Raw genomic sequence first — 72,089 nt, 5'->3', positions numbered from 1 at the left:
AACAGTTAACAAGAACAAATCACACCTGGGGTTCAAGCATGCATCAAACAGCGATCTCATGTTATTCAACAGATTAATTCTTAATAACCGAATCTGGTTAACTAAGTAGTCAAACCTTAGGCATAAACAAATGTAAACACATGGCACTGGTAACTAAAGGTCCCTTGCCAGTGTGACGCAATTAATGGCAAATGTATGTTTCATCATATTCAAAGTAATCAGCACAACCCTATGAAGCACATATCACAACAACTGGCAAACTAATCATTCTGATTAAAAAAAACCAAAACCGACTAAATGCATATAATACCAAACATCAATATTCATGGATCGAAAATCAACAATTACAAATATTCAGTTCTTAAAACATAAGAAAGACTGTAAATATACATGTTTTGGTAAAAAATTGACAATGATAATTTCGTAACCAAATTAGTAATCGGGACTAGCTGCTTATATGAAGTGAACGTAAAAGTGCTTGAACACAAGGATTTGTTGCGAGGAAAAAACCTGTTATCCTTAGGATAACAAGCAAAAAACCCCGGGCAATGAAAACTATCACTACCGGTTTATTAATAACAAAGGTGATTACAATGGTGGAGCTCAAACTTGATCGTGATTACAGAGAATGCGAGTACTAGTAAGTTCTTGAGTGCTAGAGTGTGTCTTATAATCCGGTTTTGAGCTCTATTTATACAAAAATAAAAAGCTAACAATATGGCCTATATTTAAAGAAACTACGGAATTATTCCAATTAGCCGTTAGCCCTTCAATCAGCATGTTTCCTTTCTTGTCACGCTTTATTAACTGAAAGTGCGAGTCTTTGGGAGATCACAATAACGATCTTTGACCTGGTAAACATAGAAAGAAGCAAAAATCATGTTATATATATAATGTAATTAGGTTACCTCTGAGGATACCACATCCTGGAGTAGTTCTGAATAATCTTTGCTGAGGATACTGAAAATCCATGCCCTAACAATTGTCCCCAAATTTTAACAGCTGTGGATATGCATTACAGCTGTAAAATTTTTAAATTTTGAATTTCAAATTTCTGCATGTGCGGCAGATTGCTGTTACACGTGTCACTCATCCGTTATCTGGGTAAACTCTAAGTCGGCTTTATAATTACCCAGATAAATAATATCTCCATTCATCTTCTTCCATTGTCCAGGTAACTTTCCTCTATTCCCTCTTCTCAAATCATGAGTCCGAAGCTCCGCCTTTCCGTTATTGAGGATTTTGCATCACAAAATCTCCTTGCTAGTCCAGCAAGTGAAATATGCATTTTTGGTGATGCAGACATCGCCAACTTGAGGTCTCGAGGATGTTTTCCTCTGCGAACAGTTTTTAGGCCTTTTGACGCCATCCTATCTTCTGACCATGTTTCAAAAACCTGGATCTGTTTTCCTTTTTTGCCATTCAAAATTGGTTTTTCCTATCCATTTCCTGCCTTTACCACCGAGTTCTTTTCAAGAACTGGTCTCAACTATGCCCAAACCATGCCCATGGTTTGGAGGACTTTGCTTGTTTTGGAGAGACTAATCTCCGACCACGCTCTTGACTTTACTCACTCGGAGCTTGCTTCTGTATACGACCTTCGTAGCCATGGGTCTTCAAGATATCTCCTTAAGATCAAATCTGGTCAATCTCCATTGGTCTTGAAAAACACCCAGAATAATGACCAGTGGAAGAGATAATTTTTCTTTGTTAGGAGAGATTCTCTTCCACAGCCCAATACTCTTCCTTATCTCTGGGTTTCCAAAAGTAGGATACCGTGTCTTGAACATTTGCCGATATCCTTTGTGACTGATGTATTTTCTCCTGTTTCTGCAGCTTTGAAGTTATTTGAGATTGCTCCGCCCACCACAGAGACTGAGGATAAGCTTGCCTCCTTCTTTCTTATTGACGAGGAAGAAAAGACGTTCCATCTTCAGTCAAGTTTTCAAGAACCATCCCCATCCTCAAGTTCCGTTATGTCTGGTAAGAAACATTTGAGATGTTAGTATCAACATTTTAAGGATTAGGGATACTAACCTGTGTATTTGTAGGCAAGTCTGCTTCTGCTTTTGCCCTTGAAGATATAGAAAGCATGGTATCCACTCGAAGCGCTATCAAGAAAGAACCCATATCCAGCTCTATCCCACGTCCAGAAGGCAGCCGAGCGAAAGGCTCTAAGAAGAGGAAGAGCCAGGAGACCAGTGAATCCGTTACCGTGCACGATGTTGATTTCCACGATGCCATGAATAAGACTCAGCATGTATCTTCTTCATTTTTCATGATTTCTCATATCCTGAGAATAACTTATATTGGGGATTCTTTATCCTTGTAGGGCCTTGAGTATCTTTCCTCCCGGTTTGCTGCCATGAGCCTTGAACTCCATGAAGCCCATACTCGTTTCTCTGAACTGATGAAGGTGGGGGGTGACAAAGGCCAGTCTTCTTGATAAGAAGACCAAATAGCTAGATGACCTGAAACTGGAGTTCTCACTGGTCAAGAAGGAGTTGGCTCATCAAGAGGCGGAATGTTTGATAAAGATTTATGATGCTATGGAGGGGGTGAAGAAGTCTGCTGCTGTTTCTGTATTCCAATCCCGACTTAAGATGGCTAAAGAGGCGAATGATACTGGTCTGGACACTCTTTTCTGGGATGTAGCTGATTGGGAGAGATACTGGTTGAGCTTGGTAGGGAGAAGGTGCAGAAAGCTGGTCCGAGCGGAGTAGAAAAGGTTTTGGAAAAGGCAGTGGATGTGGCGGCCAAGGGAGCGGCGAAGGCGGTAAAGAAAAAGCCTGAGCCCAATTTTTATGTTTGTGTTTGTGGTTAAATGTTGGGTTGTGATGGCTGATGAACAATTTACTTTCTTTTGTCTTGAACAATAGTATGCTTAGGATATTAGGATACATGGGTGGAGGGATCTTAACTTTCCAAGACGAAACCCATGTAATCTTAACTTTTGAACAAATGCCACAGTATTTGGGTGGAGGGATCTTGGTTCTTCAAGACGAAACCCGGGTATTGCCTTTCTAATTTCCTGCACTTATGATTAGTAATAGTATAACCTTTTGGCTTTAAGCATTGTGTTCAATAACTTGTAATTTTTAGTTGGAATATTATATGTCTTTAGTTTTCTGTGACAAATTATTTTTATGATAATGTATCCTGAAAACATGGTTCTAAAATATTTTTACCATTTTGAGAATAATGAATCCTGATTGTAAAATGTTTTAATGATTATAAGTCTTTAGAAAATATAATCAAAAGGATTATCAGGAATCGATAAAAAATATCTTAGGGATAATGTATTCTTAGGCCTTGTGTGAGTTATCACAATCAAACCAAAAGATTATATTTTGAAGTATAAATTGAGTGATAAAACTAAATGTAAAGAGTACCTTTGTGGAGATCATTCATAAATCTAATGGGCTTCCATGTGATGTCCCCAATTGTTGATCTTTTTAAGTACCAAGCTTCTGGGGTTTTGTTAAGTTAAAAACGACTTAGTATCCTTCTTAGATTCAGTGATCTGTCAAAACAGAGTTAGATAATTCTGGCGACAAAGCCCATTAACTGGCGATGAAGCCTTTTCGCTGGCGACTAGGCCTTTACATTAGAGACATGAAAATGTCTAAACTTGGGATAAGACTGGGGAAAGTCCCAAACGCATGGGCATGATTATGCCAAAACTTTAGATAACACGAATGTGTTATAAACCTTAGATAACATGAAAATGTTATAAACCGTTTGTGTGACACGTCTGCCACTTATCTTAAGGATTCGGTATATAGCCAACAACAGACGGATTGTCAGCTGGTCTGGTCAGCCTGCCTCGAACTATATACGAATCATCGTGCACTCCAGGCGTCGTTAGAAAGGTGAAGACCTTTAAACCGTTTGAGATATCCGGGATATCTTATTCGTGCGCCCCTGGCGTTTGTTGGAAAGGTGAAGACCTTTAAACCTTGAGGGATATCAGGGATATCATATTCGTTTGGAGGTGATCAGCCTCTGACTGTTGTCGAGATAACACATCCTTAGGATAACTGCAAAACACTAAGCTCTTGATGAGGGGTGGGTGTTAGCCTGGCTAACACCCCTTCGATGCTTAAGTCAGTAAACTTGGTTTAGGGATAATAAAGTTGAAGAGATGTAAAAATAGATGAGGGAACATACCTTTATCTTCAGGATACGAACGTACCAGTTGAGGATACTAACAAAAATATGTCTTTAGGTGAAAAGAATTCCAAGCTCTTGGTATAGGAATACCTTCCATAGTGATTAGCATGTAGGCCCCTTTTCCAGCTTCGGCTTCAATCAAGTAAGGGCCTTCCCATTTAGGAGCTAGCTTTCCATCTGTTGGGTTAGTGGTATTCTGAAACGCTTTTCTTAGTACCATATCTCCTACTTGGAATCTTCGAATTCTGATATTTTTGTTATAGGACTTGGCTATTCTTTGCTGGTATGCCGCCATCCTGACCTTGGCGAGATCTCTGAGTTCATCAATGGTATCCAAGTCTTCAGTGAGGCTTTGGTTGTTGGTCTCAGTATCTTGGATGCTAGTTCTTGCTGTGGGAATAACCATTTCTGTAGGAATAACGGCTTCGGCCCCAAACACCAAAGAGAAATGTGTTTGTCCAGTTGCATTTTTCGAGGTGGTCCTGTCAGCCCAAAGAATAAATGGTAGTTCTTCAGCCCATTTCCCTTTCTTGGATCCCAATTTCTTCTTCAGATTGTTGATGATGATCTCGTCACTGGATTCTGCTTGACCATTAGCTTAAGGATGTACTGGCGTCGAAGTCACCATCTTGATTCCCCAACTTTCACAAAAGTTAGTTGTTCTTCTACCGATGAATTATGATCCATTGTCACAAACAATCTCTGTCGGGATACCAAATCTTGTCAGGATATTGCGTTTGATGAAGGATATCACATCCTTTTCTTTAACTTGAGCAAATGCCTCTGCTTCGATCCATTTGGAGAAGTAATCTGTCATGGCCAGCATAAAGACCTTTCAACCAGGAGCCTTGGGTAGTTTTCCCACAATATCCATTCCCTATTTAATAAAGGGCCACGGGGATATGATGGGATATAATGGTTCAGCTGGTTGATACAATATGTTGCTATGTCTTTGTCAAATATCACACTTCTTGGAGAAATTCATTGCATCTCTTTTCATTGTTGGCCAGAAGTAGCCTGTCCTTAGTATCTTGGATGCTAAGGCTCTACCCCCAGTGTGGTTTCCACAATCGCCTTCATGTATATCCTTGAGAACTTCTTGTGCTTCTTGATATTCCAAGCATCTCAAGTATGGACCTGCAAGTGATTTTCTGTACAACACATTATTTAGGATAATATACTGGGTTACCTTCATCGGAAAGTTCTGGGATTTTCCCCTTCTGGGATCTCGTTATCCTGAAGATACCGTATTATGGGATTAGTCCAAGACGCCGGGTTATCCTTAGAATTTGAAGTCTCTAAGACTTCGAGGTTCTCCTTTGTTGCTGGAGTCAAGATATGCACGATAGGTATCTTGACATCTCCTGGTATATTGAGAGCTGATGCCAAGTTTTCTAAGGCATCTGCTTCAGTGTTCTCTTCTCTTGGTACCTGCACTATGTCAAATGTCTCGAAATACATAGCTAATTGCTTAACTATTTCTAAATATTTTGCTAAGTTTTCTGCATTCGATAGTATATTGGATGTTGTTGACCTTCATGATCCTTGACGAGGACAGCACTGATTGCATTTCCAGGAACGGCTAAGCACAGGGATAATGGCTCACCATCAACTGGCTTCATTAAGAGTGGTGCTAAAGATAAGTATTCCTTTAGGGATACCAACGCCTTTTCTTGCTTTTCTCCCTATTCGAACTTTTGATTCTTCCTCAGGATATCATAGAAGTCTTTACACTTCTCTAAAGATCTTGAGATAAATCTGTTGAGAGCAGCTATTCTTCCAGTCAACCTTTGGACGTCTTTGATATTTCTTGGTGATTTGATGTCCAGGATAGCCTTGATCTGCTCTGGGATTGCTTCTATCTCTCTCTTGGTGACCATGTATCCCAGGAACTTTCCTGCTTTGACCCCAAAGTGACACTTAGCTGGATTCAACTTCATGTTGTATTCATCCAGGATATCGAATGCTGTGGCCAAGTCTTTGAGATGATCCTCAGCCTTTTTTGACTTCACCACCATGTCATCTATATAGAATTCCACCGTGTCCCCCAGCTGGTCTTTGAACATCATGCTGACGAGCCTTTGGTATGTTGCACCTGCATTTTTAAGTCCAAAGGGCATTGCAGTATAAAAGTATATACCTGTGGGAGTCATGAAGGTTGTGTCTTCTTGGTCTGAAGGTTCCATTTGTATTTGTTGAAATCCTATCATATCTTCATGTTTCCAGTCGAAGGTAGAAGCTCTTTTCTTTAGAAAGGATATCAATTACATCTCGATATCCCCTGGAATACTTATTCCTAACAATACTTTGACTTCAGTATCCTGAGGATCCAAAGATACTTCCTTCACATCCTGCTCTCTTGCTTGTAGGACCTTCCCTGGTTGTTTCTGTAACTGCTATGCTTGAGTGGGTTTTGTAGTCCACTTCATTGACGAAGCATAACATTCCTTGGCATCTTGTTGATCACTTTCAATCTTGATGACTTCCCAAGGACTTGGGAGTTTCACACACTGATTGTAGGTTGAGGGTACTGCCTTTATGCTGTGGATCCAGGGCCTGCCTAAAATCACATTATACAACACAGAGAGTCAATAACATAAAACTTTTGTAGGGAGTTAGTTCCCTCAATATATATTGGAAGTTTGATTTCTCCCAAGGTGTTCTTGGTTTTGCCACTGAATCCGACAAGAACTGAGGATTTCGGGATAATCTCTGTTTCTGGGATATCCATTTTCTTCAAGGCTTCCATCTGGATAATGTTCGCAGAGCTTCCTCCATCAACGAGTATCCTACGCACAAAACAGTTAGCTATACATAAAGTAATTACCAAACCGTCATGGTTAGGATCCACAAGGTCACATCTACCTTGCTCATCGGAGGATATGATTCTTTGAGTCGTCAATGCGGAAGTACGGAGAGGTCTTTCTCCGTTGTCCATTTTTGTTTCTTTGCAACGTTTCTTAGCCGCTGAATACGAGGTTCCGCAGATGTCAGATCCTCCCGAGATGAAAGATACCACATTAGCTTCGGGTGGTGGAGAAGGTGCCCTTTCAGGTATCTTGACAGGATCCTGGCTTTTGTTCTTGTTTTTTCCAAATAGTTCCTTCAGGTGTTCTTTGCTGAGAAGGTAACCTATTTCCTTCCGAAGTGCTATACAATCATTAGTGCGATGGCCAAAGTCTTCATGGAATGCACACCATTTTGACTTATCTTTGTTTGATCCAGGCTTCTCATTCTTCTTAGGCCATCTGGCCTTGTCACCTAAATCCTGATAGCATAAATTACACCACCAATATCAAGGTTAAAGCACTATTCGGATATTTTAGGATATTCTTCGTCGTCTTCGTCTTCTTCCACAGCATTGATCTTGGGATTATCCTGCTTGGAATAAGGCTTCGGTCTGAAGAACTTTTGTGGAGAGTCGAACTTCCTGTTGGTAGACTTGTATTTTAGGATAACCAAGTTTACATGAGCCTTCTTGTCATCTTCCAGCCGAATGTATCTTAGTGCCCTGTTTCTGACTTCGTCAAGATTCCTGCATGGAATCATGTTGAGGTCGTCATAGAAAGGAGAATCCTTCCTAAGTCCCATCTTGAAGGCTTCAATAGCAGCTGCCATGTCGAGGTTGGGGATTTCCAAAGCTTCCCTGCTAAATCTGATTATGTAATCCCTTAGGGATTCATTGTTATGCTGAACAATTCTATATAAATTACCTGTCATTTTCTCAAAAGATCTACTACAAGAAAATTGATTATTCAACAAGTTAATTAAATGAGCAAAGGAAGTGATAGTTTTGGAAGGAATACTTAATAACCATTTGAGGGCCGGCCCTGTTAGTGTTGAACCAAACCCTATACATAGACAGGCTTCTTTGATTTCTGCGGGGATAGGGTTGACCTCCATCCTTTCCCTGTATTGAGCCACATGCTCCTCAGGATCCGTAGTGCCGTCATAAAGTTTCATGTTGGGCGTCTGGAATTTCTTGGGGATTTCTACGTCGCATATGGGCCAAGTGAACCTGGAAAGTTTGTGACTGCTCGCCGGGACTTCAGCTATGGGACGGATTATCCCGGGGATACTGGAGATCATGTCTTTCATTTTCTGTAATTCCCTGGCTATATCGGGGGATATCCGCTTGTCCTGCACAGATCCATGGTTAGTGTATAAATTAGAATTAAATAAACTGTTACCAGGATCTTGGTTAGGTCTCTGGTATCCTGAGCTTGGGTGGTTAATTCCCCCATTGATGGTATCCCCAGGATAAGGTGGTGCCTGCATAGGGATGTCATCTCCAACATGCACTTCTGAGGACATCATATGGGATCTTGATGAAAATATGCCGGCTGACATGGTTGAGCGAGGCTACATGTTGACGGACCCTGGCCTCATTGGTCCGGGTAACTCCTAGGATACCGAAGGAAAAGCTCCCTAATATCCTGATTGCTGCTGTGGTGGAATCCTTGCCGATTGTGTCCCCAAGGATCCGGGATTCTGAAGGATAGAAGATCCTGGAGAATCAAAATCAAGGACCCTAGGCATGATTGGAGTGGCCTCATGCCCCGGTTTCTTCTTGATTCCTCCTTGAATAGCCTTGAGTTGGTCTTCTCTTGCTGCTCCATGTGCGTTTTGACCTGTTTCATCAAAGCAAATATATCATTGTTAGAAATAACCGGGTCTATCCGTGTGGAGGACCCCGCGAATGGTGGAATTTCTCCTCTGGGCTAAGTATTTTTCTTTGGCTGTGGTGGAGGTCCTGGGTTGACACTTGTAGCTGTAGTGACCACCGGAGCAAAGAATGAAATGGTTTTTGGTTGTGAGGCCATTGTAAAGAGAATGAAGGTGAATGAAATAAACGAAATTAATGGATTAAAGCACCGTTAGCCCCACGGTGGACGCCAAATTGTTTTGGTCAAAAATTGACAATGATAATTTCCGTAACCAAATTAGTAATCGGGACTAGGTGCTTATATGAAGTGAACGTAAAAGTGCTTAAACACAAGGATTTTTTGCGAGGAAAAAACCTGTTATCCTTAGGATAACAAGCAAAAAACCCGGGGCGGTGAAAACTATCACCACCGATTTATTAATAACAAAGGTGATTACAATTGTGGAGCTCAAACTTGATCGTGATTACAGAGAATGCGAGTACTAGTAAGTTCTCGAGTGCTAGAGTGTGTCTTATGATCCGGTTTTGAGTTCTATTTATACAAAAATAAAAAGCTAACAATATGGCCTATATTTAAGGAAACTGCGGAATTATTCCAATTAGCCGTTAGCCCTTCAATCAGCACGTTTCCTTTCTTGTCACACTTTATTAACTGAAAGTGCGAGTCTTTGGGAGATCACAATAACGATCTTTGACCTGGTAAACATAGAAAGAAGCAAAAATCGTGTTATATATACAATAGAAACTCTATAAAATAATACACTTGGGACCACCAAAATTTATTAATTAAAAGAGTTATTAATTAATCGATAAATTAATAATTATTAATTTATATATTAATTAATATTTTATTAATTTATAGTAGAATACTTAGTTTACAAACACCTTTCAAGCTTCCACTTAATTATTGTATACAATGCATGTATATCAAATGAACGGCCCAATTTGAAAGAAACTTTCAATCTCCCACCTTATTATGCTTCTTGTGTTCAATGTATCACTTTATGGACATTAAAAATATTTTCTATATAAATACAAGATCAAAATAGGTTAACACACAACATGGCTTCCCATCTTAAAGGTGTGAAAAAAACAACAATGACAGACGAGATTCGAAGAGCATTATGCAAGCACAACAAGGATAATCCAAGTCTCACTCAAAAGCAATTGCAAGAATGGGTTCATAGTAACTATGGTTTGCAGGTGAGTCAAGCGACAATATCGAACACAGTTAAGCGGTCTTTAGAGTATCTCTCACTTGCTCCCGAAAGAGGCGATGTTAAGCGACACAAACCGGCAAAATTTCCCGACCTAGAAAAATCTCTCTATGGATGGATTCTTCAATATCAAGAACATGTGAATATAACAGGTGAACTAATCATCGAGAAGGCGAAAAAGTTCATGAAAGATATGTATCCAGTGGATACTCCAGACTTTACTTTTTCTATTGGTTGGCTTGGAAAGTTCAAAGCAAGATATGGAATTAAAAATTTCCGACGTTTTGGAGAGAGTGGATCTTTTGAAATGGAGGGCATGGAGGACAAATTAAAATCCATAAGAGACAAAGTTGATCAGTTTGAAATGAAAGACATCTTTAATATGGATGAAACAGGTTTGTTTTTTAATTATTTTATTTTATATTTTGTACTTTAGTGATGTAATTATTTACATGTTTTGATCTTAAACAGGTTTGTTTTTTAGACTTCAACCGGATCATTCCCTTGCAACAATGCAGCTTGAAGGGAAAAAACAAGACAAGGAAAGACTAACTGTTGCTATTTGCTGTAATGAGGACGGTTCGGAAAAACTTCCTTTATGGATTATTGGGAAGTATGCTAAACCAAGGTGCTTCAAGAATGTAAACTTGAACAGTCTGAACTGTGAGTACCGTGCTAACAAACGAGCTTGGATGACTGGTGTGTTATTTGAAGAATATGTTCGCCAACTTGATAAAAAAATGGTTGGAAGAAAAATTCTCTTGATTGTGGATAATTGCCCTGCTCATCCAAAAATTATTGAAGGATTACGAAATGTTGAATTATTTTTTTTGCCACCAAACACAACTTCAAAAATTCAACCTTGTGACGTGGGGATCATACAAGCTTTTAAGATGCATTATCGTCGTCGATTTTATAGAAGTCTTTTGGAGGGTTATGAATTAGGGGTTCCAAATCCAGCAAAAATAAATGTATTAGATGCAATGAATCTTGCAATTTCAGCATGGACTATGGATGTTCGTGTAAATACAATTGCCAACTGCTTTCATCATTGTAAACTTCGATCAACAGATAACATGACTTTTGAGAATTCAGATGAAGGTGGTGAAAACACTCAAGAACTCCAGAATTTGATCAAAGAGTTGGGTTATCGCAATGCAATGGATGTCGAAGATGTTCTGACTCACCCAGAAGAAAATGTAGTTGCACAGTTGTTGACTGATGAAGAAATTATTGAAAGCGTTATTGGAATTAATAAAGATGATATCGATGAAGAAGATGATGAAATTTCTACAATGGAGCCCCCTTCGCGAAACGAAGCTATTAAAGCGGCAATCACATTGAACAATTTCTTGTTGAGCTATGAGAAAATAACACCAGAAGTTCTTACCATGCTAAGGAAAATTAGAGACGAGATTCAAGGGGAAATTGATTTCAACAAACAAAAGACAATTGAGTCATTTTTCAAGAAACCTTCATAAATCATTCATGTAATATGCTATATATAATGAATTATTAATTTATATTTTATATGGGGTCTAAAGAAATTATAAAAAATGTATTATTTTATAATTTTAGCGAATTATTAATTTAGCACCCTATCCCCGAGTCGGGACCGACAAAAAATATTATCTTAGAGAGTTTATTAAATAATCGAGTATTAATTTATCGAGTTTCTACTGTATAATGTAATTAGGATACCGGTTACCTCTGAGGATACCACATCCTGGAGTAGTTCTGAATAATCTTTGCTGAGGATACTGAAAATCCGTGCCCTAACAATACAATACTCCACATCCCAGATATGACTCGAGAAGACTAGCTGCGCATTGTAATCGATAGATCTTCAATTATAATGATAAACGCCATTAGGATTGATCTCTAGATGATTAAAAAGGTTGGAAATTGTCTTTAGGCTCCTAGAAACTGCTCTGGAACGTGATAAGTGTTTTAGGTTCGTCGAAAATGATATTATATGCAAACCCTAATTTTCCCGTTTTTTACACTCACCGCGTATCGCCCTCATCCTCTCCAGGGTCCATCGCGTAGCTCGGTGGACCAAAAGACAACAAATTAATAAAAATAGTCCATCGCATATCGCGATGGACAATCTCCAACTCCGTCACGTAGCGCAACAAGCTTCTTCCATCAGCCAAGTGGCCAACTTGATTTCTTGTCTCATTTTCCGTGCTGGTCATCCCGGATCTTCATTCCATGCTCTTTCAGGCCCAAATTAAATGCATTAGCGCCCTGTGACCTGAAATATGATAAGCATGTATGAAGTATCGAAGTCCGTGCAACAAACAATTAAAGCTATACAATTAACGTGCTAATATATTTACATAATATCTGACCATCAACATGTACGAGTATACGAATACTTGGTTGATGATCTAATGATCTTTTGCTTATTAGTTCATGACCAAAGTCTCAATTCGAATATTCAAGAATCAACCACCTAAATTGAAAGTCAAAGATTAAAAAGTAGAGTTTATCCTACTCCATACATGACAATTTGAATATTACAAGGTAGCTAGCTAATAGGAAAGGCTTGTACTTTTGTGACCTAACATATGTCACACATATGCCCGTTAATACTGGAATAGGCTTCTACAACATAAAATATTTGGTTATATTGCAAATCTCACTATCAGTTCATATTCCTAATAAAACTCGCCTCAATCCTCATTAATCGACAATAAATTCGCAAGAAATCTTTATCATTGCAAGAATTAAACTAAGTCACTTATAAGTACATATCTCTATACATTGTATTCACTAGTTTTTATCTCCCTTATTATATGGTTGTTTAAATTTTCTGGTTTTACTATTTTCGTTTCTAACATTGTGAATGTATTTTTTTGGATTTTAGTTTATTTATTGTAAGAAGTTAATAATATACTTGAATCTATTTTGATTAATTTATATTGGGTTATGTTTATTTTTAATGAAACGTTGAATAAATTATCTACTTAATTTTTATATTTATTCGTTTATGTTCATTTATTATAATTTAAATATATTTTGTGAAACTTTTCATTTAAGTTAAACTTAAAAGAAAAAAGAATCGCTAATGTGACTAAATCCATTTTGAGAAATTAAATTAAGGTTTGACTACGAGGTTTGTTTTACATTTTACGTTTCTAATATTTATATTTTTTGTATTTTAATTTTATTTATTGTAAAAAAATTAATAATATAATTAGGGCTTGATGATGAAAGGATTTCACAAATAAATGAGATATTATAACCCGTTTAAAAGTTATCTGGGTTTGATGAGACCCATGACCCACTTATTTCTTTTACTATAAAATTGTTTCATAATTATAAATTAAAAAAAAACGAATATTAATTTTTAGTATATCCCTATTTTATAGGATTTTCATATTAAATATTTAGTGAGATTAATTTTTAATATGATGAGATGTTATAACCCGTTTAATAGCTATCTGGGTTTGATGAAACCCATACCCGTGAATTCGGGTCAAATGCATGAGAAACCACCATTTATAAATAAAGTAATCCGGTGATTTGAGAGAAAATAAGGAGATTTAGTTTATATATATTTAAGATTTGCAAGAGTATCAAAAGAGTCCGTAATCTGAAAACTATACTCAGTTGTCCTATGGTTTGTTTTTATTGATCGAATTTGTTGTTACAATAGTTTGCATATATCTATTAAACAAAAGTTACTTCGGTCGAGTTATTCAATATATAAAACTAAACTTTTTAAAAACTATATTTTTACAATAAATTTCATTCGTGCTCTGATTCGTCTTCTTAGATCTGTCAATTTATCGGGAAGTCTTTGGTGCAAACTGGAATCAACAAATGCCATCAGAGTTTGTTGATATCTAACACATAGATCTCTTGTTTCCCATAAAAGATTTAAAATTTTGTTCATAACATCATAAGCTAATTTGCAAAAGTATTCTTTAAGAAAATTGTCTTAATTTTCTTTAGGAAATTAAATTTTCTGTTCAAATTTATGCTAGAACTGAACTCTAATTTACGCCCGTCTTTTTTACAAATAAAATTTAGTAACCATGTGCTTCTAAATCGGATTATCTTGACGATTATCGGTACGGCTCTCTCTCTCTCCCTCTGTTGTCTATTTTGAATCAAGTTGTCATTTGGGTAAAGAGATAGCTGTACAGTTGGTTTCTAGAAAGCATTTGCAATTGTCTAATGAAGCATGTGGGTCTCTAGCTTATTGCGACTTTTGGATAAGTACTATCCTGGATTCTTACGTTTGTATATATCCAACCAAACCAACTTATTCGTCCCACTGGTGGTTGTTAGTTAAACCTCTGATTGTTGTTTTAATTTCCGTAAGAAATTAATTAAATGCTAAGTTTTTGAAAAGTACCCGTAACCTAGTAACCTGTTTGTGGGTACAAACTTTAGTGATGAAGCGGAAAGAAACGACATACCCACAAGGGTTAGGTTCAAATATGAAGTTTGATTTTCTTTAAGAAGGCTAGGAAGGAGGGTATTTTAGCTTAATAATTTAATCTCAAAACCCACTTACTTTAATCTCAAAACCCACTTAAATTAATTTCAAAAACCCACTTACATAAAACCCAATTACATCTTCACTCATCTCTTACAACCACCACCACTCCACCGCCCACCACAACCGTCACTCACCGCCACCACCTCGCCGGAAAAGTCCGAAAAAACACAATGGAAAAATACACTATGAAACAAAAACACAATGATAAAAACACAATAAAAAATACAATTGTATGACACAATGTAAATAACACAATGAAAAATACTATTGTATAACACACTTTTTTAAAACACAATTCGGTAAAACACAATTTGTAGAAAACCCACTAATTTTTTTTTTAATTTTTATATTACAATATGGTACTCATATAAAAGATAAAAAGACACTCGTTATTATGGTGAATTTGTTTTTCAATAAAAACGTCGTAAAAAAGTTATGGACGTTTTAAAATGATGGGGGAATTTGGCATGTGCCTTACATGTGGAGAGAGAAAGACAACAAATGTGTTATTCCTTTTATGCCCTTTACCTTTTGTACACACTTGATCTCCCCCTAAACTAATCTCAACCCTTCATATTCAAAATCAATAGACAAGATTACTTCTTATCCTTCCTACAAAAAGTTTACTTCCTATTATAACCTAACTCATACCCACAAATGTTATTGTAAACGACTTATACCACTACACCATGTTTCTTTGGGACAAACGCGAAGAAACTACGTGGTAAAATACAAGACTAACAATTAAACTTAGATGAAAGAAATATATATAGTATACATTCAAAACAGGAAAACCACATTCAATGCAAACTTATTTCCCCGTCTTAAAGTATACATTTATTTTCTAAAATTTTAATTTCAATTCCTTTTATAATAATACTTAGAATACATATTTTCTTTTTAACTGTCTGTCCCTTCACCTTTCCCTTTCAATGCCACGTTACAAATGACGGTGTAAATACCACCGCGTATGACGGTTTCCCTCCAACAATCGCATCGCTTCATCCACCAGAAGGCACCGATTGATTCGATATATATACGTGCGTATTTCCAATTAGAATTTTATTACTCAGTTTGTTTTTCCTTCTTTAAGAATAAGAATCGTCGAATGAATATCAACAATCAGGGTATCCCATCAAAATCGGTATATCGTTTTCCTTTATATTTTAATATTTGAAAGATACAGTTTTGATTTGATGGGAAAAGATCAAACTAAAATTGACGGTATATTATTTTAGTATTTTGATAGTCGAATTGCAATTTGTATACTCTGATGTTCGGATGTAGAAATACATACTGAATTTGTGATGAAAGGATGATGATAAGTGTTGATTGTTACTGTTTGCTATACACAAAACAAGGATGTAAAACAAAAGGGCAGAGACTGCATGTTCCAATTTGCTTAACAGATGATGCAATTTTGATGAAAGTGGTGTTTTGTGACATTATTAATAGTTATATTGTGGTTTTGTGCTTTTAGTTATCTCATTGGGACCACAAGACCAAACCACTAATAAGTTAATTCCTTGAACTCATGCTTCTTTAAAGTTGTTGTATTTTGACATTAATCAAGTACGGATTGATTGAAGTAGATAGTAGTTGTATAAATTAACATTCACTTTTCTACCACAAAATCTTCGCGACACCATATGTTTTGTTTAATTATTTGCATAACTTTCTATGTTAACTATGATATGTATTTTTTTTAATTCTTTCACAAGTATGTCGTTGCTATGTAAACGATGTCGATTTTAGCCTACTCAATGCATGATTTTAGGCTCGATTACCGACACCAATGGCACTCGGCTGGACAATGGATAGTCTCCATGTATGTTATAGGATTACAACCATCCATGTAATGTATGGGATTGTGAGACCACTGGTCGTCATCGGGTGATGAACCAGTGCCCAAACGCTGCCGGACAACGGATGACCTCCATGTAATGTACAAAATTGCGGGAGTGCTGGTCGTCGTCGGGTGATGAACCAGTGCCCAAACGTTGCCGGACAACGGATGATCTACATGTAACGCACGGGATTGCGGGAGCGCTGGTCGTCGGGTGATGAACAGTGTTCATATAATGTATGGGATTGCGGAAACGCTGGTCGTCGTCAGGTGATGAACCGGCACCCAAATGTTGTCATGAGGATGTTTGAATGTTTTTTCTTTCAACAAATAACTACCAAGTAATGTATAATACAGAAAGCTAAGATCGATTTTTCTTATATTATTTTTTTGTCATGGCATAGTTTTATTTTTGTTTTTGGTTATATGTATTATCTTATGTGTGAGAAAAAAACTAAAAGGTTTAAACCAATGGTTCAAATTAAGAAGATCATGTTATTTTGTTTATTATATATATATATATATATATATATATATATTGTTAAAGTTAAGCCACATAATACGTGTCTTCAAAACCACCATTAAGTGGCAGCCAATGCAAACTAATGGCGGAACCACTAAAAAACAACTTAATGTTTGTTTTTTTAAAACTATATAAACTGTTAATGAACAAATACTTTCTTGAATTTTCTCATAATTATATTCAAATGTAACTAATATATGTAATATATAATATTTCTACCTACAATGTGCTACTTGATTTAATGAAGTACACAAGTATCACCAACATATTATAAACCAAAACTCAAATAAAACCGTTGAAACACGCGGGTAACCTTTCTAGTTATTACTATATATATTTTGAAACTTTGGTGCCGCAAGACCCTATTAGGCCATCTTGTGGCACCTTTGCGGTGGAAAAGATTTTGTGTTTTTTTATTTTCTGTTTTAATTTTTTTGTTATTGTTTTGTTTTAGTTTCAGTACCGTAACGAAAACCAACCGAATGTCGATTTTCTTTGTTTTAGTTACGGTACGGTAAAGAACGTGAGAGAAATCGCCCGAGTTTACATAGACTGATCACCTTAACGCCCGGGATCAACAACGGCCGGGTTTTACCAACGCTTGGGTTTTACTGACCAATGCTGCCTCATTGGTCCACCTTAATTTTTATAACTTTTGTTTTATTTTTGGTTTTTACGCCGACACAAAAACGCGCGTAACCAAAACCGACTGAATTCGCATTGACTTACCACCTCAATGCTTAGATTTTACCACCGTCCGATTTCTACCAACCTACGCGCCAAATAGAAAACTAGTTTTTATCTAAATAACAATTTAGTAAAAACTATAAGGGGGTGTTTGGTAGAGGGAATTGAGGGGTGAGAAATGGAATTGGAAAGAATTCTCTTGTTTGTTTATGAATGAAAGAGATGAGAAATGGAAATAAACCATTTCCATTTCTCTGATTTTGTTTCTCTAAAAAAAGCGGAGAATTGATTTCTAGGGTTTCATTTCTCCCATTTTCCTCCTTTTCATTTCTCCCATTTTCCTCCTTCAGCAAGGATAGCACATGCTCCTCTTATCGCCGCGCCATCACAGGGTCTTCGCTTTCCTCCGATTTCAACAATATCCGTAACCGACTTTCACTCCGTTGCACTTCACAGTTCTTTAATTGAAGGTAACAAATCCCTAATTGGATGTTTAGAACCTTCTAATTCGATGATTTTAAACACATGAATAGGGTTCCGATGGCCTTTTCTTCGTCCGGTAACCCTATGCTGGTGTTTTACCTGCGGCTTTAAGGCCTACTATGACTCGGTTAGGTTGACACGGGTAATGATAATCATGTATCTGAGCGCCTATGATGATTATCGTATATTGTAAACTGGCTCCGATTCGATTTCCTTGGTGGTGATTAAGTCGAATTGCCATTTACCAACTGTCTTTCGTTGTTTTGCCGCAGCATTTGCGCCTTACGTTTAGTGGTTTCTTTGATAAGGCTATGATGATAGTGTATCTGAGCCAATTTTGAACTATTGGATGCGGTTGAAATATCGTTAACTGCTGGAATTTGACTGCACCAACATTTCAAATTTGGTAATTAACGACAACATATCCGAGCCTCTATAACCAGCAAACTTTAGGTTTGCTTTTGATTTCGTGTTCGGTTTTGTTATAATCTTTTATAACAACTAATTGCTAAATTAAATCTAATGTGAATTTGGATTTTTGTAGATTTGTTTGCTGAGTTATTGTTAACTGATCATTACCAGTCGTTGCGCATATTATGTAATATGGGCCCAATACATGTACATGTACAAACTGATGTTATTTGGGAATGTTAAATACTTTTTTTGTTTAATATGCTTGAATGTGCATGTTACAATTCAAGTAATAGTAGCAGTTTCATCATATAAAATACGTGAATTAAAGTTTTAGTTATGTATTTGTTTAATAAGATTGAGAAATTTTGGTAGGGACTTTAAAGTCACAGTCATTTATCGTCTTAGTATCGATAAAATATCAACTATAAATTTAAATGTGTCGAGTAATTAAAACATTTTTATAAAACATTCTTGTTATATTTGTATTTGTAGTTACATGAATTATGATTTTTAATTGTATAATTATGCATTTGTATGTAGACATGGCAGATTCAAATATAGTGAGAGGAGTTACTCGGAGCAAGCATACCTGGACAAATGATGAAGATGCAAAGCTAATTGATGCATTAATGGAGATACATGCATCCGGAAAGTATGCTGGTGCTGACAATGGATTCAAACCAGGTTATTTAAATGGTGTTCAACAATTGCTAGATGTAAGTCTTCCTAACTCTGGCCTCAAAGCAGAACCACATATAAAGTCTAGGATGAAGACATGGAAGACACACTTTAGCATTGTATATGATATCGTGCATACAAGTGGGTTTGGTTGGGATGAACAAAAATGTTGTATTATTGCCGATGATAGTGTTTGGAATGAATACGTGAAGGTATATTCTAAAAAATATGTTTTTTAGATTTTAAAATTTTAGTCTAATTTATTTGTAATTGTCTTGTAGTCTCACAAAGGTGCTGTGAATTTTCGTGACAAGTCATTTCCTTTCTATGAAAAATTGTGTACCATATTCGGTAAGGATAGAGCTACTGGTAGTAAAGCAGTTGACCTTGGAGAAGAAGATGTTGTTCAAGAGACGCAAAAAAGCTCACCTGTTGATATTGAAGACTTTGATTTTGTTGATGAAGCCGTTCCAAATGTTGATAGATCTGAAGGACAAACAGGAAGTGTAACAAGCAAGCGCAAAAGAGGTAGAAGCACGGATGCAGATGAGATATATCGAGAGTCTTGCAAAGATATCAAGGAAGTTTTGCTTCGTTTTGGGGAGATGGTGGGTGAACAACTTAGCAAAGAAGGTATGGAGGCTCGTGAAATCTATGAAAAGGTTAGTGATGAGTTGAAAGCTTTACCAGGTATCACTACGAAAAAACGGTTCAAAGCAGCTCATTTGATTGGTAAAGATGTGGATCTAGGACGTTCTTTTCTTGCGTTGACAATAGAAGAGAAAATTGAGATGGTCGAGTTGTATACCGATGGTTCAATGGGATAGTTGTGTATGGTTGAAGTATGTTTTGTATGTGAATTGGTTTTAACTATGGTTGATGTATTTGCTTAAAAACTATGTTTTGTATGTGAATTGATTTGATCAATGCATATTTTGGTTGGAATTTATGCATCTTTTTATATGTTTTTTTATTTTTTAATAAATATTTGTTATGAAAAAAATACTTGTGCTAATGATAAAGTTGATATAATTCTCTGTTTATTTTCTATGTACCAAACAAGAGAAATGATTCTCAGCTATATTTCTCTACTGAAATCTCTGTACTACCAAACAGAACAGTCAATTCTCATTCTCCAGACCAATTCCCTTTCTCTGCAATTCCATTTCTCTACAATTCCATTCTCTGTACCAAACACCCCTAAAGGTTGACTGTGATGAATTATTACCGAAAAGTATAACCTAATAAAAAAATATCACATGGATTAAAGAGTAATATAATAACTCTAATAAACAAAACATCACATGGGCATGGCCACTATCATTGGTGTGGATTTAGGGTTAAAATCACCAATCGATGCTGTCACTTATTTTCTCACCGGCTTTGAGGCTTCAAAACTTCGGAAAATTTGTATTGTGTCCTAAGTGTCATTTCTCCATTGGTTAAAATTGTGTGGTAGCTACATTTCGTTTTACAAGTGGATAGTCGATGACAGGTTTTATTGATAAAGATGTGTGAATATAACATGTAATGATTTAAATTTATCAATTTCTTTTTTGGGCGATCAATTAATAGAGCTTGGCTATCCGGAATAACCCAAACCATAAATGACCCATGCTCACGATCATAGATATCGTTGGGTAACCCAAGCCCACCATTTACTGTTTCAGGGAAAACCGTTGCCGAATGCCTGCTACAATAAAATCAGGTTGGAGTCGGACTCAAAGACCATGTGGTCTCTAGTCCAAACCTTCACTTCTCCTGCAATGTCAGTTGAGCCAAAACTTTTAGAGAAAATTATTGTTTGCGTCCCTATGGTTTTAAGGTGGAGGCACAATGAGTCCATGGAAATTTTTTTGAACCGGTTCAGTCCCTGTGGTTTCAAAAATGAACCATTTGAGTCCCTGCCGTCACTTAACAATGTTAGCTTCAGGGGTAAATTCGACATTTCATTTCTATATATATACATTTTCACTCGGAGTCCTTGAACTTTCCTAATTGGTCACCTTGAGTCCCCTTCCCCTTTTAACAAAAATAAATGAACTAGACTAATTTTTTTAACAAAATAAACAAACCGAACAACCTTTTCAACAAAAATTAATGAACCGAACTACTTTTTCACAAAAATAAACGGACCAAACAATTTTTTTTATCAAACTAAACGAAGCGAATCACTTTTTTTAACAAGTAGTTCATTTCGTTTAACAAAAATAAACTAATCGAATTACTTTTTTAACAAAAATAAACGAATCAAACTACCTTTCTAACAAAAATAAACGAACCGGACTTATTTTTAAACAAAAATAAGCAAACCAAACTTATCTTTTAACAAAAACAAACGAATCGAACTACTTTTCTTTGCTAAACTAAACGAACCGAACCACTTTTTTTAGCAAGCGGTTTAGCTCATTTCGTTTAACAAAAATAAACGAATCCAACTACATTTTAACAAAACAAAAAAATACGAATCAAACTTATTTTTTATCAAAAATAAACAATTCGAACAACTTTTTTAACAAAATAAAATACCAAAATACCTTTTTTCAATACAAATAAACAAATGAACTACTTTTTTTTACTAAACTAAACGAACTGAGCAATTTGCTTTAACAAGAAAAACACGTATCGAACGACTTTAAAAATAATGAACCAAACTTATTTTTAACAGAAAAAAAAAGAATCAAACTACTTTTTTTTAACAAAAATAAATGAACCAAACTTTTTTAAAACAAAAATAAACTAACCGAACTTATTTTGAACAAAAATATCGTCGTAGCTTGTGCTAAGGTGGAGTTCAATTCGATTATTTATTTTAAAAGTAGTTACGTTTGTTTAGTTTAATAAAAAAAAGTAGTTCGGTTAGTTTATTTTTGTTAAAAAGGTAGTTCGGTTCGTTTATTTTTATTAAAAAAGTAGTCTGGTTCGTTTGTTTTTATTAAAAAGTAGTTTGGTTTATTTATTTTTGTTAAAAAAATAGTTAAGTTCATATTTTTTGTTAAAAAAGTTTGGTTCGTTTAATTTTATTAAAAAAAATAGTTTGGTTCATTTATTTTTGTTAAAAAATAAAGTTCTATTTTTTATTTTTGTTAAAAAAAAAGTTCGAATCATTTATTTTTGGTTGATTATGGTTTGGTTGGTTGATTATGACTTGATTGGTTATAGTTTGGTGGTTAATTTTTAATTTGGAGGGATTTCTAAAGATGAGCTAAAACTGAGCAATCACTTAACCACAAGGACTCATACGGGTAATGAAAAAAGGGTAAACAAGTAATTTCACATTTTTAGTTAGGGGCAAGGACTCAAATGATTCATTTTTGAAACCACAGAGACTCAACCAGTTCAAAAAAAATTTCGGGGACTCATTGTGCCTCCGTCTTAAAACCACAAGGACGCAAACGGTAATTTTCTCTAAATTTTATAAAATAGTTATGTTTTTTTAAAAGTTGATTATAATGATTGTTAATGTAAAATCAAATTTTGGTTTAATTAAAATGTTTATTGGATTTTAATAATCTCTATTGACAAATATTGGCCGATAATAATCCCTATTTATTTTATCACCACTGGCGGTCCCAAATTTAAAAAAGTTGGCCGCCAATGGTCCTCCGTTAAAAAGAACTTAACGACGTTATACTTTTTTTCCGAATTTCAAACTAATGTTTTAGGGCTTTTGATCGGAAGCAGGATACGAGTCGATTGATGTAAAACTTAGTTCGAGATGGTGATCCAAACGACTTGAATTTTGTTAATTAGAATTTCAAATACCCGAATTGAAGCATTGTTTCGGCGTTTTGGAGCACCGTTTCGAACTAAGTTTTACATCAATCGACTCGTATCCTCCTTCCGATCAAAAGCCCTAAAACATTAGTTTGAAATTTGGAAAAAGTATAATGCCGTTAAGTCCTTTTTAACGGAGGACCATTGACGGCCAACTTTTTTAAATTTGGGACCGCCAGTGATGATAAAATAAATAGGGATTAATATCAGCCAATACTCGTCAATAAAAATAATTAAAAAAAACTTGTTTTTAACTATTTTATCCATAAAATCGGCCCGTGAATTAGCGTACTTGATAGTTGATATGGGCCCCCAAATATTTCGGTGGTTCTCAATCAAATTTAACTTTAGTGCTTTATTGACTACGAACTACTTTTTACAATTTTTTAATATTGAATTATTTCCATGCCATAGTAGGCAATCATTTTTTTCTTATAAAAATTTTTTTTTTATTCGACCTACAATTAGCAAAACCAAATTAAGCTATTCTTAATATAGTTCGAAAAAGAAAAAGCTATTCTCAATAAAACAAATGTTCCATGGTCTTTTGCTGGTTTGGCTCGGTGTTCATAATATGTTACCTAATAAGCAAAGCGGCTAGGCAAACAGACAGTAACGTCTTGTCTTGGTACTGTAAAGACTCACGCACCCACACATACATTACTTCTATGTCTTGTCTTAGAACCGTGGAGACTCAGACACCCACACGTGCATTAGTTGTCTTGTCTTAAGAAATCTACTACGTTACAAAGTGAGAAATACTTCGATATTATCAAACAAAGGTGATTTTTGATTGTATAATCAAGACTTTAAAAAAACAAGTAATATTGTGTTAAAGAATTCTAGGGATCTTTTGATAACCATTGTTTGTCAATTTGTCACGATACTTAGAGGTTAAAAGTTATCTTAACTACTATGTCAGTTATTACTACATTATATTTTGAAGAGAAGGTAAAGATTGATTCGGTTTAGTTGCATTTGAGTGAGGTTTATATTTCTAATTTTTATTAGTTTTCAAAAGAATATATTTTTCTTAATATTTGTTTAGTTCATTAAAATAGTTTGGGTTCATAACAATAAAATAGTATTGTAATGTCTGCCGTAGAACTTGGTCTAATAGAACCCACTTAATACAAACTAATTTTAACTAAGAGATTGTGAGAACGACGAAAAACGCTCTACAGATTTTATATAAAAAAATGTAATTGATAAAATGTGTTTGAACTAATCTTTTATGATAATATATAAACTACATTATAGTGAATTCTATATAACTAATAAATCAAAGTAAATTCATTATCCTTAAATTGGTTTGACACCCATTTACTAATAGTCCATGATAAAGACAATAATCAATCAGAATAAAATGAGACCTAACTTTTTTTAAGGAATCTAGGATGTTAATTTGACTAAAGAGAACAAGTACACAATAAATAACAATAAAATCTAAGCTCAAAATAATATTCTGCTTATCATTACTGTAAATAATATTGGAATAAATTACACTTATGGAATAATCTTTTTTATTTTTATTTTTATTTGTTGGGTAGCTTCTAGCTTCTTGCTAGATTTGTCGTGATGAATGAATCATTTGCCCAGAAAAAAATATTAAAAACATATAAGACAGTGAAGAATATGCCATCAAGTTATATATATGCAGGTAATCGAATTAAAGGGACGTAACTTTGGATATTTAACGGAACTAATAAAAATTGTACAATATATTAATATAGAACTTTTGTTGTAGATTTTTTTATAGCATGATATTTTTCATGGTAAATAGCTTGTGTAGACTTTTGGAAGATTATACAGCTTCATTCGATTGAAAAGATTAGATAGTTACATAACGTTTAAGTTCATGTGTAAATATAGTATTGCTTCGGTCTTAAATATATAAATTTATATTCATTGTCTAATGGGTGTTGCTAAATATACCTTCTTTTATACGATTTTTATTAAGTGCATACCCCTTTAACTTATCATATTTTAATAGTTTTTACTAAATGGTCCCTTCACCATTTTGTTTCACTTAATAGTCTTTACTAAATGTATCAAATTAAAAACTGTTTTGTTATTATTAATTATTTTTATTTATTATTATCATTGTAAAACTTATCTCGAAGTGGTGACCAAACGACGAAACAGTGTTTCAATTCAAGTGTTTGAATTTCCAATTAACAAAAATCAAGCTATCTGAATAACCGTTTTGAGATAAGTTTTACATCAGTCGACTCGTATCCTTCTTCCGATCAAAAGCCCTAAAACATTGGTTTGAAACTCGAAAAAAACTTAACGACGTTAAGTGTTTTTACCGAGGCCCATTGAGACAAAAATAATTGAAAAGTTAGACGGTTGATAATGATTTCTAAAGATAAGATTATTATCAGCTAATATATAAAAGTTAGGATTATTTATTTTCAATTTGTCAATATACAACGGCATAAATGAGGTATTACTTGCATGTATTTATTCATATAAACAATCTAGTTCAACTGAACTAGACAAGAATTTTTGCCGTACTGGCAGCTACGCTTTTTGAAAAAGCTAAATAAAATCAGCCGTGCTGGCATTAAATGGTAAGTTCATAAAAAGACTGAACGTTTTATCTTTTTAAATATTAAATGTTTAAGAAAATGGGTGAAAAATTTCAAAAGCACAAAATACTTGTACGTTTTATAATTGTTACTCATATATGTGAAAAGTATTATTTCACACGTCATCAAATTTATATAGATTTATTTCTTTTTTAAATTTTATTAATATTTCAGTCAATTTTGATTACCTAGTCGGTTCCAAACTGTATACCGGATCGCATTACTCCTAACCCAAAACAACCGTTTTGGCTCGGCTTTACCAGTTCAGTCCGTTGGTTTTCAACCTCCCTGATTTACATGCTTACAAGATTGCTTCTCTATATAGTAATAAATTTAATTATTTAGAATTAGTGTATGTATTCATTTAAAATATTACATTGTTATGCATGATGTTATCTGTGTATGCTACTGTCAATCAGTTTGTATTAGTTTTTGATCAATTGAAACACGTACATGGTATTACTTGTTGAACATTGTTGGCACATAAAGAATTAGAAATAGGAAAATGTGTTATCAGTTCTACAGTAATGTGTTATTTCTTCAGTACCCATAACCAAGACTCCAATCCTTACGTAACATATGTGAGAGGAGTGAAAGCTCCCAACAATGAGTGGCTTTTTAATTTCCTTGTCTTTTTTAAAGTCTTTCATAACTTATCGTGCTCATATTTCATTATTTCTTAGGAATTTCAGTTGGTCTTACTCTAATCTAATTTAATATAATATTATTATTATTTTTTAAAATTTTGTAATAAAATCCAAACATTATACACGAATACAGATATCTTTTGTAATAAAATGAATTAGGACGTTTTATACAATACAAATACATAATACGTGACAAACTGTTTCTACTTCATATATGGTTTTAGAAGACCTATCAAAATCCCATAACCAAAAATGGATGAACCAGAAATGAGTAGAGAATGGGTATAACTTACCAAATACCAACCCAATCAGGCATCTCATTAAGCTTATAGTTATAGTACACAAAGTGACCAGTCTATTTGTAGGTACCTTCCCAACAATCCATGTGGTTAAGCCACTCCTCTCATGGACCACTTTTATGAACACATACATAAAGATGACATACCAAGACCATAAATGTGTGACAGTGAAAGATTGTTGTGCAAGACTTGTTCTTTTTAGGAGCAAATATAGTGGTAACACGATATGAGACAGTACCATCAAGTATGGAGGTTGAGGTAGGGGGTATTATGATTGTGTCCAAAAAGTCTAGACAATAAACAGATAAACAAACAAAAGACAAATAGTTCACGTGGTTTGGTTTACCTCTGAAAAGAGCAATGGCTAGTGGTAAAAGAGTAGTTATTATAGGAACAACACGGTACGAATATAGGTATAGAGTTTAATACATATCATATGAAATCTTATCTTATGTTATTATTGAGTTAGGTGAAAGAGGAGTGTTTAAAAACTTAAGGGCATTTATAAGTTGTAAGTTATAATCCACCTTCTGACTTGTTTACTTTTACCCCTCACATGCATTCATATGGCATTTACCCCTAACATTCAATCAAACCAACAATCATGCAAGTACTTATGATAGGGCTCATAAGTACAAGATTACATACATGTCACGATCTAACTTGAGCTATTTGGTTTCTCGTTTTCCAGGTATTTCACGACTCCATAGACAACTGTTCCAGCAACAAACAAGAAGACAGTTGGGGTAAATGAAGGATACAGATACTTTACGAATAAAGTGTCCCATTCTTCTGGAAGGAAACCTGTATATACAAAATATTCCAATCAAAGGAGAAAACAAAAATTACTTACAGAAAATAATTTTTTGATTCTATAGAATAAGTATTATATTTAGATGTACTATGGAAACAGGTAAAGGAAGACAGTCCTGTGGTTGCAATAGTTAAAAACGGTTTTGACTTTCAAAAAGGGTAAGCTTGAAAATGAAATCTTAACCGAAGATGAGTCAAAGTCATAAAGTTGCATCATTGTACAAATAATATCAACTAGAACATTGCGGAGTTATTGATCTCTATTGAGGTGGAGAAATGAGTGGTTTTAGTTATTGGTAGAAATAAATTTGGGTTGTGATTATGGGTGTATATGAGCCAAATCGCTCATGAGCTACTCGAGATCGGCTCCCTAAAAGCTCGAATCAAGCCGTGCTTAAACTAGCCCGAGCCTAAAACTAAGCTTGTTAAATAACTAAGCATGAGCCCTGGGTTCTCTTATCAAGCTCAAGCTAACTTACGAGCCTAAACTAGCCATTATTCATATATTTTTTATTTAATATATTAAATATATATTTTACTATTGTTATTATTATATATATAATAATGATAAAAACAACTAAATAATATATATCATGTTATATAGAAGAATTATAATTAAAAGATATATAAAAATTAATTAATAAAATAATAATATTGGCAGAAAAACAGCATGAACACCAAGATTTGTTGCAAAACTTTGCATTCACTATTTTTGGATTCTATTAACTAAAAAAATTCTCTATCTACCAAAAGGGTCCTATGATCTGTTTATAATATTTCCAATTCTTGGGAACTAAGCATCCATAATATAATATTTCCAATTCTTGGGAACTAAGCATCCATAATATAATATTTTTAATTCTTGGGAACTAAACATCCATAAAAGAAAAGACTTAATAATAAGAAACAAATAAACAGTAAATGAAAGGCGGTTTCACTAGCCAGAAGGGCTAGAAATCCTTTCCAGAATTAAACCAATAAGTGAACGACCCGAGCCCAAGCCATGCTTGAGCTTTTGAATATATCTCGAAACAAGCCAAGCTCGATTCCTCTAGTAAGTTTGAAAAGCCGAGCTCAAGCCTAGACAAGCTCGGGCTCAGCTTGTTTACGCCCCTAGTTGTTACAGGTAATTGTTAGGGATAAGTGCAGCAAAATATAATGTACTTAATTGTAATGTAATTGTGTGCATTGAACAGAAATACTTGTCTTCTAACCAGTGGCGAAGCTTGGACGAAAACGCTTGGGGGCGTACGAAAGTACGTATAAAAAAATTCATAAATGAAGGGGGCTGGACTCAAATTTTCAAGCAAAAACGGGTAAATTTACACTATGTATACAAATTTTCAAACAAAAAAGGGTAAATTTACCCCCCCCCCCCCCCCCGGCGGCCCTAAAGAAGCTTCGTCCTTGCTTCTGACGTACCAAACCTACAAATTTATACTTTTTGTGTGACGAGTTAACTGCAACCTGGAAAATGGGTCCACATAATGCTTATGTGGAATTGGTCAGATGGCACGTATTTAGCTTATGTGTACATTTAATCAGAGAAATTAAAATCCCCAATTAGAAGTACCATGCAGTGACTTCAAACCACAGCCGCTACCACCTCACACCTTAACTAGTCACACACTCACACTAGATCCAAAGCGTCAAAGCAATCCATCCTCCCCAAATCCAACACTCTGAAAATCTAGCACCTTTTCTCCCACAGCAACCATCAAACCACATTGGCACAACACTCACATATTTATTTAAACATATAAGGACCATGAAAACCTATTCATCAACACAAATAAACAATAAATTCTTCAGCAAACCTAATAACTATCTTCCCATAGCCCATAGATTACTTATTTGGACTTAAACCGAAAAACCCCTAAATGAATTTACACACAAAACTTTCAAGTTCGGTAAAACTTTCATATAGCAAAAACACAAGCAACAGGTGTGTCAGCCTCATGCCATCCATTGCACGAGTAAAACTTTCAAGTTCGGTAAATTAAAATAAATAAAAAGATGTTAAGTTGGCTCGCTAAAATAAAAATACTAATCTAATATTTTAACTTGATAGCGTATAAGACTTAAGCAAAAGCTAAGCTCATCAATTAAATACTAAATAGTGTAAACAAATCGAGTAACAAGCAATTATACCTGAAGCAGCTAGAGCAATCCCCTCAACAATAATAATGGAGCCTAACCCTAACCAAGCCAGAAGAAACGCACGCTCGTTAGCTCCCTGCTCAGTCGGCAAGCCTTGTTCGTTCCGCTGCGAAACAAATTTAGGCGTTTCAACCGGTTCTCGTCGGATAATCCTCGACCGTTCCTTTTTCCCCTTCTGTTTGGAGCCGAACCCTAGGGGACTAGTGGTGATGGAATTGGCGGCAGGTGAAGTATCGTCGGTTGGTTCTGGTGGTGGTGGTGATGAGTTTTGGGCTTTAATGGCGGTTGGATGACGGTGAGATTTGTGGCTGTAAGTGATCAAAGTTGAAGATGAGAAGGGGAAGAAGATTAACGCCATTTTCTGTTTAGTTCGTTAATCCGTTATTTTCGCTTGTGGTTTTACTGGGTTTTTTAGTTTTTGTTTTTTTTTTCCTTTAATGGAATGGGAATTTACATAAAATTTCACAAATGAATTAACATTGTTTTTTTTTTTTAATTTAACAAGAATAATAGTGGAAACATTTTAGTTTTTTTTTTAGATTTTTTGTTTTTTATTTATATTTTACATTATAATTTTTTTATTATATTGTTTGAATTTTTTTATGGATGTTCTATTAAGATGAAAAGCCCTTCAAAAAAAATATTAAAAAAATAATAATAATAAATTTATAACTTAAAATATAAATTAAAAACAAAAATAATTAAAAACAACTAAAATGTTTTGTTCGCTGTCCTCGTAAAAAAAAGAAGAAAAAAAAAGATAAAACTTGAGAAAAGATTCCAATAAATTCACTTGAAATCCTCTACATTTTGAAAAGATTTGTAATCCGTTTATTTAAGGTAGTGTTTGTTATGGAGAAATGAAAGGTGGAATATAATAGATCATTCTAAAGGAATGAAAAAAATTATGTTTGGTTACCATGTATGAATGGAATGGATCATTTCAAATGGAATGAAACTCCTTTCATTTTTAGGATTTTCATTCCTTTGGGTATATGGTCTTTTTTTTCATTCCTTCAACTCTTCTTCTAAGTAATGAAAAAGTCAAAATAGTCAACAATCATTATTACAATTACAAAGTTATAATAATAATAATAATAATTATTATTATTATTATTATTATTATTATTATTATTATTATTATTATTATTGTTTTGTATATTATAATAATAACTATTATTATATTAGAACTATTACTATATTATCAATATATATATACATATATATATAAATTTGATAAGTAAACATTACAACGCATATACGGTTTAACGATCTGGTTACAGCGCGAGGGTCCAAAAAATAGTTATTATGAATATTCCTTTATTATTAATATTATTTATTTTTATTATTATTACTTATAAAAATATTAACAATAATAGTAAAGGGATTAATCATTCCATTCTTGCAAGGTAACCAAACATGACAATGGAATGGTAATGATCATTTCATTCCTTTGTCCATTCCATTCCCACGTCCATTCCATTCTCTCATCTATTCCATTAACCCGTACCAAACATACCCTAAAGGAATTGAATTCCAATTCCAATTCTTTGACAACCAAACACATCAAAATGGAATTAAGATTCTAATTCCAACGAAACAAACACGCCATGTCATAGGATTTTAATTCCAATTCCTTTGAATTCTCATGAATTCTGTGAAACAATCGCGCACTAAATAGAATTTTCATTATTCGTTTTTATGTTTTTCTTTCGGTGTGGTGAGTTTGATAGTTATATTTGAAACCAGAAAATTACTAAGTGGGCACCTATATTTTGGTTACCCATGGTTCGAAGCGCTTGTTTAATGGCCTGATTCGATTAGAATTGAATCATAAGAAGTTAACCTGATCTAAATAACACAATATCCACTATACTAAATATTACACGATAAATTGTTTTCAAGTCATTACAATACACTAAAAACATCGATTCCACACGTTAAAATTACTCCTAATTGGGGTCATGGGCCCAATACATAGTGACTCATGGACCTTCTAGCCCATATACAACCTATATAAAGAGGATTTTTCCTTAATAACCCATGATCACTTGATCAGAAGATTTAGGAGGTGTTTGAGATTGCTTATTTTCACTAACTTATAACTTATTAACTTTTTGAAAAGTAATAAGGTGTTTGGGATTGCTTATATTGTGAGAGAAAAGGTTCCATAAGCTACACTTTTGTAACTTATTAACTTATTGATAAGTTATGAGGTAAAATAAGGAATCCCAAACACCCCTTTAACTTTATGGATGCTTGTTCATCTTCATTTTTCTTCAGTATGTACATTCATATATTGATTATGTTATATACATTCATACACTGATTTTATGAATGCCCGACTCATTCGACCGTGGTCTTGGTCTTTGGATGCTCGTTCTTGTTGATGTATGCGGATGCAAGAGAAGGTAGAAGACAAAGTGCCCCCGATCCATCTCAAAAACTGCTGAGATCCTAATCTCCATCCCAGTGGGATTCATATAGCAGCATAACAAGAGATCAGTTTACACTCTTACAAGGAATGGAGAGAAAAATGAATACACACGCAACAAGGCACAAGCATAGATAAGTTTGAATAATAATTGTGAGTGTTGAAAATTAAAAGATGGAGTTATAACAATAATAAAACACTCCCGGTTTAGAGTTTTTGGCTTTTAACACTCTTATGTGTGGCATGCTTTAACACTGGTAAAAATCGTTACATAGCTTGTCCATATGTAAACTCTTATGGATACCATCGTTGCTTGAAATTATTTATGGGAATGTCCTTACTGCTTTCCTCTTTGGTGTATTGTTCATGTAAACGATTACAAAACATTAAGAATTTGAAAACCCAATGTTCAAAACAAACCATAAAACAGTCTGAATTCTTAACCTATTTTCTAATAACTAGGAATGATTAATAGATTCAGCTAAAATCCAATTAAAACTAATGCTTCTTGAAAAACAAGAAATATTTTGTCCTGACTGAGAATTAACGTTGTTTTCTCGCACACTTTCTAAAGTTTCACAAATTCATAAGTCGTCCATTTGGGTTATTGGTCATTCATCATTCACCCTTAACCCAATTGGTCTCACGAGTAATTAGAAAACGCGTGAGAAAATATAGTCTACTTCACACGCTTTCTACAATTACCAGTTTATTTGCGAATACAAGTTTGAAACACCAAACCAAAAACTGCATCCTATCTTATTAATTGATACTCTTAAAATAATTAATAAAAACCTCGACCGCCCTTCTGGAAGAGAAATGGGAGGGGAAGGGGCAAAAGGTAATTTTGCATCACTACTTCCACCTATATACTTCCGTTTGTTGTATAAGATCCCTTGACTCTATTTCTTACACTTTTGTCCCTTTTAATTCAGCAATCAGTTCCTTAAGTTCAATTCGCGACAAAGGCTTGTAATGTCGGGAATTATGCCTCCATTTTGGTGCCTTGTAATACCATCTCCAGCAAGCTCATTGAGTAATTGTGCAGGATCTTTAGCGCCCCCGTGTTGCAAGAACTTTGTCCTGATAGCAGTACCCGTTTCTAACGATAGCGGGTCGTCCTTGCATACTCTTTCCCAGATGGTTGATGCAAAACACTTGGCATACAAATAGCTATAATAACCTACACACAACATCAATTAAATAACATAGAAGGTTTAGATTTACCTTAATATAGTTCTTATAATGATTAGAAAGTAGAAACTATAGGTTGATAAGAAATGTACCTGCACCATAATATAATTGATGACTGAATCCCGTTTGCCAATGTGTGCCCTCAACATTTTTCCAATTGGTATGTTGTTTTCTCAAATCCGCAACCACCGAGGTGGTATCGATTGGTGGGAATGTCTTATCACCATATAATGTTTGATCCACCAATGCATAAAATATCTGTAGATCAAAGCATTAATTAAGAATGATTTCAATATTCGTGGTTTGTGTCACAGTGCTAAAATTCAAAAGAAATATAGTATTAAATAAATATTTGACCTGCTGTTGCAATTCCATTGCTGCAAACATCTTTTTGGATCCCTGCAATGAGGTGACAAGTTTCTCAGGAATGATCTCACCGGTTGAATAATGTTTGGCAAATTTCTTCAAGACTCTATAATCCCATGCATAATACCTAAAATTATTAACAAACTTAGAAGAAAGATTAATAAAGTATTTAATATCATAATAGCTGCAACAAAACTGATTATCTTGAGATAAACATAATTTAAAGACAATTAATTATCCTTTTTTTAACATAATGTGCACAAGACTGTCTACTTTGCTAATCAGAACTAGTAATAACCCCTTTCTCACATGCCATTATATAATTCTGATTATCCAAAATCACATAATCACTTTACAAATATCCATATATCCACATAGATAAATTGCCAAAACGATAACTTAAAATACTGAATCTGCTTATGTGGGGGCTTAAATATCTTTTCCCTCTTAAAAGTATTGAGAAAATGAATATATATTTTTTTTAATAAATTTTTTTTCTAAAACTAAATCTTTTTCGTACAAAATCACTGGTTTAATTAATATAAATGGGATGTTAAAAAACTAACGACCCACCCCTATAAAAATCATTTTTTTTAATAAAAAAGATTTAGTTTTTATAACTTTTTAATATAGATAGATTACCTTTTATAAAAAGAAAAACTATACTTTTTTGTAAAACTCTATGAAAACCACTAAATCAATTTGAAGCATGCATGAAAGGACTTCTAAACGCTAAAGTACTTTTTTAAGCGGTGTTTAGTTAGTAGCTAATACTCACTCAAAAAGGTTTGAAGGGGTTTCAGCCATGTCAAAAGCCACTCGGGTTCCTGAAAAATGTTGATAATCCTGCAAAATATAGATGAAAATTACAATAAGACAAAGATACACAAAAGGCAAAGCCAAATTCATGGAAAAGTGTATCTACATCAGAGTGATTAAGCCCCACAACTCGTGAACTTCGTGACTTTGAAAAATTGCAAACAAGAGCTATAACCTGCACGATAATCAAGAAAGCATTCGGTCATTTGTTTTTTATACATACAGGCAATTTTGACAGGTACAAATATAGATTAACATACTGGTAGTTGATATTCTCTTTTGGAAACTCGACGCCCTCCTCTGATTGCAAAATGAGCACAACCGGGATATTTTCCATTTCTAGAATTTAGATCAAGGTATATATACCCCAAATCTCCCTGAAAATAATTTATTTGTGTTACAATAATGTTATGTTCACTTATTATACAAGCCACATGCAGAACCCATATTGGTTCTAAAATGTAAGTGAAAAATAAATGTAGAATATAATATGAATCGTCATAAAAATGTAAATGCACCTCATTGGGTTGATGCAGGGCCATCTTTATCACATCCGGGTGCCATGATTCGCCTGGTGCGAGAGGAATATTAACAAATTTCATACCGAACAAGGACTTGACTAGAACTTTAAATCCCTCAATACATTGTGATAAAGAAAAATATGAAGAGACGGCCTGAGAAAGAATATTAATGAAATTGATAAGTAAATAACAAAAGACATCATTAAGTGTATTAATATTAGTTGAGATATAAAAAGCATAAGATAGCATACTGAGAAGTCCAAGCTGTAAGCAGATGATTTCATTGACCTTGCAATGTATGCTTCATCCCATGGCTCTAGTTCAACATCTTGCTGGCTGTTTTTCCTTCTTTTGAAATCACCCATTGACTCAAACTCCTAACGTATTGAAGCAATATAAGTATGAAATGAAACAGAGAAAAATGGAGTACTGGAACTACAGGTGGCAAAAAAGAGCTGGTGTGTAGGCCTGCAAATGAGCAGAACGTTCAGTGAACTGTTCGCGAACCGTTAGGTGATAAGTTCGTTTATTCAATATTTTATTTAACGAACATGAACATCTTCAGTTCATTTCGATAAATGAACGAACACAAACACATGTTTCGTTCATTCAATTATGTTTGTGAAAGTTCGTTTATGTTTCTCTAAGTTCGTTTGTTTATATACTGATATTCATTAAAAATATTTTAGGTCCATTAAAATTTAGTCTAGCGTTATTAATTATTTAAGCCTAACAGATTATGTCCATATTTACTTTTAATTGTTGTTTTCTCAATTATGTCCCTTTATGTTCGTTCATCTATACCGTTAGGTGATAAGTTCATTTATTCAATATTTTATTTAACGAGCATGAACATCTTCAGTTCATTTCGTTAAACGAACAAACACAAACACAGGTTTCGTTCATTCAATTATGTTTGTGAAAGTTCGTTTATGTTTCTCTAAGTTTGTTTGTTTGTTTATATACTGATATTCATTAAAAATATTTTAGGTCCATTAAAATTTAGTCTAGCTTTATTAATTATTTAAGCCTAACAGATTATGTCCACATTTACTTTTAATTGTTGTTTCTCAATTATGTCCCTTTATGTTCGTTCATCTATGTTAAGTTATGTGTGTTTGTTTGCGTTCGTGAACCAGTCGTTAATGCTGCTAACAAACTAACACAAACGAATATGAACACGCTCGTTTTCTTAACAAACAAACATGAAGAAGAGCATTCCATTCGTTTAAATGCTCATGTTTGATCGTCTGTTTGGTTTAAGTTAAACAAACAAACACGAACATACATCAATCGTGTTCATTCTGTTATTTACAGATCGACTGGCAGGAATGGGTATGTTAAGTATTGTTGAAACGCAACCTGGAAACATGGGTTCTTGGCTCTTTTTTAATCTAATTATAGTATTGTATTACAAGAATAAAATAGTTTGTTTAATTGAACAATTTGAGTCCATATACATTTTGCATACACTTTCGGTGACTTTCAAATCATTTGGCCCATTTTCAATTTCAACAAATTTACCCATTAGACCCGCTAGAACAAAAAGTAAGTATAGCCCAAATCAACAAATTTGGGTAATGAGTCAAAACTGCCACCTTTGACTGAAACCAACCATTAGAAGAACCTTTTGAGAATAGTACCTCAACTGCCTTGGGCTGTACAGTTTTACTCAGCTCAACTAAAAAGGATGATACAACGTCTGGTGATGAAGCCATATTTGACTGCAAAGCATACTCAACATATGATTTGTACCCCATTATCTGCAACAACAAAAACGATGCAAATGCTTAGTTTCCTCACATGAAGCACATATCTGCTTGTTGAATGAACAATTGGGACACATGTCTATGATGCACAAAATAAAAGGCATGATTAGTTAAAATTTTTGCTTGTGCTAGCCAGTTCGTTCAATAAAAAGATTTAAATATGCACAAGTGCACAACATAAAATGACAAGACCACATTATATTCTGCTTTATATTTCTGGTGGGATGATTGAGAAAAATGCTTTTTCCAGAGTACACTTGAAGATAAAACAATTAGCACACCATGTCGCCATGTAATATCATGACATGCTGCATGATGCATAAATACAATATGTAAAAGAACTTTCCAAAATACATAAGGACAAACCTGAGAAATTTCATGACGTGCAGCGATTAGCTTGTCAAGAACACCAAGATTTGCATGTGGAACAGAATTACTTTTTATATATGTCATTTTCCTAACCTGAACGAGAAATAAATATATAGATGGGAAAAATGGGTCAGTTTATTTGTTACAAATTTGTTATAGTATATATTTCTAAGTTCATGTTAACAAAATCAATAAAGTGAACGTATTTCTATTTAAAGGACTCGTATTGAACCTCATCATCAGACGTCCATTGCAAGACAGTAGACACAGTGCTTGGTTCTGTTACTATTCTGAACCCTTTTTCTCTAATGTTGACTATTGAACCAGGTGAAGTTAATCGATTAACAGGCCTAACAAGATTATGCAAGTTCTTTGGAATCCGTGATGCTGGATATACATCCACATAACCTGGCTCCTTCACTATATTTCATTGTACCTAATAAAAATAGGTTAATCGATATAAACAAAGGTTTGTTTTTGTTGAATACAAACAATTGAAACAGTGCAATGTATCATTAAAGCAATCCCAAAAAGGAAGCAATATGGATTACAATTACTTACTGTGCACAGCATTTAGCAATTTCAACATTTAGCTGACTCACTCGGTCTTTCTTTTCTGTTAAGTAATATAAAAATATATAGTTAGTAAATATACTTACTAAAGATGGTACTTATACTATTACAGAGGCGGATGTAGCTTACAAGGATACCCCTCAACTTTTCCCGCGAAGCGGAAATTTTTACGTTTTATGCATTACGTTACCCCTGAAAATTATATTACGCTACCCCTCAAAAGTTTTGAAAAGCCCAAAACTTTACCTTTTAAAGTTTTAAAAGCGCAAGATGACTAAAAGCCTACCATTTAATTAAACCTTAAAACCACAACTTAAATAATCGGGTGAAGGTAGGCATGAAACGGGTTAGCCAGTACGAAACGCACAACCAGGCGCCGGAATGAGCTAAACTGGTGACCGGGCGTGGAGACGCGCGTACTGCTAAACTATGCCCGGGATGCGTGAAACACATAACAAGGTGGTTGCATGAGCGAAATGCGTTACCGGGCGCCGGTACACTCGAAATACATTACCATACCCCCGAAACTGGTAACTGGGCGCCAATACACGCGAAACAGGTAATTTAACGCCGGTACATGCAGCGCGTAACCAGGATGGGGAAGTGCGAAACGCGTTACCGGGCCCCCATACGCGCAAAACGCGAAACCGGCTACCAATACGCGCAAAACCGATAAAAAGATTTCCGGTAATGTACGATCAAAAAAATTTTTGCGCTACCCCTAGAATTATGTTCTAGATCCGCCACTGTACTGTTATACAGTTATACAACAGAGTGACTTAAAAAACCTGCACATAGAGGAATTCCACCCTTCTCAAAATCAACGCGGAGATCCCGAGCAACTCTTTTAGCTTCTTCACTTGTCAAAGTTTGATCTTTTTCAGCTTTCACCACCGCATCATATAAAGTAATATTTGTATTGAGATACTGCATAACATTGATCAAGAACACCACAATCATCATTGCAAAATCAAGAAACTGCGTCAAGTAATCTTAAAACATTCCAAAAACAGAGCTAAAAAGTTATTATTCATAATATCTATTCTCACATTAGACATTCAAAGTACTAATAACAATACCAATTATGTAACTTGTCACCTCACATGTAGATATTCGTTTATCCTCATCGACGCCTTCAACGCCTCATCAACATATTCCCTGTATTCTAACTTAATTACAATCAAGAAACAACATAAAGAAAATGATTCCAACAACACGTATACATCTTGGTTTTTAACAGCTTGAGGCGCACTGAGGCGAAAAGGTCCCAAATTTAGGCAAAACGCGCAAACAAAAGCGCTAGGCTTTTCGTACGCGAGGCACGCAATATTTGTTGGGTTATGAAGGCCTTTGGGCCGGTTTTATTAGAAGGCCCGGTTTTGGCTCCTAATTATGTTTAACCCTAATCTTGTTTATTATATATATCCCATCATGTAATTGTAATCTTGGTTCTGAGCTAATAAGAAAACCTAGTTGCAGCCCGTGGACGTAGGTCCCCTCGCGGGGACCGAACCACGTTAAATTCTTGTGTCGTTTATATTTTCGTTTATGTGTGTTTATCGTTGTGCATGTGTGTACTGTTTCGCTTCCGCGCGCCGCTTTGTTCCAAACAAGTGGTATCAGAGCTTTGGCTCGTTGTTTACACACGGTTTTGCACGGGTATCGATCGAAAAAAAAAAAAAAGGTAGAAGAGGCTGGTTGAGAAGGGCTGCTACAGTGCCGCCGCTACAGTGCCGCTGTGAACAGTATCCGGCATGAACAGTGTTTCCGGCCGTGAACAGTGATTCCGGCGGTGAACAGTATTGTCAGAGATCTTCGTTTTTCTGGTTAACAGGGCTGTTCGGGGCTGTTTTTCAGGGCTGTTTGGGACGGTTTTCCGGGTGATTTTGCAATTAGAATTCCTGTTTTGGACTTCTTGGAGTTGCAGGTTTCACTCGGGCGTTGCAGGTGAAGCACCGGGTCGGGTGTTTCGGGTTTTAGGGTTTTTCTTTGGAGGTTGCTCGGCTTCAGGGAACCGGGTTTTGTGAAGACCATTTAGGTTCGGGTTCAGATTTGTTTGCAAGAGATTAGTCTGAGGTAACTTTATATAGTTTATTTACAGTTAGTTGATTTATCGGTTATTGCAAGAGCAAATCGGTTTATTTGGCAGTGTTCTGTTGAACAATCGTCAAGTTTAGGCCCGTGCCCTTGTTGTGTCTGTTCACTGTTTTCGATTTGTTCTCGTTTGTTATTGTTATAACTGAAGACGAGGTGGTTATGATCGGAATGTTTGACGGTTTGGATTTTGGTTGATTGGTTTGTCATGTGAACTTGGATATAGTACTGGTGATGGATAAACTTGGAGAAAATGGAACCAGCGGGTGTGCTGGTGACGGCATAAGTGAAAAAAAAAAAATGAGGTTAGTGGCAAGTCATGTTAACTATTGCTCGTTTGGATGATCTTTCGGTTAGGGTTTGAGTTAACTGATCGTGTGTACGGTCATAGAACCCTTGGTACCGCTTGATTTCATGAAAGTTCTACTGTTGTTATAGCTGTTTGCCTGTTAGCTGGTTCGAAACTGTGATTATTACTTCTTGTTCGTTTGGAATTGTGAAGTTATATCTTGTTTGGTGGTGATCAGTGGTACACCATTTGAGAGGTTCATAATCTCGTGTTGGGTAAAGTTATTTGCCGGGATAGTACGAGTGGGGTTCATCTCATGGAGTGTTGGTGTGGCATGGGTTGGGATAACAGGAACAGTGGGAGCTGGGCATAGTCGACTTGGTAGGTTGCGTAGAGGTGAGACATTTTAAGAGTCGATGTCGAAAGGTTTGGAATTCTGCTTTTGAGAATGTATCTGGGGTTGATGCATTGAGACTCAGTGAAGGCGGTGAAGACTCTTGGGTTCAAGATTCTAGTTTGCTTTATTTCTTGTTACTCACTTCAATGAAGCATTTGTTGAATCTTTTAGTTAAAGACTTTTGGAAGATACGGTCTCTGTATCGTCGGAAGAAGTGAACCAACTTCCGAGTTATAAGGTCTTGGCTCGCTGAATCGGGTAGAGCTAAGGGGTTTCAGTTTGCAGACATGAAGCCTGGAGCCACAGTGATGTTAGCTTGAGCGTATTCGGAGGTCTGAACATGTTCGGGGTTTTGGTAACAGTGGGAGCACGCGGTGTGTTCTAGGTTTGTTTCCAAAGGGACGTTGAGTTCGGAAGACTGGGAAATCCGAATGTGAAAATCTCTCCTGGTATAGTCTGCTGATTTTTGGAGAGTGATTATCCTCTGGAAGCCTTTGGAGCCGGTAGTGTGAGTAAGTGAGGGCCGGTTAAGATTGAGGATGAGCCATTGGCGGGTTTTGTCATGGCTGGGTCTGTGATGACCGGATTGGAGCTCTCGGGAGCTTCAATGGGCCTTTCAGGTAACTGATGGGAAGGGGCGCTGCAACTGGTGTGGATTGGTAGAAATCTTAGTTTGTTCCTAGAGAACTGGAGGCTTGGAGAACTTCTTTTGTTGAAGTTTTAGCTTGTTCTTGGAACTGGAGGCTTGGTTGATTTCTATTACTGAAGATTACTAGAGTTACTGGATGAATGAGATTGTTATATTTACTTGGATGGCAGGCTGGAATTTATCGCAAGGCCTTCAAGTGGGAGATTGTTGGGTTATGAAGGCCTTTGGGCCGGTTTTATTAGAAGGCCCGGTTTTGGCTCCTAATTATGTTTAACCCTAATCTTGTTTATTATATATATCCCATCATGTAATTGTAATCTTGGTTCTGAGCTAATAAGAAAACCTAGTTGCAGCCCGTGGACGTAGGTCCCCTCGCGGGGACCGAACCACGTTAAATTCTTGTGTCGTTTATATTTTCGTTTATGTGTGTTTATCGTTGTGCATGTGTGTACTGTTTCGCTTCCGCGCGCCGCTTTGTTCCTAACAATATTATACAAGTTTTTTTTAATATATATTTTGTATAGGTATAAAGCCATATTTACTCAATTTTTAGACATCGAACAAGCTTTACATATGATTTAATAATATATGAATTGCATACATGTAAAACCTAAAAAGCTTGCTATACAACATCCGGATGCACGAAAAATCGCATTGTACAAGAGGCGCGCGCCTCAAGGCTTTTTTCAGTGTGCCTTAGGGCTTTATTTATTTTTTTGCGCTTTTTGTGCAAACTGTGCTTTAAGTCATTCGAAGCGTACACGTCGGTGCGTCTCCTTCCTAGGCACGCATTTTTAAACCAAGTGTCTCATTAACGGAAATAGAAGGAAAAAAAAGAAAAGAAAATACCTGTCTGGATGTGTATTTCTGCATAGCTCTGCAGAGTCCACAACTTGACATACCTAAAGCAAATCAAATTTCATATGTTGAAAATTAAAGTACTAATATTAATTAATATATACACCAATATAATCCTTACTGTGTTTGATATTTCATCCATGGCATTAATAATATCTGAAGCAGACGGCATTCGAGAAATATAGCTAACAAGTTCATTAGACCTAATAATAAAAACAAAACCAATACATCACATAATTGATTTATTAAAAACAGTAATTAGGTTTATAACAAACGGAATGAAGTATATATACTGATTCGAATGTAATTTTACCGTTCAATGGCGTCATCTACGATACGTTGGAATCCCCTAGGGTTTTTTAGATGATGGCATCCGTATAAACCGGTTTCCTCCATGCGATGCACTGCTGGTGATATGAAGTATCGGATGTTGAATTTGGACCGGATAATTGAAGGTGATTTGCGGATTAGTGCAGCCATGGTGGTTTCCGGTAGCCGCTGGCGCCGCCGTGGTAGGCGAGGTGGTGGTTATTGGGAGAGGTTGATGAGTTGAATATACGAGAAGTTAACTAACGTTGAACTACAGAAATCGTCCCTCACTAATGAGGTGGTGGTTATTAGGTTGAGCCATGAGTTCGAGCCTGAGCTTGGAATTAAACAAGGCAGCCTGGTTCGGCTCAAGCTCGAAGTTAAACAAGACTAAGAGCGAGCGGGGCTTGGCTCGGTTACAAAACTGAGTCGGCTTGGCTCATGCCATTTCAAATCAAGTTTTTTTTAACTAGCTTTATTTGAGCTTTTATCAAGCGACATACACGCCAGCTACGAGCCGCAAACTTTTTGAACAACTATATCGCTTTCAAACAATGCAATCGTGGGGTTTATGAAATAACTTTTACAAGTCTAGTACCTATGGTTTTATGCATACTAGTCCTTATGTAAGGTCAGTTTAAATGCGTACAGTGTACACCATTACCACAGCTCGAGACTATTAATCACGCACTAGCCTCCATGCATAATAAGGCATCTAGGGATGGCTACAGTATGGTTGAGTCATTTTTGATGAAAATTTTGCTCCACACCAATAACTACGATGTTGAGAAAATCAGTACGGATCTAAGAATTTTAGCTAGTAGATGTCAAAAAAAGTCAACCTAGAACGGGGCATTGAAGTTTGGTGCATTACAAAAATTAGAATGGAACCCTTGGGTTTAGAAGTTTATAACATAAACTATATATTTGAAATGGTGCCTACACCCTTTGTCCACACTTAATCCGCCTCTGGAGGAAATACAAACCAAACCAACTGGTTTTCGCGGTTTTGTACCGCTAATCCGTTGTACGAGTTATTCGTACCAAGGGTCCGAATCCCTCTCTTTCCGTTGATGACTTTCTATTTTTTGTTTCTAGTTAAGTGTGTGGAATAGCTAAAAGAAAATAAAAATATGAAGAAAATTATAAAAAAAAAAGCAAGAAAAACAATTTATTTTTCACGTCCAGGATTACGTCCTGGATCATTGGATAGGAATCCAAAAAGAATTTAATGTCTTATTAAAAAGGAGTGATCTGTTCATCCAACTCGATATCGTAAGTAAGAGAAGAAGAAGAATCTTACGCCCAAAATTCCCATGTCTTTCTTGGTTGGACCAATCGGCGAAAGAAGTCTTCCTGAATTCGAAGAGCAAGAACAACTCTCCATTTTTTTGGGGAGCATAACACTTTTTTTTTAGTTATAGTTAAAACTAGGTATTGCTGTTATCCAAATTCTCTTGTTTTATCTTAATCTTACCAAGAATTATCTCTAAAGAAAAGGGATTCTAAATGAAATGCTCTTTTTTTTTAATTTTGAATTATATTTATTAGTTATAAAATTATTAGTTATAGTTATTATAAATTAAAATTATTAGTTATTATAAATTGGTTGAAATTGAAATCGATTGTAATTATCCTTTCTATTTGATTATCTTTATATAATAGATCTTTTTTATGAATTTGTCATTTTGTCTCTTTTTTATTAGTGATTTAGAATAGAACAAGTAGCGCCCCCCGCCCCCTTTCTCGCGTAAAAGCGATCAGAATTCAAACACGACACGTTTTACTGGGAATGATCGAACCATGGGAACGAATCTACAGGGTTATCACCTTCTTTGGTCAGATCTTCCAACATTTTCACAATTACAATTCACAGCGCCCTTGATTAAACTAATCTAATAGAAAGTCAAGGGGCACATAGAAGCTCACCGAGATCTTTCTTTTTATAAATGCAATAAACTTTGATTCTTGAATAATCCACATCATTTCTGCTTCTATTGTAACAAAAGATTCCCCTTTAATGTGGAAAAGGCCCATATCAATAATTATGATTTTACGTATGGACAATTCCTCAATATCTTGTTCATTCGCAACAAAATATTTTCTTTATGCGTCGGTAAAAAAACATGCTTTTTGGGGGAGAGATACTATTTCAGCAATCGAGTCTATACCTGATTCGTAACCATAAAGTTTCTTCGGCCCTTTGCTAATAAGAGTTAAAAATCCCTAAATGAAAAAATACCAAAATAGGAATAAGACTTGATATTATCAGAAATGCCAAAAAATATCATATTCGTAAAGCAGAAATATAGACACACACCTATAAGTGTGGAAAACATACCGGATTAGTCAAATCAACTTGAAATTTTTAAGTCCATAATTTGTCAGCTCAGTTATAAGTTTTAAATAACAAAAGAGTTTAAAACATAAATTCGCATTAATTTTTTTTCTTAGAATATAATCTACCTATACTAATAAACAAAATTAATAATGATGATGTGCATTAACCACATTCATTCTAAACTTAAATTTCCCTCCATTTTCTAATCTTCACTCTCCTTAATCCATGTTATTCATGGGTCATGTGTTAATTAATATGACCCATTAGTTGTAACTTATATGAAAAAAAAGGTATTTAATGTAATTTAAATTACAATAACTTTTACTAACTCGTTAAATCTAATTTAACTATTAGATATAGACGGTTTGACCATGATTTTTAAAAGAATATAGACAAACTATTGAATATCTATAATAAGTTTAAAAACAAACAGTGAATTATTAAATCAAGTTAAATAATGATCTACGAACTATTATCGTATAATATTTAGTGACTTATGTTTAAAATAGATATTTAATTATATGTGTATTTTAAATTACCTATATAATAAACAATAATAATGATGATGTGTCTTAACCACATTCACTCTAAACTTTAATTTCCCTCATATTTTCTAATCTTCACTCTCCTTAATCCATGTTATTCATGGGTCATGTGTTTAATTGGTATGACCTATTAGTTGTAACTTATATGTAAAAAAGAAGTATTTTTTATAATTTAAATCATAGTAACTTTTACTAACTCGTTAAATCTAATTTTACTATTAGATATAGAAAGTTTGACCATGATTTCTTTTTAAAATATATATAAACTATTGAATATGTATAATAAGTTTAAAATCAAACAATGAATTATTAAATTAGTTAAATAATGATCTACGAACCATTATCGTATAATATTTAGTGACTATGTTTAAAATAGATATTTAATTATGTGTGTATTTTAAATCTACCTATACTAATAAACAAAAATAATAATAATAATAATAATGTGTCTTAACCACATTCATTCTAAGCTTTAATTTCCCCCATATTTTCTAATCTTTACTCTTCTTAATCCATGTTATTCATGAGTCATGTGTTTAATTGGTATAACCTACTAGTTGTAATTATATGAAAAAAAGGTATTTAATGTAATTTAAATCACAATAACTTTTACTAACCCGTTAAATCTATTTTTACTATTAGATATAGAAAGTTTGACCATGATTTTAAAAAAAATATATATAAACTCTTGAATATCTATAACAAGTTTAAAATCAAACAGTGAATTATTAAATTGGTTAAATAATGATATAAGAACCACTATCGTATTATATTTAGTGACTTATGCTTAAAATGGATATTTAATTATGTGTGTATTTTAAATTTTGTTGAATAAATACAATATTTATAATCTTACAATTTGTAAAACAATCTTTAACTTACATTCATATTGATAATAAAAAAAAACATCTTTAATATGTTTAGTTACCAATAATTGATTTTATGTCATCTTTAAGCATTATTTCAATCGTAAGAAAATGCAAAATTTAAATATGTAACATTTGAAGTGTGTGTGATAATATAAAAGTTAATCTATAGATTCAAAACAAAATCCATAAATAACGTATGATTAAATAACTAAATCTCGATCATTTGACAAATCCGTGTAATGCACGGATTCAAAAGCCAGTGTCTTACTCTACTAATAAAAGAAAATGTTAATCCTTAAGTGTCAAACCTACATTCACTCCTAGCCTAATTTTTTATCCTAATTTATAATCTTTCATCTTATTCATCCTAACTATCCATTAGTCAAAACTATTTTGTCAATTAGGTTATAACATAGTTAGATGGATTTTATTAATTATTCAAAGGTGTATAAATCTTATATTATCTTATCTTATATTACTTATTACTATACCAATAAACAAAAATAATGATGCTTATGTGTCCTAACCACATTCAATTCTAGATTAAAATTCCCTCTTAATTTTCTAATATCTCTTCTCCTTAATCCATGCTATCCATAAGTTATAGATGAAAATGGTTTGACCCATCTTTTCTTACTATACTAATAAACAAAAATAATGATGCTTAGGTGTCCTAACCACATTCAATTCTAGATTAAAATTCCATCCTAATTTTCTAATCTCTCTTCTTCTTAATCAATGCTATCCATGTGTCATGGGTAAATATGGTTTGACCCATAAGTTATATTTCAAGATATTATATACATATTTATGACTATTTACAACAATCTAATACCTAAGATATAATTTTGATCAATGTATACCTTACTTTTTATTAAAGATGTCAACAAATGTTTTAACAATAAAGGCTCGTGAATTTAAGTTTGAATTATGCAAAACTTCTTACGTCATATATATAAAAAGTTTTAATTATGCTAGATTTAATTTCCAACTAATGTGATTATTTAATTTTGTATCTTTAATTTAATGTTCTAAACGTAGTCATTCTAAAAAACTTTTAAACATTAAACCATGATCAATTATACCTAAAAAATTTGAATTCCTACAATTCATATTTTTTTTAAAAGCTTATAAATCCGAATTCTTTGTTTTTTCGGAAACCATCAATTTCGGTTTTTTTCATTTCATAAACATTTATTACATAATCAATTTCAACAAAACAAATCTTATCTTACTCTACTAATAAAAGAAAATGTTGATGCTTAGGTATCAAGCTTACATGCACTCCTAGCCTAATTTTTTATCCTAATCTCTCATCTTATTCATCCTAACTATCCATGAGTCAAAACTATTTTGTCAATTGAGTTATAACATAGTTAGATGGATTTTAAAAATTATTAAAAGGTGTATAAATGCCATGCTTATAATCCCCCTTCAAGAAAAGTTGATGCTAAATAAAATCAATTAATTGGTTGTTTGTGGTTTTTCAACATTGCATAAAATATATATTTAGGTATGCATATATGTTTTCTGGTGATATTTTGCTCTAGATTATTGTCTATATGCACATTGATCATTAATCTTTTAAATATTATCATACGAAAAATTACATTAAGTTCATATTTTCCATTAGTACAGGTGGTAAATCATGAAAAAGATACACTTTATAAGTCGTGAATCATGAAAAAAAATTTCATAAGTCCTTTGCTTTGTATCAATCAATCAATCATTCATACCCAGTATAAAATCCCACTAATAGCAAGCTATAAGTAGGGTCTGGGGAGAGTGGGATGTAGGCACACCGTACCTCAATTCAATAGAATAGAGAGGTGGCTTCCAGAGAGACCCTCAGCTCTAAAAATCATATGTATGAGAGAATATAAAAACAATCAAAATTCATAGGAAAATAATTAATAATAACACTTAGTAATAATAATGATAATAATATATAGATATATTGAAATAATAAAAATAAAATACAACAAAGAAACTACATAATATATGAAAAGAAAATAACATAATGGTGTGTGAACAAAAATAAGGTAAAGAGAAGCCTCTAAGGTATTACTTTCTCCCTAAAAATCATTAACCTTAATTTTACGTCTCCAAGAATTCCCATCCTCAACCATGTCCTTAGAGAGGTTTAGTTATAGCAAATCATGTCTAATCCTCTCATCCCAAGTCAATTTTGGTCGGCCTTCACCCCTCTATATTAATGTTTTCTACGGATCTAACAGGATCCGTTGTCTGCCTTCTCTTCACATGTTCAAACCATCTCAATCTCCACTTTCTTATTTTGTCTGATATGTTAGCTACCCCTAATCTTTCCCGAAACACACTGTTTCTTATTCGATCTAGCCTTGTGTGCCCACACTTCCAGTGCAACATTCTCATCTCTGCTTACCTCCATTTTCCGCTCGTGTGCCTTCTTAATGGCCCAACAATCTGTTCCGTATAACATTGCAGGTCTAACTGTGACCCTATAAAACTTTCCCTTTAGTTTAGTTGGGAATCTCTGGTCGCACAATACACCTCTGGCTGCTCTCCATCTACACCATCCTACCTGAACTCGATGGGCCACATCACTGTCTAACTCCCCATCGCTCTGGACAAACGATCCTAGATACTTGAACTTCGTTACTTGCGGACTACTTGCCCTTCAATGGTGATCTGGATGTCCTCATTGTCATTTACTCCACCGAAAACACAGTGGAGGTACTCCGTTTTAGAGTGACTGATCCTTAAACCTTTTTTCTCTAAGGTTGTTCTCCACTCCTCTAGTCTCATGTTTAGATCTTGTTTTGTCTCGGCAACTAACACAATATCGTCTGCGAACATCATGCACCACGGGAGTGTCTCCTGAATCATCTTTGACAACTTGTCCAAGACTACTACAAAAAGAAATGGGCTCAACGCTGACCCCTGGTGAAGGCCTACCTCCACGGGGAAGCGGTCAGTATCCCCCACGAGTGCACGGACACTTGTAGCACTTAGAGGTCAGTATCTCTCTAAGTCGTTTACTTTGTACAATACATTAATTTACATGTTAAACGAGATCTTAAAATGATAATTTACAAATTTGAAAATACTTCTTTATATACAAAATTTGGATCACATTTTTCGTTCTGATTTAACCTGAGACAATCATTGAATACATACGGGTTATTTTTAAAAAATGGTGACTTTGATTCGTGTCAAAACTACCTCCATAAAAACTATTAAAGCCTCAAAGGCATGTAAAGGACCTTGCATTTGTAGTAGTCTGGTTTTATCATCATCAAGGAAACTTTTTGATTTATTATATGATATGTTAAGCTACTCACAATTTCAATCATAAGAAATATTTTAAGAATCACAATTGAAATATCGAACCATATTTATTCAATTTATTTTTATCTTTAATTTTGTTTATTTTTTCAAATAAAAGAGCTTGTTTATCTTATCATTTGACAAATCCCGTGCAATACACATGTTCAAATCTAGTAATATAGTACAAAACTTTATATTTTTAAGATAAAAAAAAAGCAGATAACAAATGTTAAATGACCAAATTTGAGTTTCAAGCATAATTATTATATTGTAAAGCTGAATCGTGAACAAGATGGTATATATTTTAAACCACCTAAAACTGTCGGTTTTTTTAGCTCACCTCTAGGCCCTAGATATAGATATGTGTACATGTAGGAACGAGTTAAACTGAACCTGAGCTTGCCTAAGGTTGTATTCGGCTTGTTTAGCTTAAAAGAATTCAGACACAATCAATTGACTTTTATGTCTATAGTTCGAGTATGACACCATTTTTATCTATTATTTGTTTACGTATATTTATCCAAATAATATGATTGCTAAGACTCGCAGAGTTGCAATTGGACTTAAACATGAGCTCAAGCTCGTTTGTTAAATTCTTGAACAACGACAAAATGTCTTGGTTTGGAACCCCCAAAGAGTTATTATATTGCCATGAACACCACCAATAATAATAATAATAATAATAACAACAACAATATATCTATTCCACCACCACCGGCTTCATCAGAACCCGAACACAATTCCATCGATCATGTCTACAGAAACCTCCATTCCAATTCCAATTCCAATTCCAATTCCAATTCCAATTCCAATTCCAATGTCAAAATGAGGAAAATCCCTCCCATTCCCATTCGCCACACCCACACCATGCCTCAAATGCCCGATAATAATAAAGACGACGATAGCCAGCTGGAGGAGGATTACTTACTCCATGCTTCCGCCCTTGGCCTCAATCACATTCGTACCACTTGCTCTGTTCCGTCCCCGCTTCGGGTTGTTTCCACCGATAGTACCCTCTCCAATAATAATAATAATAATAAAGATAAGACTGTTGTTCCTCCGCGCTGTACTGATCCAGGTTGTTATATGATTTATTATTATTATTATTATGAGTTAGGGATTTCGATAAATGAGGTTACAAAAACAATGATTCTATGCGTGTCGGAGGGCTTATTCTTAAACTGAGGTCTCTTGTGGTTTGTTAACATCTGCTATTTCCATCCCTAGAGTTTCACATTCGTTGCAATTTTCGTACATCTATTTTGGACTGAAATAACAGTTTTTTGCAAACCTGTACTCTTAACAGTTATTATTAGTTAACCTTCTGCATGAAGATGAGTGGTAGAAAGAACTGAACTACAAATTGGTATATTTTAGTTATATAACTTCTTAATTCATCTGATTCAAAGCCTTAGATGATGACTCTCTTCCAGAGAGCAGGAACAATATTTGTCTTACCTTTCGCGCTCTTTTGATTCAAAGTTATCTTTTGTGTTTGTAGGCAAGAAGGTGTCATGGAGTCAATCTAAATCTTTACGAGTACTTCCACCGCCCATTGGTGGACTGGAGGTAATCTACGCATTGTTAGTTAAGAGTTATAATGCTAGCTAATAGGATTGATTTGCCTTCAATTCATTTGTCTGCCTGCATATTGAATGGTTCACATATGCTTTGTTGCAGGGTAATGCAACTATGTCCAAAGAAATGCAATCTCCAAGGTTCCAAGCCATACTGCGTGCCACAAGTGGTCTTAAAAAGAGAGCCTCGGATCTCAAGAGTTTAACTCATGAACTCGGTTCCAAAGGATCAAGGCCTCTATCTTTTGCAAAGTCTCGTGGATATGGGCACGTGGAGGTATATCATTGGTTCACATAGTTCATACCATTCTAAATTTCATATATGGTTCATTCTTAACCTGTTTGCTCTGTGCCATTGCAATATGTATCAAGTTCAGGAGATTTTGGTTATGCTTAGAGGAAAGTTTGATAAATTAAAGGAACAAGTTGATGCTGATCTGGCTATATTCGCTGGAGATTTGGTGGCCATACTTGATGAAACTTCGGTTCATCAAGAATTGCAAGAAAATTTGGAGGATTTGTTGATTATTGCAAGAAAGTGTGCAAAAATGGCACCCAATGAGTTTTGGTTAAAGTGTGAAAACATTGTTCAGATTTTAGATGATCGCCGTCAAGATTTACCAACGGGTATTCTGAAACAAGTTCATACCCGTCTTTTGTTTATCCTTACTCGATGCACTCGGCTTGTGCAGTTCCACAAAGAATGTGGTTATGATGAAGGTCATCATATGTTAGGTCTTCACCAGCTTAGTGACCTTAGTGTTTATCAAAAAGTTATAGAATCTACATACCAAAACTCCAGTGGCTATTTAGATGAAACTGAAGTCAATGAAACACAGGCTGATCAAAATAAAGAGCAAAATCAAGCAAAGTTAAGTTTAGTAGATGCAATTGACAATGTTGATGCTAGTACTGCTAAAAGTGTTGCTTCATCAACGGTAGACAAGAATCTCAAAGGCCATGATGACGTGCACACTCCAACAAAAGATGTTTCTGACCAATTTGACCGTAAAGATGATCCTTTCTTAACTATTGGAATACCAGTTTGTCCTCCTGAGGAATTGGAGATATCATCAAATTTAAGAAGAGATACATCTGAGGTTTCAGTATCTCAACATAGTTATGAAAGTTCATTGATATGTCGTATATGTGAAGTTGAAATTCCGACTGTACACGTGGAAGAACATTCTAGAATATGTGCCATTGCTGACAGATGTGATCTGAAAGGTTTAACTGTCAACGAAAGACTGTATAGAGTTGCAGAGACTCTCGAAAGGATTATTGACGCGTGTACACCCAAGAATGCAGATATTACTATTGTAAATTCTGAAATTGGGAGAATATCTTCTTCCAGTACACCAGATGACTCTGATGAATCATCACCTAGAAAACAAAGGTTGACTTGTCAATGCTCTGAAGATATACTAGAATGTATTCATGAACCTGACAGTAATTATGTGATGGAAAACCTGCACACTTTGCCTGATATCTCTAATGAAAGACGTGGGCCCTTACACCTGTTGCATGTCACATAGGCTCTTCTGGTGGAAGCTTGACACCTAGATCACCTTTACTAACACCAAGAACCAATCAGATTGAACTATTTTTAAGTGAAAGAAAGACCACAACTGAGCATGAAAACTGGCAGCAGGTAGTAATCATTTATCAATCTTTATCTTTTTTATAATATAAGATACTGAATCATCTATCAAATGACAGATACATAAGCTACTGGAAATTGCTAGATCAGTGGCCAGTATTAACAACACTAACCAATACAGTGCACTCGAGATAATGCTTGATCATTTAACAGACCTTAAATATGCTATCCAAGACAGAAAGGCGGATGCGCTTGTTGTTGAAACGTTTGGTAGACGTATAGAGAAACTATTACAGTGAGTAGTTCATTTATAAATTTTATCATAACATCTCATAATTAAACTGAAAACTTTTCTTTCAAAATACAGGGAGAAATATGTACTACTTTGTGGGCAGATAGATGATGATAAGATAGAGTCATCAAGTAACATGGGCAATGAAGATAGTTCGGTAGATGATGAAACAGCCCGTAGTCTGCGGGCCAGCCCCGTGAATGCATTTTCTAAAGATCGGACGTCTATTGAAGATTTTGAAATAATAAAACCGATAAGCAGAGGCGCATTTGGACGAGTTTTTCTAGCCAAGAAACGGGCAACAGGTGATGTGTTTGCCATAAAGGTGAGAACTTTATACAACTTGAAGTAATTAATTTGGAATAATTTGAATAATCAGTAACTTAATTTGGATCAAGTATTGCAGGTTTTGAAGAAGGCTGATATGATTCGTAAAAATGCGGTTGAGAGTATTCTAGCTGAGCGCGATATTTTGATATCTGTTCGCAATCCTTTTGTGGTGTGATTAGATTATTAGAAGCACATAAAGAATTAGTCAAACCAGAGTTGACTTTTTTGTTTTGTAAATTCATGAAATTGTTACAGGTCAGATTTTTCTACTCATTCACATGTAAAGAAAACCTATATCTGGTTATGGAGTTTTTAAATGGAGGAGATCTTTTCTCTTTATTGAGAACTCTCGGTTGCTTAGAAGAGAACATGGCACGTGTTTATATTGCTGAAGTTGTGAGTGCTTTTTCTCTTTTCTGTTTTTTTTTTTTTTTTTTTGTTTTTTTTGTTTTAAGAAGTAATGTTTTGGTGTAAACTTGAATTCTGGCTAATTATTTTGCAGGTTCTTGCATTGGAGTATTTACATTCTTTGAATATCATTCATAGAGACATGAAGCCAGATAACTTGTTAATTGGTCCAGATGGCCACATCAAGGTCCACAATCTCTTCATTCTGTAATCTGCATTTTAGTAATTGGCTACTGAATTTTATCTTTTAACTTCAAAGAGCAAGGATAAAGTGAATTTTGTTGTAATGTTATTGTTTCATAATAACCAATATATTAAATACAATTTCAACATTTGTTTTTTTATTGTAAAAGTTAATAGGAAAATATATATTTGTATGTTGTTGTTAGGCCTGTAAATGAACCAAACACGAGGTTCAGTGAACCGTTCATAACCTTTCGGCGGGAAGTTCGTTACTTTAATAAACAAAATTTTTGTTAATTTAGTTAAGCGGACGAACATGAACACGCGTTTCGTTCGGTCATTTATGTCTGCGAAAGTTCGTTTACTTTCGTTCATTCAAATTTGAATATGTTCATTTACGTTCATTTATGTTTGTTAGTTTACGTTTGTTCATTTACGCACGCTAATATATTCATTTAAAATTTTTAGGCAAATTAGAATTTATTCTTGTTTTAGTAACTTTTTAGGCCGAACATTGTTGTTCACGCTTACTTTTAACTGGTTTTAGCTCATTGATGTCCTTCATCTATGCTAAGTTATGTTCGTTCATTTACGTTCGTGAACCGTTCGTTTACGTTCACGAATCGTTCGTTTATCCTGTTAATGAGCAAACATAAACGAACACGTTCAATTTCTTAACAAACGAACAAGAACAAGAAAACCCCATTCTTTTAGTTGTTCGTGTCCGATCGTTTGCTTGGTTACAGTTAAACAAACAAACAAGAATATATATTCAGGAAAGAAACCAGAAACCCTAGATAAACCTAACTTGGGCTCGAGGGCTTAATACACATAAAACCTGATTATGCAATACTAATAATCTATACTTTTAACATTTATTACTAGTTGGAATACTTTTACTGAGTCAAAGTTTTAACTGAATGTTACAGCTGTCAGATTTTGGGCTATCTAAGGTGGGTCTAATAAACAGCACAGATGATTTATCAGGGACATCAGGCAGCAGGGCTCCTGTTTATGGGGAGAATGAAGTTACAACCGAAAGTGGTCAAAAACAATCAGTTGTTGGTACCCCTGACTATTTGGCTCCTGAAATACTTCTTGGCGTGGGACACGGTTGCAACTGCACAATTTACCACTATACTCTTTATTTGATAGTATCTTACTCTTCATACTTATCATGCAATGCTTTTGTTCTTGTAGGCGCAACAGCTGATTGGTGGTCTGTTGGTGTCATTCTTTTTGAGTTACTTGTAGGAATCCCACCATTCAACGCAGAATCTCCACAGGTGGGCTCTCTCTCACTAAAAATAATAGTTTCATTATTTAGTTTCTAGTTCTTAAATATTACGTGAAATCATCTTGTTTTGATGCAGCAAGTTTTTGTCAATATTATGAATAGAGATATACCATGGCCCAAGGTTCCTGAGGAGATGAGCTATGAAGCATATGATCTGATTAACAAGTTAGCTTGATGATTATAAATTTGGCATAATACTGAGCTTTTTTACTTTTATTTTATATTAAGGAAGCTGCTTAAAAGTTGCATGATGTTGTAATGTTAACCTTTTGCTTTATCTTAGGTTGTTGACTGAAAATCCAGTTCAACGTCTTGGTGCAACGGGGTCTCAAGAGGTAATTTTTTCTACAATTACATAAACAAACACACACATACATATAATAAACATATACATACACATACATATATACATAGACACATACACATACGCAAACGCATATACAAGGAGAGATTCATCACAGAAGACTAAATTATTGCAAGAAGAAAGACAACAAACTCAAATCGTTTAATTTTTTTCTATCAATGGTTCATATTTTTAAGGACTTTTACTTACATATAAATGTCTATGTTATATACATAAAAACTCACTAAACTAATTTGTTCATATGTTTTTTTTTTGTTTTTTTTTAGTTTTAAATGTTTACCAACATATGTGCAGGTATATGTAGGAAAATATACCTACACATAATACACATAACCTACATATGCGTAGGCTTTAAACAAACGAATTTTGTTTATGTATATGTTTAGAATGGTAAAAGAGATGAATAAACATTGCAATTTAACCATTTTCTTGTTTTATGGTATAAACAGGTAAAGACACACCCGTTTTTTAGGAATATCCACTGGGACACACTTGCAAGGCAGAAGGTGATTTGATACTTTTCTATGAAATAGTAAAATTGTTTATATTTAGCAACTATTATTTTATAAGTTTCATTTTCCTACAGGCCACATTCATACCATCTGCTGAAGCACTTGACACGAGTTATTTCATAGGTCGGTATATTTGGAATCCAGAAGATGATCAAGTTGATGATGGTAGTGACTTTGATGATATGTCAGATACAGGCAGCACATTTGGTGATAGTTCATATGGCAATATGCTAGATGAAGAGGTATACATTCATCCCTTATATATGCAAACATGTCAATTCTCATTTTATTTTTATTATTAGCAAGTGAATTGGCTCACATGTGGGAAATTAACTACAAACGAAACAAGCCAATCGGGTATCTAACCAGCTTAAACGAGTAGAAAGTAAACGTTTTTCTTTTCATTTATAATCCTTTGGTTGTTTATGCAGGGTGATGAATGTGGTAACCTGGCAGAATTCGGTGCTTCGAATCTCAATGTGAATTACTCTTTTAGTAATTTCTCATTTAAGGTTACAGTTTGTACATCCGGTTAAATTGACACAACCCATTTTGCCTACATATCTAAATTACTCGATTTGACCCGTTAACTAAGCTGGCGATATTGTTTTGTTTATCAGAACTTGTCTCAGCTAGCTTCTATAAATTATGATGTGCCTGTGAAGAATGCTCAAGACTCGATAGACGGTTCAAAACCGACAGACGGTTCAAAACCGACAGACGGTTCAGACAGTTCAAAACTGACCGACGATTCAGACGGTTCAAAACCGGCAGGCGAGTCAAAACCGACAGACGGTTCAAAACCTGACAAGGAAAGCTAATCCGTTGCTTTGGGTTCTATCATATTTGGTGTTCATGATGCATATATTCCATAACCTCTCAAACAAAACTAAATAAATAAGTAAATATAAATAAATAAAAGGGAGTTTATTTTTTATGCAAACCATCACTAACCAAAATTCATGAGATCGATTATCATTATTATCATTACGAATTTACTCCTTTGTTTCAAGTAATAGATTCTTTGAAAGCATGTTATGTTTCATTTTATTTATTTATTCCTTTATATTTAAAACTAGCTTTGGATATGTGTATTACATTGTCAAATGTAAAAAATAAATAAGATCCGCTATTTAAAATAAAGAAACAAAATTAAAGATGAAAAAGAAATGAAATATGCAATACTATTCACCTTAGACCCCCCAAATATGGCAAACCAGCCATTACTATTCCACCCCCACCGCTACATCGGTTTCGACACCCCCTTAATTGTCGCCGATAAACACAACGCCGATCCGACCAACATCGGAATCACCGTCATGGAGACGGTTGACGGCGGAGACACACCCAGCCCTAACGCGCGGAACCACCGTCGCAAGATGGTGGACAAGTGTAGCGAGCATTTTGTTTACGTGAGTTGAGGATAAAGCTTCATTGCGGACATGGTCTAGATTGAAGAAAAGAGTTGATGTTGCGATCTCGTTTCATCCTTCTCATGTTGTAGTGAAATTGATTCCAAATGAAAGGACACCAACAAAAGTACAATGAAATAATTCTATTATAACACAATAAAAAAAAACAAAATTAAAATACAACAGGAAAAATAAATATTTTAAAAACACAATGAAAAGTCATAATGAAAAACGTAATACTGGAGTAGTTGATGTGGATAGTGAAATACCTTTGGAAGACAAAAACATAATTGGGTAAAACACAACGAAGAACAAAAACATAATTGGGTTGAAAAAACACTATGGAAAAAACACTATGGAAAAAACAAAAACATAATTGGGTAAAACACAATGAAGAAAAAACACGACGACTATATTTATAACACAATATATATAAAAACCCACCAATTTTTTTTTATATTTTTATAGCAATATGGTACTCATATTAAGATAAAATTGTGCTCGTTATTATGATGAATTTTGTTTCCTTTTTAAATGTCGTATTAAAAAGTTATTGACGTTTTAAAAAAATTGAGGAATTGACATGTGCTTTATATGTGAAGAGAGAAAAAATCAACAAATGTGTCTAATTCCTTTTATGTCCTTCCCCCTTTATTTCTCACTTGATTCTCCCATCCAAACTAACCTCAACCATCCAATTTTAAAATCAATGGCCTAGAATCCTTCTTATCCTTCCTACAAAAATAGTGCTTCCTATTATAACCTAACACACTTCTCAGGGTTAAGTTCAAATAGGAAGTTTGGTTTTTGTAGGAATGATAAGAAGGAATGATATAGTGACATGTGGCAAAGTTTAAAAATAAGAGTAGGGGCATTTTAGTCATCACAATTGAAACCCTGCATCTCTCCTTTCACTGTCTCTCTAACATCCACCGTCCATATCCACCTTAAACCCCCCAAATATAGCAAACCAGCCATTACTATTCCACCCCCACTGCTACATGTTTAAGACCTATGTTGTTCTATTTTAAGACAAAGTATTTATGTTACGTGTGAATGATTGACTTTTATTTCCACAAAATGTTTTAATTCACTCTGATTTATGAATTATGTGGATGAGTAAATCCAACCAGCGAGAAAGTAGGGAACCCGGGCTCGGGGGCCTTACAGGTTGGTATCAGAGCATAAGTTCGAGAGAATAAGCATCCTACATGCTTAGACTCGAACAGAGAATGGGATATAAAGAAGAAAAGAAAGAAGATGCCAGTCAGAGAATGCCACGTGTCACTCAAGCAAGCTTAATATGTGAATTTCCTTACTTATAACGTAGGGATAAGTAAGAGGTTTATATGAATTGCTAGAGATAGATTTGCTTGCTTATATTTGAAATGCTTGACTGTTGAACTGCCTTAAGTAGAACCGAGCACAAGTAGAATCAAGAAAGGAAGTGTATAGGACACAGAGAGTAACGTGAGTAGCTAATCCCAGCTAGCCACTCTTATTACCTGCAGCCTTACTATCCTTGTACTAAATAGTTCCTCACGTGACGATATTTATGTTTTTCCTTTAGAATTCGAATGGCTGGTACTAAGACTACTAGACAAGGAGGACGCAAGGGATGTCGTGGTAGGACACGTATCAACCCAGTACCCTCCCAAGAACCGACTACTTAGCCCAGCGTAGAAAGAAGCATGACTATGAGAGAAGAAGAGTATCAGCTCGATCCTGCTATTCAAGCTGCGATTACTCAAGCTGTTGCTACTGCAATGAAGAATCTCCAATCAGACAAGTCTACGAAAAGCCGTACTAAGACGGTAGAAGAACCTGGGGAAGGTAGTAAGAAGGACACTGAGACGGAGAATGCAGCATCAAGCGAGGATCGTTCTGTGAAGATGAATGAGGGAAAGAGAGGCCGTGGTGGTTACAAGTACAAAACCTTCAAAGGTTGTGACCCACCTAAGACAACTGGTACTGGTGACGCAATCGCTACTCTTCAGTGGATAACCGCCATGGATAAAGTTATCCGCATTAGCGAGTGCTGTCCCGATCAAGCTGTGGGCTTCGCTACTCGGTCGTTTGGTGATGAAGCTATGTTCTGGTGGGAAACTGTTGAACAGAGAAAGACTGCTGCTGAGATTAAGGCTATGAGGTGGGATGATCTGAGAGAGATGGTAATAAGGAAGTTCTGTGCCGATGCTGAGGTTGGTAGAGATGAGATTCCTGAACTTGAAAGTAGGAAGTATGACACACCGTGAGTATACTACCGAGTTTAACCGAATGTCAAGACTCGTGCCCAAAATGGTAAATACTGAAGCTAAAAGAATCAAGTGTTATGTCAGAGGACTACCACCGAACGCCCGTACACTGGTCAGGGCAAGTAGACCTGCTACTTTTGATTCCGCTGTCGAACTCGCAGAAGTGGTTTATGAGGACCTGGCAGCGAATGAAGCGGTGGCTGAGGTGAAGAAAGACAAGAAGTGGGATACTCAGGGAAAGAGGCACGGTACGCAGCTGTGGAACCTGAGAGACAAGAAGCGTAAGGTGTGGGAGAAGAAATCGTGTTAGACTTGTGGGAAATTGCACGGTGGTGAGTGCAAGTGGGGAAAAGGTATTGATGTCTGCCATAAGTGTGGAAAGGCTCATGGTGGAGAATGTAGACTGGGATTAAATGTATGCTATAAGTGTGGGAAAATGGGGCACTATGCTCCAGAGTGTAATGCTAAACCCGCGTGTTACAAGTGCGGAAAGACAGGTCACTTTGTGAGGGAATGTAATGAAGGTGAAGCTAGAGGTAATGGAAAGAGAGATGCTGAGAAGAATAGGCCAAGGACAAGGGCTTACATGCTAACCCAGGAGCAAGCCAAACAGATTCCCGATGTTATGACAGGTACATTTCTCATAAACGGTATTTCTGCTTCTGTTCTATTCGATTCAGGTGCTAATAGAAGTTTCGTAGACGTAACATTCCGTAAGTTAGCTAAAATGGCATGTAGTCGTGTGCCTGAAACATTTATGGTAGAAACGGCTAGTGATACCTCTGTTAGGATAATGAGAATGGTTAAGGACGGTATGATAGAGTTAGAGGGACGTGAGTTCCCTGTTACCCTTTATGTAATGACCTTAGGAGGGTTCGATGTGGTTTTGGGAATGGGTTGGTTGTCTGAGTTTGAGGCTTAGATAGTGTGTAAAAGTAGGTTGATAAGGTTAAAGTCCTTGGATGGTGGTACAGTGACTGTTTATGTTGATAAGGAAAGTAAGGGGCTTAACGTTATTTCGATGATAAAAGCCGATAAAATGTTAAGGCGAGGGTGCAGTGCCTACCTGGCGTATGTTGTCGACGCTTCGACGGAGGCAAAGGAAGTGAAAGATGTTCCTATAGTGTGCGACTATCCCGAGGTGTTCCTTGAGGACCTTCCGGGGTTGCCACAGGAACGAGAGATAGAATTTCAGATTGAGTTAGTTCCAGGAGCACAGCCCGTCGCGAAAGCTCCTTCCCGACTGGCGCCATCCGAGATGAAAGAACTGATGTCCCAACTACAAGAACTCCTCGACAAAGGTTTCATACGACCGAGTGTTTCCCCGTGGGGCGCACCGGTGTTTTTCGTAAAGAAGAAAGACGGAAGTATGAGAATGTGTATTGGCTATCTTGAGTTGTATAAGCTAACGGTGAAGAACAAATATCCGTTTCCATGGATTGACGACTTGTTCGATCAATTACAAGGTGTTAGCTGGTTCTCGCGGATAGACCTTTGATCGGGCTATCATCAATTGAAAGTGAAAGAAGCAGACATTCCTAAAACAACGTTTCAGACGCGGTATGGACACTACGAGTTCCTCGTTATGTCGTTCGGTCTAACGAATGCTCCTGCGACATTCATGGACATGATGAATAGGGTATGTCGGCCAATGTTAGACAAGTCGGTTATTGTTTTCATCGACGATATACTGATTTATTCGAAAAGCGAGACTGATCATGCTAAGCATCTGCGAGAAGTTCTCGAAATGCGCGTTCTGGTTGCGTGAAGTGCAGTTTCTAGGTCACACAATTAATCCTGAGGGGATTACTGTGGACCCAGCTAAGATTGAGGCAATAAAGAATTGGAAGACGCCGCAAAACCCGACTGAGATACGCAGCTTTTTAGGGTTGGCTGGCTATTATAGTAGATTCATTCAAGGCTTCTCCAAGATAGCCGCATCGTTGACCAGTATGGCCCGAAAGACTATGGTATTCAATTGGGGTAGATTCCAGAAAGAGGCGTTCGAAGAATTAAAGAGAAGGCTCACACAGGCTCCAATTCTTGTTTTACCCGACGGCAATGAGGATTTAGTAGTCTATGCTGACGCCTCATATCAAGGGTTAGGTTGCGTGTTGATGCAACGAGGGAAGGTTATAGCTTATGCATCTAGGCAGCTGAAAGTTCATGAAAGTACGTACCTGACACATGACTTAGAACTAGCAGCTGTAATACATGCTCTTAAGATCTGGAGACACTACTTGTATGATACTAAGTGTACTATCTATACGGATCACAAGAGTTTGAAATATTTCTTCGAGCAGAAAGAGTTAAATATGAGGCAAAGAAGGCGGCTGGAGTTGATTAAAGATTATGACTGTGATATTAAGTATCACCCGGGAAAGGCTAATGTAGTTGCCGACGCTTTAAGCCGGAAGAATGAGGAAGTGTTAGCTACTGTGAAGTCTTACAAGCTGATTATCAACTCAGATCTCTTTATAGAAATCAGTAAGGTTTCAGGAAGAAGTACTTGCTGATGAAGGGTTAATGAAAACGGAAAGGATTTATGGGCAACAGACCGAGTTGATTGATAATACGCAAGGCATAAAGATCAGATTCGATCGAATGTGGATTTCGCGCCATGGGGATCTCAGAAGTCGAATCCTAGACGAGGCTTATAAATCTCGATATTCGATTCATCCAGGATCTAACAAGATGTATCAAGACTTGAAGAAAGACTACTGGTGGCCTGGTATGAAGAACGAAGTGGTTGATTATGTCAGTAAGTGCTTGACTTTTTACAAGTTAAAGCCGAACACCAGAAACCGTACGGGAAGATGCAGCCCTTGGAGATACCTGAGTGGAAATGGGAACACCTCACTATGGATTTCATAACTAAGCTACCGCATACAACTAAGAATCATGATACCATCTGGGTGATTGTGGACCGTTTGACTAAGAGTGCTCACTTTCTGCCTATACGAGAGGCTATCTCATCAGAAACGTTGGCGAATGTGTTCATTAAAGAAGTAGTAACAAAGCATGGAGTACCATTGTCGATCGTATCCGACAGAGATACCCGTTTCACTTCCCGATTTTGGAAGAGGTTCCATGACGCAGTGGGGACTAGATTGAACATCAGCACGGTGTATCATCCTTAAACATATGGACAGTCTGAGCGGACTATCCAAACCCTTGAGGATATGCTACGTGCATGTGTGTTAGATTTTGGAGGAAGTTGGGACGGGCATCTTCATTTAGCAGAATTCTCTTACAACAACAGCTACCATTCGAGTATTGGTATACCTCCATTCGAGATGTTGTATGGTAGACGTTGTAGAACTCCCGTATGTTGGGGAGAGATTGGTCAGAAAGAGATTGGTAGTTTGGAAATTGTGCAAGAAACCTCCTCGAGGTTTGATCAAATCAAGGCAAGGATGAAAGCTGCTCAAGACAGTCAAAAGTCTTATGCCGATAAGCGGTGACGACCGATCGAGTTTAACGTTGGCGACAGCGTGATGCTTAAAGTCTCGCCGTGGAAAGGTGTCATCCGTTTTAGAAAGAGAGGAAAGTTGAGTCTAAGGTATATTGGACGGTTTAAGACCGTAGCTCGTGTAGGAGAGGTGGCGTATAAGCTCGATCTACCTGCGGAACTGGAAAGGATTCACACTACTTTTCACGTTTCTCACTTAAGGAAGTGTCTTGCAGACGACACGTCTTACGTGCCGTTAACGGACATAGAGGTAGATGAGTGATTGAATTACATCGAGCAGCCAGTTGAAATCGTTGACCATAAGGACAAGCAACTTCGTCACAAGGTTATCCCATTAGTTAAGGTGATTTGGAGACACCGTAAGGGATCCTGTCACACCCCGACTAGCACAATGCGGAAGCGTAAAACGGGAATGTAACAGACACCTCTGGTATCAACACATTGTTTATAAAGAAACATTACAAACTAATTTACATTATATTACATTTCTTCGTTCTATCATTGTTTTACAGTCTAGGTGGTACAAACAAAACTAGTTCGTTAACTAAACGTTCTTACTACTAACATCCTTGCCTCTATTCACATAGCATTAACCACACACCTTGGGCAAATAACAGATCACCAAATCATTCCAATTTAGGTAAACCTGAAAAGCAGTTTAAAACGGGTCAACTACTAGAGTTGGTGAGTTTCACGAGTTTCAAGAAATCAGTAATGAGTATTCACAAGTCAACACTTGTAATCATGAAATAAGTATGTATGTATGTAAATGATGTATGTGATGTAATTATGCTAAGCTACAGTGAAGCCTGGACTGTTCGTGTTGCGTGCCTCCATTTCCCACGCTTAATCAACCACTGTGGCCCCTTTCCGCCCACAACATGCCCCGGTAGCTATGTCTAACACTGCATAGCTGGTTCGTAAAAATATGGACATGTGCAAACGGGATAATGTCTCAGCAACCGTGCTGGCCCCGCCTGGGTTTGTCAAACCAATAGTACTATTCAAAAGCCACCGGCTCGAAGTTAATCACTGTGTTAGTGGGGACTTTCATATGTTAGCACTTAGATAATTCACATCATCACATGTTTCAGATAAGTATATAGATATAAGCAACATGCTTTTCACCCCAAAAGTTCGTAAAACAGTTTAAAAGTGGGGTCATGAAACTCACGGTTTAGTAGATATTCAGTACTGTATCAGCTCGTGGTTTGTTCGGTCCGCTATCAGTAGTTCCTATAATCAATATTATAATAATATTAATATTTTAATATTATTATAATCTCAATACTAAACTGGGCTGTATAAGTAATCTGGGTGTAGCTGGAACGCCCAGAAAGTGGCAATAGGCTTAGGTTGTGATGTTGTTCAATGTCTAATACTTAAAACTGAACTTGGCTCAGATTCCCGTTTTCCCAGCTGGGCCAAGTTGTTCGTTTACGCGTTCAGAAAACAGTTATGGGAAAATAAGCTTGGGTAAATGTATTGGTTAACAAAATGATTAAGTTATAAAGAAGAATCACCTATTAGAGTCCCGGATTAGCCACGGGGCCCGTTTCCATTTATTCAGTTTGATTTAAGAAGAAATGTGCACAATCCAACCGGATTGTCCAGGTTTTTCATAGAAAAGTTCATTTTCACTTAATTAGTCCAAAAATATGATTTTTGATCACTCTTGTTGTTTTGATATTCCCGCAGATTCGCTAGTCGAAAACTAGCCGGTTTTTATAAAAACTGAATTTGTTTAATATTCAATTTAGCATAATTAATTAACCGTTAATCATTAAATTATGAAAATTTTACCACTTATCAATTAAAACATGTAGATTTTTATAAAAATATTTCTGGAATTTATTTACTGATTTATTAATTTATAAAAATTCATTTTATCAGCTATATTTCGCCTGAAAATCGTCCGTTTACCCCAAAAAATTTCCAAAAATTCCACAAAAATTATTGAATGCTCAAATCATGTCCCAAATCAACCTGTATCAATTCCAAAATGTAAAAGTTTGTGCGATATTCTTTTCGGCCCAAATTCGGCTATAAAAATTCACACAAACGCATATAAACAAAACACCTTTAAATTTCTCCAAATGATCCGAAAATTCATATGTGATCAAAATACATCAAATATGAGTTCCCAGAAAATTTTCATAATTTTTGAATTATTTTAGCTATTTTTCCCATATAAATGTCCCAATTCGGTAATAAATTCGCCAAATATTGTCGGATGGTCGAAAAATTACCAAACTTGATCAGGGACTCAATGACATGGTCCCTGATGCCCCTGAAAAATTTCAAGGCTTAAAAATATGCACATCATAACCTTAACCTAAGTAGACCGTAAGCGAGTGTTTCGGCATTACCTTAGCGGGTTTGGCTCGTTTCCGACTTTTTAATCAAGTTTTCAGGTTCTTGTGCTTCTAAGCAAGCTAGGTACAAGTCCTATATCACAAACCAAGCAATTTTTCATCAACATAACAGCCCTTAACTTAGGGTTTCGGCTAGTGCACAAAATCGAACTTTTGAACCGTAAAAACGCCGTTTCAACCCTTTAATCCGTGTTTATGGCCAAAAAAAACTATCAAAACAGGTTCCTTACCATGTTTATGATCAAAACATGTTTATGGACCATTTTTAGGACTTTTACACGGTTAGGAATGATTTTTACTAACCAAGACATGTTTTTATGGTATTAAACGAGTTTAAACAAGTATAAAAGCTACTTATTTGAGCTCCTTACCTTAGGGTTTGAAGGTTTTCTGGAAACTCAGGTTTAGAGCTGCTTGGAACTCAATTTTTATCAACTAAAATGAATAAAAAAGCTTCCAAAATAAGTTTTATAAAAGAATGGGGGTGGGGGTGGGCTGCGGCCGGGATTCCTTATGGGCCCCCTTTGGGCTGTTTTGGCTCAATATTCTGATTTCTCAAGCCCAAATATGAAAAGCCCGGTCCAAATTTAGTTCGGGTTCGGTTTTTGGCGCGAAAAACTTATCGGGTGCGTTAAACAGCGCGAAAACAAGTGTTTTTCGGCTAGTTTTGTGTAAAATTATAAAAACATACTATATGTTTGTAAAAATCAAAAATATTTTCACGGATCGCTTAAAACATTTCAAATAAGTGTTTGGTAAGTCTTTTTCGGCTTAACGGATGATACAATGCTTGGTTTGTAACTATCTTTCGCGTTTAAATCTATAGCGGTTAGTTAAACGAGCATATTTTCGTTTAACTTGTTTGCTATCAAACTAAGGCCATATTTCTAATGTTTTAGCTTGTATAGAACGTATATCACTTATATATGCCCCCCCGAGATATCTGGGTCATAACCCGACCCGTTCGGTTAATCGTTCGTTTGTTACGCAAAAGGCGTTTATTTGCTTAATCGGTAAATACGTACTGAGGTGTACCTTGTTTTGGCTCAAATGTCACAGATCCGATGCGACATGGGAACCAAAGGAGGAGATGCGTAGGTTCTACTCGCAGTTGTTTATGTGATAGATAGGTTTCGGGGACGAAACCTTTTTAAGTGGGAGAGACTTGTAATGTCCTCGTTTCGTTAAATAAATAAAGTAAATTGGTTTATTTTAGTTATCGTATCGCGTGGCGTCATTGAATTAGTGAAGTAATATTTAGAAATTTGATAGGGTAAAGAGGGATTAATGGACTTAAGAATGATTTGGGCCTAAAAGCCTTTGGGCTTTGCCTATTTAAACCCCCTAAAACCTTAGATTTCCATCCTTATCATTCCATCGTCATCATTCCAATCATTTGCACACACACCCATACACACACAAAATCCCCTATACACAAACATTCCAAAATCCAATTCCATTTGTCCAAGATCTAGTTACCAATATTTAAGGTAAGTTTATAATTAATATTCGTTTCCTTTTCTCATCTCGATTCCATCTTTGGTCTAATAACAAATGAGTGCACGAGCCGAAGCAAACCGATATAATCGAACTTGATATAAACAAGGTTTAATGGAATATAGTAAATACAAATAATAACATCAGCTTAACCAAGATACAAGTAATAATAACAACTTGCTTCATATGGATTCCCCGAGACCCGGACCCGGACCCGAATTACTCGGCTAAGGTTTCGAACCCGAGCCCAGATCTGAGCCATAATGAATGTCGTGTCCAAACCCCTGTGAAACCGAACCCAAACCCACCCCGTCCGACCACCGGTGAACACCCAAAAACGAAGCAGATCTGTTATTACCTTCGTGCGAAACTGTTGAAATTCGCATCCTATGCGACTTCCAATATTCCAATTCGCATCCCCTGCGAACCCATCCATGCAAAATAATGAATTCGCATCCTGTGCGAACCCATCCATGCAAAATAGTGAATTCGCATCCTGTGCGAACCCATCCATGCGAAATGACGGATTCGCATCCCGTGCGAATGATTGAAGGAAGAAAGGTGCAGGTGGTGGTGGCCGGAGTTTGAAGGGGTGGCGGCGGTGGTGAGTTGCCGAGTAAGATAAGAAGTCCCAAAACCCAAACCCGACCCTTGTCGTGACACCAGGAGTCGCCGGAAAGGAGGTGAAGCAGGGAGGAGGGTGGCGGAAGTGGTGTGGGCGCAGATAGGAAGGGAGAAGAAAAGAATATGAAGGGGGGGGGGGCTAGGGTTAAGGAAGATGGGGGGGATGTTGGTGAGTATTAATATAATAATAATAATAATAATAGTAAGACTTATTATAATAATAAAAGTGTAGGCTAGATACAAAGACTTGAACGAAACCCGAACCCGTGACCCGCCTCAAGTAAAGGAAAATGGGATGAAGACGAACCAAACACACGAACCCGAACTCGCGTATGGAAACGCTAACCTATAAACGCGTTAAAAGAGTAAACTAATAATAAAATAAGAATGCTATATATGAATAAGGATAATAAAAGGGGAATAAGCATGATTAAATTAACATGAACAATTTAAGAAGATTACATGTCGGTTCGGTTAACTTAAAAAGTTAACCCCATTAACTTTAGAAATGAATGACAAGAGATTATAGAGGATTAATACGTGCACCTTATTAAACAGTTAGCCGCGCACAACTCAAGATGGGAATTACTATTAACGGCGAACGTAACAGGATCCAGGTGAGTTCTAGCCCCTTTCTTTGTGACGTTTTTCGGGTCTGTATGCATACTCTATGTGATAGATAAAATACTTATCCTAAGTGATAAGTATAAGATACGTGTATGATTGTGCGTTGAATGTTATTATTCTATGATGATTATATGAAGGAATATGTGTATATGTATTATATACATAAGAAAGGTAAAGTATGCACGTATGATGTGAAAGTATGGATAGCTGACGGAACAGGTATGAATGTATGGTGAAGCAAGACGAAGGGACCAGACACTAATAATATCTGAGATGACAGGGACCAGACCCTAATAATATCTGAGATTGAGATAGAAGGGACCAGACCCTAATAATATCTGAGATAGTAGGGACCAAACCCTGATAATATTTGAGATAGAGGGACCAGACCCTACGAATGTCTGAGATAGAAGAAACAGAATAGTTTATAGTATACCTTAGGAAAGTCTGAAAGAAAATATGTAAGTACGTATGCAAGTACATAATGTATGTATGAATGAGTAATAATAAGTAATGTATGAAATACGTATCTTCGGACACGTACAAGTATGGCTATGAATGTATGTATGTTAATTGATTATCTAGAACTCATTCAGCGTAGCTGATTTTTAGTATGCACGTAGGCAAGTAGAATGAGACAAGTTGCTTGATGAGGACAGGTGACAATAAGAGGAAGAATGTCATCGTTATGAAGAAGATTATCTGTCATTTATGTTTTATGTTTAAGACCTATGTTGTTCTATTTTAAGACTAAGTATTTATGTTACGTGTGAATGATTTGACTTTTATTTCTGCAAAATGTTTTAATTCACTTTAATTTCCGAATTATGTGAATGAGTAAATCCAACCAGCGAGAAAGTAGGGCACCCGGGCTCGGGGGCCTTACATTTGAGTTAGAACGATGACGCGTCAGAACGGGATTTGAGTCAAAACATGTTTGTTTAAAAAAATGTTAATTTAAAGCTACTACATACTTATAGTGTTTTGAAACCCGGTCCGAACTGGCTGGTCGGACCGGCCCGACTGGGACCCGGTCCCTATTCCGGGTAGGGTTAGGGTATTTGGCCGTTTTCTAAAACCCGGTTGGGTTTACGGTCGGCCTAGACCCGGTGAACTGGTAAAACCAACTTTTTTATTAAATTCAAAATGAAATGTGCATGTCGGGATTCGAACTTGGGTTATTTTCAAAATAAAAGCTTTGATAATTACCCAATGAGCCAACCAAACAAGATTCACTGATGTTTTTTATTGATCAAACAAAAATCATATATATTTAAAAAACAATGCATAAAAGATAAATAAACGTTAAAGTTTGTTATTATTATTTTTTATATGTATATGAATTATATGTGTATATATATAAATATATATTTAGTGCCCTGCTTGCGGTGCGCGCATATAATGTATATATGTGTGAACCCTCGGGTGGGCAAAAGTAAAATTGCACTAATTTTGACGTTATTTTACTAATTTTGTGAAAATAACGTTAAAAGTGATGGGAGGTTAATCAGGCATCATGTGGTGGCGTTGATAGCCGAAAGACAATGGTACATGCACCAATCAGCCGGCGTCCCGATGATTGAGTGCTATGTGCCTTATGTAATATGTCCAAGGCTTGATGCAAAACTACTATCGAGCCGGGGGTCTCACCGGAAGCAGCCTCTCTATCCCCATAGGGTAGAGGTAAGGCTGTCTACATCTTACCCTCCTCAGACCCTACCATAGCTTTGCTATTGGTGGGATATACTGAGTACGATGATGATGATGATATAAATATATATTTAAATTATTTATGACGTCATCCGGGTCAAACACCTGTCCGCCTTCCCAGTTCGGTCCAACCTTTGACTCGGTAAGACATTCGAGTCGACGTCCGGGCCGAGTCTGAAAGCATTGAATATTTAAGCTTTGCTTCTTGATTTTCGCCACCTGTTACACACGTTCAGGCAACTGTTGCGTGGATGACATTGTGTGATGCACTTATCGACACCGGTTACAAGTCCGATGCCGCGTTGGGGTTACCGTCGTTCCGTTGCAAGGCTATGCATATGTTGACACCGGTTACGCGTTCAATGCTGTGTTTGCGTATGTAACCCGCAGCATCGCGCGAGCACATATCTATATAATTTAAATGATTTAGTTCTTCAAAGGCTATAATTAAATTTATAACTTAATACGGTAGTTTTTAATATTATAACTTGAATTGGAATACTAATGCAGGAAATAACTCAATAAGCACTTACTTAACTACATTATTAAAATCCCTAAAATGATAAAGTAATTACCTCTACCATTTTCGACAAATAAATTACATGTTGTAAGAGTTTGTAAAAATGAAATATGTAGCTCGCGAGAACATTCCTAATACCGACCAAATTAATGCCATAACTTGCGAACAATTTTAACTAACAGAACTACTATAGACATCATGAGAGGATTTATAACCGCATTGTAAATTGTTATCGATGCAGCATCGTGCGGGCTTCCCGCTGGTATAATATAATGTGATCATTTCAATCAGAAAAGTTAAATACTTGTACCCCAGATAAATTAGTTGACCATATAGAACGTTATGTTACATCTTTTTTTTTTTTACTCTTATGAATTTGTCAAGCTATTCATCCCTCCATCAACAACGGTTGCAGATTAACTTATTGCGGTTAAATACGCAAATTGAGTTTGAGTTTCTTAGGCGTCATCTTCTCGCCATTATACGAAGTTTCCCACTCGCATTTTAGAGCCACTACATCAATCCGCTCAGGTTTCAGCTTGGGAACAGTAATCATTAAGACTTGACTGTTTTGCTCTATGTTGATTGCATCGGTATCGTATAAGTCACACTGTAAATCAATCCGCATATTATATCTCCCATAAAATTCATTCTTACTAAAGTATGTCGACGATTCAATTTCGCGGTAAATGATGAGAACAGCAGGTTCCTTCTACACCATGTAAAACAAACTTTAATTAGCAATTAGTTATTGTAGTACAAATACAATAAAATAATCATTATCATCATTCAATTTGTAGTACACCGGCGTCAAAGGATGGCTTAACGCAGACATCTAAATCTTCATAACCGCTTCCGGATATACGACGTTGTAGCAACAAGGCTTCCGTGTTCTGCCTCACCGTCCACCGACCGGGGTTGCACCCAGGTCCCAGGATTGCGGTTTCCGCAGCATTTAGCCTACACCTCATTATTCTGACCGGTGTCCAAGGAAGAAAATCTGAAATAACAATTTATAAGCAGGTGGGTTTCGTTATATATATAAAAAATCATAATGTTGGAAATATTCTAAGAGTGGCATATATTTACGTACCAGAGAAAAAATAAGGAGCTTCATGCTCGTTGACATTGGTAATAGATTTGTGGTGGTTCGAGTCGTGATCATCGGTGCTAAGAAAACGAGAAGAAACTCTTGCGGGAATGATGGATCTGGTCAGGAGATTGGGAGCAACAAACTTTCTTAGAGCCATCTCCACCAAATCTTAGGAAACAAAATGGTAGAATTGATGATCGAGGTACGTAGGTATAATAAAATTAGTGGTTTATTGTTTGTCCACAGCTTGTTGACACTTAGATCGGACATTTCATTAGCCATCCAATTATTGTAATCTAAAATACATGAGAGTCCATAACTTAATATAAAAATTAGATAGCATTCACATTACAAAGTGAGTTTTGCCGAAAAATTGATTGGAATGTGCAACGTGTATAGTTCCATGGACGAATGGTAGTTTTTTTTTCATAAAATAAAGCACAATTATACGGTATAAATGTGTTGTTTATTGTTTATAATGTATTGTTATACTATATAACTAGGTTAAATCCCGTGTTACACACGGATGGAAAATATATAAAACTTCACACACATATATATGTGTGTGTGTGTGTGTGTGTGTGTGCGTGCGCGCGTATGTTACATACATTTTAATGAATTGTAAACGTCGGATAATATAGCATTATTATTATTATAAGGTATCACATTGTTATTTTAATTAAAAAAACCCAACATACAAAAGACAAGTAGAAAAAAAATAACAATTTAAAACATAATTATAA

At 35.6% G+C, this 72,089-nt stretch overlaps 2 protein-coding genes and 2 pseudogenes across 4 annotated transcripts; 1 reads left to right on the top strand and 3 right to left on the bottom strand.

Annotated features, from left to right (window-relative positions):
• Positions 1-26,684: 26,684 nt before the first annotated feature.
• LOC143628072 (protein LPA2-like) lies at positions 26,685-29,851 on the bottom strand. The gene is made up of 2 exons (XM_077097744.1): positions 29,485-29,851; positions 26,685-27,324 (listed from the first exon to the last, which is right to left on the bottom strand). The coding sequence occupies exons 1-2, from the start codon at positions 29,849-29,851 to the stop codon at positions 27,179-27,181; spliced, it is 513 nt and encodes a 170-aa protein (XP_076953859.1). The 3' UTR covers positions 26,685-27,178.
• A 2,998-nt stretch (positions 29,852-32,849) lies between these two features.
• On the bottom strand, positions 32,850-42,351 carry LOC143628071 (mitochondrial intermediate peptidase, mitochondrial-like; annotated as a pseudogene). The gene is made up of 17 exons (XR_013152696.1): positions 42,139-42,351; positions 41,947-42,028; positions 41,817-41,869; positions 38,642-38,696; positions 38,327-38,465; positions 37,523-37,581; positions 37,198-37,401; positions 36,963-37,058; positions 36,471-36,590; positions 35,079-35,204; positions 34,825-34,980; positions 34,567-34,683; positions 34,374-34,481; positions 34,266-34,333; positions 33,479-33,614; positions 33,214-33,379; positions 32,850-33,110 (listed from the first exon to the last, which is right to left on the bottom strand). The product of XR_013152696.1 is annotated as a mitochondrial intermediate peptidase, mitochondrial-like (transcript).
• A 7,498-nt stretch (positions 42,352-49,849) lies between these two features.
• On the top strand, positions 49,850-56,681 carry LOC143628055 (putative serine/threonine protein kinase IRE; annotated as a pseudogene). The gene is made up of 18 exons (XR_013152693.1): positions 49,850-50,276; positions 50,700-50,766; positions 50,872-51,052; positions 51,153-52,426; positions 52,495-52,670; positions 52,743-52,992; positions 53,074-53,166; positions 53,253-53,393; positions 53,500-53,592; positions 54,518-54,701; positions 54,789-54,874; positions 54,962-55,050; positions 55,169-55,220; positions 55,699-55,755; positions 55,836-56,003; positions 56,193-56,273; positions 56,382-56,466; positions 56,574-56,681. The product of XR_013152693.1 is annotated as a putative serine/threonine protein kinase IRE (transcript).
• A 14,002-nt stretch (positions 56,682-70,683) lies between these two features.
• LOC143628054 (small heat shock protein, chloroplastic-like) lies at positions 70,684-71,224 on the bottom strand. The gene is made up of 2 exons (XM_077097732.1): positions 71,057-71,224; positions 70,684-70,965 (listed from the first exon to the last, which is right to left on the bottom strand). The coding sequence occupies exons 1-2, from the start codon at positions 71,222-71,224 to the stop codon at positions 70,684-70,686; spliced, it is 450 nt and encodes a 149-aa protein (XP_076953847.1).
• Between the last annotated feature and the right edge of the window lie 865 nt (positions 71,225-72,089).

The sequence above is a fragment of the Bidens hawaiensis genome, unplaced genomic scaffold (genome assembly GCF_021521415.1).
Source record: "Bidens hawaiensis isolate Kalapana, Puna unplaced genomic scaffold, B.hawaiensis_p1.1 tig00004774_1, whole genome shotgun sequence".
NCBI classification, from domain to species: Eukaryota; Viridiplantae; Streptophyta; class Magnoliopsida; order Asterales; family Asteraceae; genus Bidens; species Bidens hawaiensis.
Note: the sequence above shows the minus strand (reverse complement) of the source record. Positions and strands in the feature narration are given on the sequence as shown.

Bases quoted from the DNA above. Each gene is read 5' to 3' on its own strand.
- LOC143628072 (XM_077097744.1), bottom strand. From the start codon at position 29,851: ATGGCGTTAATCTTCTTCCCCTTCTCATCTTCAACTTTGATCACTTAC. The intron at 27,325-29,484 runs GTATAATTGCTT...TTGTATATACAG, and splicing joins GATTGCTCTAGCTGCTTCAG to GTTTCCTTCCAGAAGAATGG.
- LOC143628054 (XM_077097732.1), bottom strand. From the start codon at position 71,224: ATGAGGTGTAGGCTAAATGCTGCGGAAACCGCAATCCTGGGACCTGGG. The intron at 70,966-71,056 runs GTACTACAAATT...TACATGGTGTAG, and splicing joins AGCCATCCTTTGACGCCGGT to AAGGAACCTGCTGTTCTCAT.